The sequence below is a fragment of the Adiantum capillus-veneris genome, chromosome 14, assembly GCF_014529385.1.
Source record: "Adiantum capillus-veneris isolate H3 chromosome 14, ASM1452938v2, whole genome shotgun sequence".
NCBI lineage: Eukaryota > Viridiplantae > Streptophyta > Polypodiopsida > Polypodiales > Pteridaceae > Adiantum > Adiantum capillus-veneris.
In genome coordinates, this window is record NC_140944.1 from 103,597,882 (window position 1) to 103,669,970 (window position 72,089).

A 72,089-nucleotide genomic window follows, 5' to 3' on the forward strand; every position below is an offset into this window, starting at 1 on the left:
AGACTTTTGGAAGGGAAAGGACACACATATTTTTGTGGATTTTTCTCTATGTTTTTCATTCCAAATTGGAAAGAGTTATCAACAACATTGAGTTTATCTTTTGGCCTCTATTTTTTTTATAATTTTGGGCGCTAAGGTTTGGAAGATATGGCCGAAATCGTGGAGCCTATCTGTTTACATGGGAAGAATTCATGGTTATCCAACTCCACACACATAATTTCTAATAGTTTTCTCTTCATTATTTCTTGATTTGATCTTATTTCTCTCAAATATTGTAAGGAAGCTCTTAAACTCAAGCTATGGAAGGAGGCATGGAGACAAAGCTTGCCATGATGAAGGCGATTAGGAGGAAATTGGTCAATAATCAGGTCACACGGAGGTCTCTCATTTGGGGAATACCTCTAAGTGAAGCTACTTTATAATAACTCTTTTTTTCTCAGCCTATAAAAGTAAGCCTCCTCTTTTGTAAACATGACACATACACACACCTACACATACACACCCTTGTGCTTCATGCTAGTAGCATGAACCCTAATCACATAATCACAACACCATCACCATGACCATGCACAAAATGAGCACTATATCTCCACACACTTGTAATGAAGAATTGAAGGCACGATTTCAAGAAGAAGAATGATGGCTACACTCATGATATTCCTCGCCATTAACTCCTATCTCTTCAGTATGCATCCTATGTTCTTGTTCCCTTATCATCTTCTTGCCCTATGCTACCTATTGTATTCATCTTTTGCAACAATCAACACACTCCATCTTGGTGCCATATCTTGCATCGTTTGGGATATACTGCATTGTGAGTATAGTTTTTGCTTGTTTCTTTCCATTTTTTGCTTATGTTGGGCGGATTCGACACATACACACACACACACACTCTCCCTCTCATATTCCTATCATCTTGCTACTTGCATCTTAAGGTGTGCGGATTCTCCACCTCTTGTATGAGAAGTGAGCATACTTGCATGTTTCCCTTACCTCATTATCTTCCTTACTACATGCACGAGTAGCAAGCCCGTTCTCACTCACTCACCATTCCTTTCACCTTGTTCTCCGACCACCCCATCCCACACTTGGGCATGGATCTTGAAATTGTTTTCCATGGCATGTTTAATTGTGTATTTTCGTGCGTCCTAGCCGCATTCCATGCTAGGTGGTGCCCCTATTGTGTACCTCCCATGATGAGGCTATTGTGCATAGTCTTGGTGTAGAGGCCACCGGGTCTGTTTTGCGCTTCCGCCCTTCATTGTATTGCATGGCCTATTCACCAAGTAGAGTAAGGCTTGATGGTCTAAAAAAAAGACAAACTTGTTAGCTAACAAGGAGTGTCAGAATTTCTTGGTTAAATATACCATACCCATACCTTGTCTTTTTGTGGTTGTATAGTTCTTTTCCGCCAAATTTAATTATCTGCTAGCATAGGAGATAGAAAAATCAAATTTTCCTTCTCTTGGTTGGGCTAAGATGCAACCAGTGGCATAACTTGAAGCATCGACATGTACGTGGAACACTTTGTTCCAGTCTGGAGCTTTCAGTATTGGTGTTGAGCTTAAAGATTGCTTAAGATTTTGAAGGGTTTATCACATTCATCAGTCCATTTGAAGTGAGTGATAAGGCTATATATGGGCCGAGCAATTACCACATACATGTAGATAAATCTACGATAGTAACCACCATGTCCCATAAATGCCTGCACTTCTTTGATCGTTTTTGGCCTAGCCATTTCCACGATCATTGCCACCTTTTACATGTCTATGGCTATACCATTTTTTGACACAATAGGTCGAAGAATTTTTCCTTGTCTAACCATAAAAATGCATTTTTTAGGATTTAAGCAAATCATATATAGACGGAATTTCTCAAAGACACATCCTAAATGTTCAAAATGACTTTCTCATTCTGTGGAGTGCACACAAAGATCATCCATGTATACCTCCAAGAACGTCCATAGATACTCTTTAAAGGCATGGTTCATTAACCTGTGGAATGTTGCCGGTGCATTGATCAATCTAAAAGGCATTGCTCAATAAGCAAAAACTTTCCACTCTGTGGCAAAGGCCATTATATGTTGGTTCTTGGGATCAATAGTCAGTTGGTTGTATCCAGAGAAGCCATCCAAAAAGCTATAGGCTTCCTTGCTAGATACTCGTTTTAGTACGTGATCAGTGATGGGAAGAGGATAGTTATTGTGTATGGTGACGGAGTTCACCTTTTGAGATTTACACGCACTCTAAGTTTTCCATTCTTTTTAGGCACCACTACAATTGGTGATACCCCATCAGTGTGTTCTATTTTATCAATAAACTCAGTTTCCTTGAGTTTCTCTATCTCTTCCTAGATTTTCTTGGCAAAGGTTTCATTAAAGGTGTATGGTCTTTGTCTACTTGGCTTATTATCATCTCTCATAGGGATAGTGTGTTGGCATATGCGGCTCAATGGGAGTTCCAAGTTGTAAAGAACAGGTGAGCTAGTGGGCCTAGGTTGCAGATTTAGTAAATGGTGGAGCCCTAAAGGCCTTGGGTGCGCGGACATTGCATATTCTTACCCTAGGTATATAAGGCAGCATGTAAAATAAATTAGGGTCCTCAAGCTCATTTGTTGAGAGCACTCTTTAGTGAGAGCTTCTCCTTGATCATGTGACTTGATTAACACTAATCAATGCTTAATTATCTTTCACACTTTGATTATCTAGATCGTAACTAATTAGTGGTTAATCCCTCTCTAATCTTGTGTGATTTCCCTCTCTTGCTTGTGTGTGCATGTAGGTTTTATTGGAGTGTGGTGCCCGATAGATCTATTTGTGTGTGCTTGTAATTAGTGTGTTGCATGATAGGATTAGTGTTGTGTGTGTCTTGCAATTGTTAGCGCGTTGATCGGAGATGAAGGGAAGTGGATGTGGAGATGGCCAACCATTGTGGCTTAGCTCCTTCATAGGCCAAGAAGCTGAACTCATAGAGTCACCATTCGTGTTGCCATGATTAGCTCAGTAATCATGTGAGTGTTTCCATTCCCTAGCCGGGTAGCTCATCCCTCTGAATTGATAATTTTGTTGTTCATTGGAGCTATGCAACGATGAAACCCCCAACAAATGGGATGCCTAGTGCTAGGAGAGAGGGGGTCGATCAAGGCAAGGAAAAGCTCTCACTTTTTGGCATACTCTCCCACACACTCACACATTCTCTCATGAGTTGATCAAGAAATCCATATCCTTCTCTAAGCTTGAGAAGTAGAGAGCCTACACCAACACCTCTTGGCTATGGAATGAAAATCCAACCAAGAGTGAAGCTTCAAAGCAATGCTTATCATATTCTTCATCTCCATTACTAAGCTATGCTATGCTCTAAGAGTAATGATATGTGAAGAGACTGCTTCTTTCTCGTAAGAATACATCTTCTTCTCTTCTCTTCCCTCACTCCCTGCTAGCTCTCTCCACCTTTGAAGGTTTTTGAGGTCTTGGGATTGAAGTCAGGGACAAGTTCATGTTATTGTAAGTTAATTACGAGGATAATATTGGTGCACGAAGCTTACCATCTTCATGGCATCAAAAGGAACACAAAGAATGTATTGTACCAAGTCTCTCTTTATGAGAGAACCTATAATACAAAATCCTTTTGGAGGGGGGACCGGCTCCAAGTAAAACTGGTCCTCAATTGTTGTCAAATCTCTAGTTCTCTCTCTCTTTTGCAAGTATTATTCATGGCAATCTAACTAGTTGTAATGTTTATTTTGTTATCTTCAATCAAGTACTCTCCCTGTGTTCATTAGGAATTATCTCAAGAAAATGCTCACTATTGTCACTTTAATTCCGCTACAATCAATGTTATTAGCCATATTTTGGTACATGAAGATCTTCAGGTTACTAGGCATTCCTTTTGGCTTTGGAGTATCAATGAAAGAAAGATGGGATTGGGTATTAGGAAATCTTAGAGAGAAGATAAACATATGGTTGGGTTTTCAATCCAACATTGCAAGCAGAGTGTTGGTGATTAATCACTTTATGGCTGCTTACCGGTTGTTTTTCCTTAGTTGTTGTCTAAGATCTCCTAACTCACACCTCAATGAAATTATCAAGATCTACGGGAATTTCTTATGGGTAAGTGATCCCTTTAAGAAAGGGGTAGCTAAACTTAATTGGGATATATGTACTCTCCCTAAGAGCCAAGGAGTACTTGGGGGTGAGAAATATCAAGACTTCGGCTGACAAACTTGCCATCAAAACTATTATCAGGGCTCTGGATCAACCCAAATCTAGAATTTGCTGTTCAAGAATATCAATGAGTTTCATATCCATTGGCAAAAGCTTTGGAATAATCTCCCTTGAATTACTATTTTTTTGGCCCAGTAGAAATCACAATAGTAGGATCCTCTCTACTGAAGTCAATATGGCAGGAATGGAACAGGTGGAGGTCTCTACTTGTTTTTAGTCAAAGTCATAGGCAAGACCAAAGGATAAGAAAGGAAGAATCCGTCTAATGGACTAGAGACCCCATTCCCCAAATCTCAAATGTTGAAGCCAAGACAACTAAAAGAATTCATTACAAGGGGTTAAGAACTTGGGGAGACCTTTTGAACCCCCCAACCAAGAGCTGGCTCTCTGTTGACCAGCTGCTCTTCAAAGATAATTTTGAACCATGGAAATTGCAGCTTATGGAAAAAAGAGCTCTGCCTCTTCCACAAGGACTTATACTGGATCTTTGAGGTTGTTAATCCCCCTTCCTCCAAAGAGGTAAGATGGAGAGTTAGAGCTGCTCTCAACAACCCCCCTACCTGGACATCAGAGTTAGACCCTCCTCTGCACATCACTCTCAACATGAGATGGAATGTGTCACTGGAAAGGAAGTAGTGGAGGTATAAATTTCAGACAATCTGGAACAAATGTATCCATCCTAATCAGTCTGTACTCCTATGGCTTATTCTTCACAAAGCCATGTGGATTGGAGAAAGGATCAGCAGGGCATGACCAAGTGATGGCCTGTGCCCTAGGTGAAAGAGGTCCTTCAAGGATATTCCTCACCTTTTCTTGAATTGCAAGCCCAACATTCCTATCCTTGAACCCCTAATTAAAACTCTAGGCTTTCACCCTTGTTGGAAACAACCGTTGTTAGGTGATTTAGTGAGGATTCTTTCTCAGTTTTGGGCTTGGAGCAGGGTAGAATTTCTATTGGTTATTTGTTTATATAGAAACTCCTCACTCTTTATTAATGCCTATGAGACACCTAGTCTGAAGGTTTTTTTTTACTGGCTGCCATGTGCAGGATGCCAATCTAAAACTAGATTAAGTCAAAAAATATACACTACAAGAGGTTGTGTGCTCTTGTGACGCTGTTAGCGACGGAAATACACTGGGTTTTTATAACCCCCGGCGTCGCTAAAACCGTCGCTACGAGCGTCGCTACGAGAGCGTCGCTATATGCGTCGCTATAAGCGTCGCAATATAGAGACGCTCATAGCGACGGTTATAGCGACGTTTACACTGAAGACTATAGCGACGCTCATAGCGACGCTACAGAGCCATAAATAGCGAAGGTTATAGCGACGCCCGAGAGAATTTTTTTTTGGTGGCAGGGCATTCAACCATATTGTACTTGATTCACTTTTTTAAAAAAGTGCAAGGGTAGATAATAGACCCAAAATAGTCACCCAAAAGACGCATTGTTTGCAAAATTGACAATTGTACACATCATAGGCAAAATGAATTGATTGGCAAATGTAATAATGACAATTGTACAACATCATAGGCATAAAGAATTGATTGGCAAAAGGAACTGCGGTGACAAATGTAATAATATACATGGTTCAAAAAGACGTATAAAATCCATCTCATGATACATAAGCTATGAGAAACCCTAAACTAATGCTATCTAGCTACGGCTAAACTGACGTCGTCTAGTCAGACGTCTCATCGCGTCCAAGCGGCGTATCTGTCGGATTCTGCAAAAAAAGACAATAAGACAGCTTTCAATAAGTATAAACATATAACGAAATTTATAAAACAATACAAAAAATAAAAAAGAGTAAACCCTAATACTAACCATGCCGCCGCGAGAACTGAGAATGTCCATCAGGGTGTTTAAGCCCTTCCTGCCTGCGTACTCGCGCTCGTAGGGTGTGGGATCACGTCCTGTCATCGACCACTGTCAAAACATACAAAGATTTCATTATGTTAGAATTAAAAAACTCATAAACCCTAAACTATCGAACATAAAGAGCAATGTGAAAACACTTACAAAATCGGCCTCAAATGATGCCCATCCACCGCTCCCCAAGTGGTGCGAGCTCCCTGCCTCTACTCGCGCTCTGGCTGCATCCTTTTGTTGCTTCCACTTGTCGGGATTCTCGCGCGCTGCTTTCTTCGCATTCTTCCAATCTTCTTTGGCCAGCCAATCTGGCCTGTTCCACCCATTCTTGATTGCTTTTTGCACTTCGGAACGCTTGTGTTTGCAGTATTCGCACATTCGAATCTTCATCAGGTCTTCATTGAAGCGCTGATCCCGTGTTGGAACGGTAAACTCATCATGAAGTATGCTGATGACTCTGTTTTTTAAATCACTTGGTACTTCACTCCATTTGTTTAGTATGTAGTGTCTAAACAGCTGAGAGCAAAGACCACGCATGCGCGAGATCACCTTCTTGCCGTCATCATCCATGATGATGCCGCCGCTGAAGTCGATGGAGTAAGACAAGCCCTCTGGCCGGTGACGCGTGAATCTGGGTGTCCCGGCAGGGGTCTCTAGCAGCGTGTCGATGGGGGTACGGACGTCAGGTGTCTCCACCGGCGTTTGGGCCCCGAAGCGAGGAGTGTCGAGTGGGGTGGCTCCTGGCGGAGTAGGTAGAGGTGTGTAGCTTCTAGGAACAGTCAGCCGTGCAAAACCTGGCGTAGATGGCGATGCTGTGGCTGGTGTGGGGGCGGGCAAAGAAGGGGAGGGTAAAGAGCCTCGTCGAACACGAGGCGGTGTGGAGGCATCGGTGGTGGAATCCCCACAACAACCGCCACCGCCACCACTAGAGTGCCGGTGTCTAGACGAGTGTGAAGCTCGTCTCGTCGACGCCGAAGCTTCGGAGCGCGCCGAATGCTCCGAAAGAGAGGGAGATGCGGATGAAGTAGGAACGCGCGATGATGCGCCAGAGCGATGACGCTTCACGTACCACTATCTCTGCTGCGGTGACAAAGAAGAAAGAAACTCCTCATCATCCATACCTGCATTAAACACACGAATATTTAAACTTAATATTGAATGAATAGAGTAGACAATGACGCAAAGACCATTAAATACAATGACGTAATGACGCATATAAATACAATGACGCAATGAATTGAGTGATAGAAGAGGCAAGTCGAAAACTCAGAATTTTCAATCAAAAGATGTGAGCGCGAGTAGAAAAGAGCGTTATACACCATGGAAGGTACTTAGAGAGCCAAAGCTTTTACAACACGGAGCAAAATTGTTCAAATACAATATTTGTGGCTTTAAGAGATCTCTCTCTCATCCTCGCATAACTCAGCATAACTTCCTATATCTATATAGAGCTCTCCGTTTAAACACATATCCTCTGTTTCATTTTGTAGCTCCTCTGCATGCACCCCATATAGAGTAGTAGCATCTTGATGCTCGTCTGGCACCACCGCAGTGGCTTTTGATTGAGCATCTTCTCTGATCTCCTCCATTGATGCCGTTGTGATTGGCACATGGTAGCCTTCATACGTCCTTGCACTACGAGGGGCTACCTCTATGGCGTACCACCAGTTTGATGTAGACTTTGTAGGATGAAATATTACCTGCCAGAGCCACATAACTTACATGAGAGCTTTCAAGCACATAACTTGTAAAAGGGGGATGCTAACTATTTACATACTTACTTGTTCACAATGCTCGGGTAATACGAAAGTGTCTCTTAGGTCAGTCCATTTCTTAGTAGAATCCACCTCAAGAAAACCAGACTCTCCTCTACGCACAGTAGCGTTGCGACCCTCCATGATTATCTTGAACCATTGCACGTCGAACAAGTCGACAAAAATCCTCTGTAATCGATCCTCAACCAACCTTCTGCCATGCTACCCTCCGGACGTGCCTTTTGACGCACATATCCCTTAAGCGTTTTCATGAAACGTTCTAAGAAGAACATCCATCTGGAATGAACTGTGCCAGCTATTTCCACCTCATCAACTATGTGAACAAGAAGATGCACCTGAATGGTTAGCATTGTAGTAGGAAAATGTTTCTCAAACATGCACACAAGCTCCGCAGCATTTAGTTTGGCAAATGGTATGGAGTCTACGTTGATCTCCTTTTGTGAGATCCATTGCACCAGCTTTGCAAGTTTGTAGATTGTGTTACGGATGTCGAGAGACAAACATCCCTCAATGGCAACCGGTAAAATAAACTGTAAAGTATGTGCAGCAATGATATTAAAGTCCACATTTTATGCAATGATATTAAAGTCCACTATGAACGTACCTGACACATTTTATGCCAATCGTGTGACTTCAAACTGGTAAGCTTTCCTTCTTTAGTGAAACACGTTAGGAGCGAGTGCATTACGCCAGTGGGGGTCCGCAAAGATCGAATGGTCTCTTTTACTTTGCGTTCTTGGGCTCCTGTGAAAATCCATGGTGCTTTAGGGAGTTTTATCGATCCATCAGACACTGTTTGCGACCAATATTGCTCCATACGATCCACATTTCTAAGGTCAACTCTGGCTCCCAAAGTATCTTTCTTGCCGGTCAGATGGTCCCATAGTAGATTACCCACATTCTTGAATATGTGCATTGGATCGAGCAAGTGATTGATCATGAGTCGGGGCCAGTATGGTAACTCGTACCATAGAGATAGTCTCTTCATCCCTGGAGGCAATCCGTCATCGCACATCTCCTTCTGCTCTAACCATGCTTGTGCAGACATCCTTGGTGGCTCTCTTCCCAAAAAGCCGTCGCGTAACACATGATTCTCTGAAAGATACGCTTGATGACCTTCGTAGATTTGCTTCTTCAGTGAGGGTGCCCTACGTGCATTCAGTCTAGGTCCACATGTGACACATGCTCTGTATCCGCTTGTTTGAAGCCCTGCATGTATACACATGATAATAGATCAACTATGGGAAAAAAAAAGATTTACAGTGTCTGAGTGAGGAGTGTCAATAGATCACCTGAGCATTCTGTTAGCCCGGGATAGTCATGCATGGTCCACATTAGAATGCCTCTGATCAAAGCATTCCGTCGTCCTGTGTGTCGGCTCATATCCACCACCTCTATGCCAATCCACAATTGTTGTAGCTCTTCCAATAGTGGACAAAGATACACATCCATATTCCCCACTTTATATCGCCCTGGCACAATCAAGCTTAGCCATAGGTGCCCCTTCTTCGTAGTCAACCACGCGGGAATGTTGTAGTTGACGATGACAACGGGCCATACACTGTAAGATGTTGATCTTTGACCAAATGGATTTACGCCATCCATAGCAAGGCCTAAGCGCAAATTTCGAGCTTCCCTAGCAAAATCCGACCATGTTCCATCTATATGTTTCCACGCTACGCAATCTGCAGGAATTCGTAGCACACCATCCGAAGATTTATTCTCCTCATGCCATGATGCTAGGGCGGCCATGGACTTACATTCGAAGAAATGCTTGATGCGAGGAAGCAGAGGGAAATGTCGCAAAACCTTTTGTGGAGATTTTTGTCCCGTGGAGATCTACTCGATATCTTTCGGAATCACATTTCGGACACTTCTCCATGTCTATGTATTCCCCTCTGAAAAGAATGCAGTCATTAGGACAAGTGTGGATAGAATTGTAATCCATCCCCAAGTTTCGCAAAATCTTTCTTGCTTCATCTCAGGAATCTGGCATCACATTGTCAGCTGGTAGTATGTGCTCTTTCAGCAATCTACACAACATAAAAATATGATACAGTCGTGTAAAAATCTATCAGATCATTATACATTTAGAGTTTTATTAAAGTAAACTAATTGTAATAGATCACCTGAAAAGCGCTGTGACGCTAGTGTCACTCCATCCAAACTTTGCCTGCATGTTGAGAAGAACCAGGAGTGCTTTCAATCTAGACATACGTGCTCCATTATACAATGGCGTATCGGCTTCACTTTTCATATCATCATAGATAAGCCTTTCTGAATCCATGATCGTCTCGATCATTTCATCAATCTCAGGCTCAATCATTGCCTCGTTGGGAATGTGCTCTGCATGATCATCCCCCGAGCTGTCAGAGGCTACATCTTGTGGCCTCACATATGCTGCTTGACCAAAGCGCCTGCGAACACGTCTATTGGGTTGCAAGATTGCTGCTTGTTGGCCAGCGTCAGAGTCCGACGAGTTATAATTGGCAACAACTCGATCTATAATAGATGGATCGAACTCGCCAAATTCGCGAATGTGCTGCAAAGAAACACGTCTTGTCCGTCGCACAGCATGCTTGCATTGATTACAAGGACATAAGACCCTCGTTGAGAGATAGGTGTTTCGGTTGGACGGTCCCACATCCCCGTCACTACTCATAATGAGGATAAAAAACTTATAACCTGGACAACAAATTTAATATTCTATTGGCATTCTTCGTCTTATCTCTCTCTCTCTCTCTCTCTCTCTCTCTCTCTCTCTTTACCTCACATTCTCTAGTCATGTCCAATCCCCGCACACCTCGGTCTAGAGGTGCACGGAGATCAGAACCACCGGGTTATAATCTCGTCTTTATTGGTCAATACCTATATTTGTGGGTACAAGAAATCTACACACCCACCACTACAAGAGGTTATTCATATTAGCGACGCCCACACAGCGACGCTCAAAAAAAAAATTCCCGGCGTCGCTATGAGCGTCGCAAATTTCTTTGTAGATTTGTGACGCTTATAGCGACGCTCATAGCGACGCCGGCTGGGCTAAAAAAATAACCGAGCGCGCCCAAAAACTCAGATCTCAGATCTGAGTTTTTCGGCGTCCTCAAGCAAGGAGCAGGTAATGCTCTCCCTCACTCTTTCTCTCTCTCTCTCTCTCTCTCTCTCTCTCTCTCTCTCTCTCTTTTTCTTCTCCACACACACACACACACACACACACACGAGGAGAGGAAGGAGAGCCAGGTATGCTCCTTCCCTCTCCTCATTCTCATGTTCCCTTCCCCTCTTTCTCTCTCCCTCTCTCTCTCTCTCTCTCTTTTTCTTCTCCACACACACACACACACACGAGGAGAGGAAGGAGAGCCAGGTATGCTCCTTCCCTCTCCTCATTCTCATGTTCCCTTCCCCTCTTTCTCTCTCTCTCTCTCTCTCTCTCTCACACACACACACACACACACACACACATACACACACACACATAGTGTTTTTGAGAGAGAGAGAGAGAGAGAGAGAGAGAGAGAGAGAGTACAAACAAAAACAAAAACGCACACACACATACATAAACAAAGAGTGCACACACACATTGAGAGAGAAAAAGAGAGAGAGAGCATGCATAAACAAAAAACGCACGCATTGAGAGAGGAAAAGAGAGAGAGAACATGCATAAACAAAAAACGCACACATTGAGAGAGGAAAAGAGAGAGAAAACATGCATACGATCCAAAAAAACGCACACACATTGAGAGAGAAAGAGAGAGAAACTAATTTAACGTCGTAGGAAACTAATTAAAATTAAAAGAACTAAAGATCTAGCCGACGAGGAGTTGAACTCAAGACCTATTATTCAAGAGGGAAATGGCATAATCAATCTATCATACTTGGCATGGGTGATAGAAAGGTTATACCATTTATCTCTTTTTATTGGCACACACATCCACACACGCGCACACACACAAGAAGAAGAGAGTTATAACGTCGTAGGAAACTATCTTAAAAGACGTTAAAGATTAGGTTATATGTAGACTTACATTAAATTAGATTTAGGTTTATTTTTAACTAGATTTACGTTTATTTACACTAGATTTAGATTTACGTTATATTAGATTAGATTTAGGTCTCCATAGACTGCGATGCCTGCATGAAGCGGGTGAAGAAAGCCCTCAATGGAATATAGGGTATTGCTGCCTTCACTCATGGTGGGCTCCATTGATCCAAAAGTACTGGTGAAATGTCTTCAGAAGATAGGGAAGAAGGTGGATCTTCAGGGCGGCAAGAGTCACTACATCCCCAACACAATGACCATCTAGACAACCTCTAGTCATTCAACAGCAACTTCAAAGTTAGTAACAAGAGCAAGAACGGTCTAAAGGGCCAATTGCTGTCGTCAGATGTGGATGGAGATGAGGCAGCGTCACCGCCGGAAGTTAACTCTCACATCTTTAGTGATGAGAATGCCAACTCTTGCCGAGTTATGTGAAAAATTATGTGTTAAATCAGTTTTAAGGTTCTTATAATCCCTGTTAGTTTAGTTGTTAGTTTAGTTCTTTGTTTTTAATATAACATAATTTACGTTAGATTTAGATTTATGTTATATTAGATTAGACTTAGGTTTATTTAGGTTTACCCACACACACACACACACACACACACAAGAAGAAGAGAGTTTTAACGTCGTAGGAAACTATCCCAAAAGACGTTAAAGAGTAGGTTAGATGTAGACTTACGTTAAATTAGATTTAGGTTTATTTTTAGTTAGATTTACGTTTATTTAGATTTACGCTTATTTACGTTAGATCGAGTCCACGCAAGAATTACTTACGGTTTAGGGTTTAGAGTTAGACGAACAGTGAAAAGATCTACTGTGAAAAGATGTTAAGATGCTGTGAAGTGCTACAGCTAGAGAAGAGGCAAAGGGGTTTTGTCCACTACATGCAGTATCATGTAGACGTGGGTGTGTAGATTTCTTGTACCCACAAATATAGGTATTGACCAATAAAGACGAGATTATAACCCGGTGGTTCTGATCTCTGTGCACCTCTAGACCGAGGTGTGCGGGGATTGGACATGACTAGAGAATGTGAGGTAAAGAGAGAGAGAGAGAGAGGAGAGAGAGAGAGAGAGAGAGAGAGATAAGACGAAGAATGCCAATAGAATATTAAATTTGTTGTCCAGGTTATAAGTTTTTTATCCTCATTATGAGTAGTGACGAGGATGTGGGACCGTCCAACCGAAACACCTATCTCTCAACGAGGGTCTTATGTCCTTGTAATCAATGCAAGCATGCTGTGCGACGGACAAGACGTGTTTCTTTGCAGCACGTTCGCGAATTTGGCGAGTTCGATCCATCTATTATAGATCGAGTTGTTGCCAATTATAACTCGTCGGACTCTGACGCTGGCCAACAAGCAGCAATCTTGCAACCCAATAGACGTGTTCGCAGGCGCTTTGGTCAAGCAGCATATGTGAGGCCACAAGATGTAGCCTCTGACAGCTCGGGGGATGATCATGCAGAGCACATTCCCAACGAGGCAATGTTTGAGCCGAGATTGATGAAATGATCGAGACGATCATGGATTAGGAAAGGCTTATCTATGATGATATGAAAAGTGAAGCCGATACGCCATTGTATAATGGAGCACGTATGTCTAGATTGAAAGCACTCCTGGTTCTTCTCAACATGCAGGCAAAGTTTGGATGGAGTGACACTAGCGTCACAGCGCTTTTCAGGTGATCTATTACAATTAGTTTACTTTAATAAAACTCTAAATGTATAATGATCTGATAGATTTTTACACGACTGTATCATATTTTTATGTTGTGTAGATTGCTGAAAGAGCACATACTACCAGCTGACAATGTGATGCTAGATTCCCGAGATGAAGCAAGAAAGATTTTGCGAAACTTGGGGATGGATTACAATTCTATCCACGCTTGTACTAATGACTGCATTCTCTTCAGAGGGGAATACATAGACATGGAGAAGTGTCCGAAATGTGATTCCGAAAGATATCGAGTAGATCTCCACGGGACAAAAATTCCACAAAAGGTTTTGCGACATTTCCCTCTGCTTCCTCGCATCAAGCATTTCTTCGAATGTAAGTCCATGGCTGCCCTAGCATCATGGCATGAGGAGAATAAATCTTCGGATGGTGTGCTACGAATTCCTGCAGATTGCGTAGCGTGGAAACATATAGATGGAACATGGTCGGATTTTGCCAGGGAAGCTCGAAATTTGCGCTTAGGCCTGGCTATGGATGGCATAAATCCATTTGGTCAAAGATCAACATCTTACAGTGTATGGCCCGTTGTCATCGTCAACTACAACATTCCCCCGTGGTTGACTACGAAGAAGGGGCACCTATGGCTAAGCTTGATTGTGCCAGGGCAATATAAAGTGGGGAATATGGATGTGTATCTTCGTCCACTATTGGAAGAGCTACAACAATTGTGGATTGGCATAGAGGTGGTGGATATGAGCCGACACACAGGACGACGGAATGCTTTGATCAGAGGCATTCTAATGTGGACCATGCATGACTATCCCAGGCTAACAGAATGCTCAGGTGATCTATTGACACTCCTCACTCAGACACTGTAAATCTTGTTTTTTCCCATAGTTGATCTATTATCATGTGTATACATGCAGGGCTTCAAACAAGCGGATACAGAGCATGTGTCACATGTGGACCTAGACTGAATGCACGTAGGGCACCCTCACTGAAGAAGCAAATCTACGAAGGTCATCAAGCGTATCTTCCAGAGAATCATGTGTTACGCAACGGCTTTTTGGGAAGAGAGCCACCAAGGATGTCTGCACAAGCATGGTTAGAGCAGAAGGAGATGTGTGATGACGGATTGCCTCCAGGGATGAAGAGACTATCTCTATGGTATGAGTTACCATACTGGCCCCGACTCATGATCAATCACTTGCTCGATCCAATGCACATATTCAAGAATGTGGGTAATCTACTATGGGACCATCTGACCGGCAAGAAAGATACTTTGGGAGCCAGAGTTGACCTTAGAAATGTGGATCGTATGGAGCAATATTGGCCGCAAACAGCGTCTGATGGATCGATAAAACTCCCTAAAGCACCATGGATTTTCACACGAGCCCAAGAACGCAAAGTAAAAGAGACCATTCGATCTTTGCGGACCCCCACTGGCGTTATGCACTCGCTCCGAACGTGTTTTACTAAAGAAGGAAAGCTTACCGGTTTGAAGTCACACGATTGGCATAAAATGTGTCAGGTACGTTCATAGTGGACTTTAATATCATTGCATAAAATGTGGACTTTAATATCATTGCTGCACATACTTTACAGTTTATTTTACCGGTTGCCATTGAGGGATGTTTGTCTCTCGACATCCGTAACACAATCTACAAACTTGCAAAGCTGGTGCAATGGATCTCACAAAAGGAGATCAACGTAGACTCCATACCATTCGCCAAACTAAATGCTGTGGAGCTTGTGTGCATGTTTGAGAAACATTTTCCTACTACAATGCTAACCATTCAGGTGCATCTTCTTGTTCACATAGTTGATGAGGTGGAAATAGCTGGCACAGTTCATTCCAGATGGATGTTCTGCTTAGAGCGTTTCATGAAAACGCTTAAGGGATATGTGCGTCAAAAGGCACGTCCGGAGGGTAGCATGGCAGAAGGTTGGTTGGTATCAGAGTCCCTAGTGTACATTGGAGAGTGGCTAGACGGATTTGATAAATCCCGGGACACGCTATGGCGAACCATAGATGATGAGCGCATATCTGGGATTGTCATGTGCAATCTCGGTGTTGAGAAGAAGATGACAGAAGATCTAGAGGCTAAAATCAACTGATTTTGCATGCTTCACAATCCAGTGATGCAAAAGTGGATTTCACAATATGAGGATGCAAAGCAAGAGCGACAAAGGGCACGAATCGAGTGGAGACGGGGAAGACGACCACCGATGCACTATCCAGCGGTTCTGGAGAGCCTACCGACCTTCATGAGCTTAAGATGGTTGCACAACCAATTGAAAAGCGCACAACAATGCAGTGACGTAGTGACTGAAGAAGAGTGGGAGTACTCTCGGGGTTGCGCGACCAAGGTAAGTTTGCAATGTACGACTAGCAAGTGACTTTATTTATAAACGTTTAAACGGCCACTCATAATCTTTGTTCGTTGTAGTATAAGTCATACACAGCAGCATGGTGTAAAGGTCGACATTTTAGGGTGGAACGAATCGACAAAAAGCGTTTTACTCAAGATTGTGGAATCATGGCAAAATTTGAACAGTCTAGTTGACGACGTTCCTCTGATGCAGATCCTGTGGTGGCGGAACTCACTTACTTCGGCACGCTGCAAGAGATTTTGAGGATCGATTACAGAGGATTTTTTGTCGACTTGTTCGACGTGCAATGGTTCAAGATAATCATGGAGGGTCGCAACGCTACTGTGCGTAGAGGAGAGTCTGGTTTTCTTGAGGTGGATTCTACTAAGAAATGGACTGACCTAAGAGACACTTTCGTACTACTCGAGCATTGTGAACAAGTAAGTATGTAAATAGTTAACATCCCCCTTTTACAAGTTATGTGCTTGAAAGCTCTCATGTAAGTTATGTGGCTCTGGCAGGTAATATTTCATCCTACAAAGTCTACATCAAACTGGTGGTACGTCATAGAGGTAGCCCCTCGTAGTGCAAGAACGTATGAAGGCTACCATGTGCCAATCACAACGACATCAATGGAGGAGATCAGAGAAGATGCTCAATCAGAAGCCGCTGCGGTGGTGCCAGACGAGCATCAAGATGCTACTACTCTATATGGGGTGCATGCAGAGGAGCTACAAAATGAAACAGAGGATATGTGTTTAAACGGAGAGCTCTATATAGATATAGGATGTTATGCTGAGTTATGCGAGGATGAGAGAGAGATCTCTTAAAGCCACAAATATTGTATGTGAACAATTTTGCTCCGTGTTGTAAAAGCTCTGGCTCTCTAAGTACCTTCCATGGTGTATAACGCTCTTTTCTACTCGCGCTCACATCTTTTGATTGAAAATTCTGAGTTTTCGACTTGCCTCTTCTATCACTCAATTCATTGCGTCATTGTATTTATATGCGTCATTACGTCATTGTATTTAATGGTCTTTGCGTCATTGTCTACTCTATTCATTCAATATTAAGTTTAAATATTCGTGTATTTAATGCAGGTATGGATGATGAGGAGTTTCTTTCTTCTTTGTCACCGCAGCAGAGACAGTGGTACGTGGAGCGTCATCGCTCTGGCGCATCATCGCGCGTTCCTACTCCATCCGCATCTCCCTCTCTTTCGGAGCATTCGGCGCGCTCCGAAGCTTCGGCGTCGACGAGACAAGCTTCACACTCATCTAGACACCGGCGCTCTAGTGGTGGCGGTGGCGGTTGTTGTGGGGATTCCGCCACCGATGCCTCCACACCGCCTCGTGTTCGTCGAGGCTCTTTACCCTCCCCTTCTTTGCCCGCCCCCACACCAGCCACAGCATCGCCATCTACGCTAGGTTTTGCACGGCTGACTGTTCCTAGAAGCTACACACCTCTACCTACTCCGCCAGGAGCCACCCCACTCGACACTCCTCGCTTCGGGGCCCAGACGCCGGTGGAGATACCTGACGTCCGTACCCCCATCGACACGCCGCTAGAGACCCCTGCTGGGACACCCAGGTTCACGCGTCACCGGCCAGAGGGCTTGTCTTACTCCATCGACTTCAGCGGCAGCATCATCATGGATGATGACGGCAAGAAGGTGATCTTGCGCATGCGTGGTCTTTGCTCTCAGCTGTTTAGACACTACATACTAAACAAATGGAGTGAAGTACCAAGTGATTTAAAAAACAGAGTCATCAGCATACTTCATGATGAGTTTCCCGTTCCAACACGGGATCAGCGCTTCTATGAAGACCTGATGAAGATTCGAATAAATAATTATAAAGTACTTGATACATAAAAATGGAAACCTAGCAAGAAGAAGAAAATGCTAAGAAAGAGCGTCGCTATGAGCATCGCTATAGTCTTCTGTGTAAACTTCGCTATAGCGTCGCTATAGTCTTCTGTGTAAACTTCGCTATATGCGTCGCTATAAGCGTCGCTAAATTCTTCTGTGTAAACTTCGCTATATGCGTCGCTATAGGCGTCGCTATATAGCGACGCTTATAGCGACGCTTATAGCGACGCTCTTGTAGCGACGCTCGAAGCAACGGTTTTAGCGACGCCGGGGGTTATAAAAACCCAGTGTATTTCCGTCGCTAACAGCGTCACAAGAGCACACAACCTCTTGTAGTGCACGTCTACATGATACTGCATGTAGTGGACAAAACCCCTTTGCCTCTTCTCTAGCTGTAGCACTTCACAGCATCTTAACATCTTTTCACAGTAGATCTTTTCACTGTTCGTCTAACTCTAAACCCTAAACCGTAAGTAATTCTTGCGTGGACTCGATCTAACGTAAATAAGCGTAAATCTAAATAAACGTAAATCTAACTAAAAATAAACCTAAATCTAATTTAACGTAAGTCTATATCAAACCTAATCTTTAACGTCTTTTGGGATAGTTTCCTACGACGTTAAAACTCTCTTCTTCTTGTGTGTGTGTGTGTGTGTGTGTGTGTGTGTGGGTAAACCTAAATAAACCTAAGTCTAATCTAATATAACAAAAATCTAAATCTAACGTAAATTATGTTATATTAAAAACAAAGAACTAAACTAACAGGGATTATAAGAACCTTAAAACTGATTTAACACATAATTTTTCACATAACTCGGCAAGAGTTGGCATTCTCATCACTAAAGATGTGAGAGTTAACTTCCGGCGGTGACGCTGCCTCATCTCCATCCACATCTGACGACAGCAATTGGCCCTTTAGACCGTTCTTGCTCTTGTTACTAACTTTGAAGTTGCTGTTGAATGACTAGAGGTTGTCTACATGGTCATTGTGTCGGGGATGTAGTGACTCTTGCCGCCCTGAAGATCCACCTTCTTCCCTATCTTCTGAAGACATTTCACCAGTACTTTTGGATCGACGTAGCCCACCATGAGTGAAGGCAGCAATACCCTATATTCCATTGAGGGCTTTCTTCACCCGCTTCATGCAGGCATCGTAGTCTATGGAGACCTAAATCTAATCTAATATAACGTAAATCTAAATCTAGCGTAAATAAACGTAAATCTAGTTAAAAATAAACCTAAATCTAATTTAATGTAAGTCTACATATAACCTAATCTTTAACGTCTTTTAAGATAGTTTCCTACGACATTATAACTCTCTTCTTCTTGTGTGTGTGCGCGTGTGTGGATGTGTGTGCCAATAAAAAGAGATAAATGGTATAACCTTTCTATCACCCATGCCAAGTATGATAGATTGATTATGCCATTTCCCTCTTGAATAATAGGTCTTGAGTTCAACTCCTCGTCGGCTAGATCTTTAGGTCTTTTAATTTTAATTAGTTTCCTACGACGTTAAATTAGTTTCTCTCTCTTTCTCTCTCAATGTGTGTGCGTTTTTCTGGGTCGTATGCATGTTTTCTCTCTCTTTTCCTCTCTCAATGTGTGCGTTTTTTGTTTATGCATGTTCTCTCTCTCTTTTCCTCTCTCAATGCGTGCGTTTTTTGTTTATGCATGCTCTCTCTCTCTTTTTCTCTCTCAAGGTGTGTGTGCATTCTTTGTTTATGTATGTGTGTGCGTTTTTGTTTTTGTTTGTACTCTCTCTCTCTCTCTCTCTCTCTCTCTCTCTCTCTCTCTCTCTCTCTCAAAAACACTATGTGTGTCTGTATGTGTGTGTGTGTGAGAGAGAGAGAGAGAGAGAGAGGGAGAGAGAAAGAGGGGAAGGGAACATGAGAATGAGGAGAGGGAAGGAGCATACCTGGCTCTCCTTCCTCTCCTCGTGTGTGTGTGTGTGGAGAAGAGAGAGAGAGAGAGAGAGAGAGAGAGAGAGAGAGAGAGGGAGAGCGTTACCTGCTCCTTGCTTGAGGGCGCCGAAAAACTCAGATCTGAGATCTGAGTTTTTGGGCGCGCTCGGTTATTTTTTTAGCCCAGCCGGCGTCGCTATGAGTGTCGCAAATTTCTTTGTAAATTTGCGACGCTCATAGCGACGCCGGGAATTTTTTTTTTGAGCGTCGCTGTGTGAGCGTCGCTAATATGAATAGCCTCTTGTAGTGATAGGAGAAAGATTGTTGCAATAAAAGATGCAATGGAGTACTATTCCAAGTTAGATGTTGAAGTGCAGGAACACTTCATTCACAATGGGACAATTGACATAGCACATGACTGTGTCCAGGAGATCTCTGATGAAATTCATGAACTTGCAAGGAGGTTTGAAGCAGCCCACGACTTTATGGATCATCTTCAGACTGAGATTGACAATCTATTCAGTAGGTTCAGAGTACCCCCAGTATACATCGACAATTTATTGTCTAGTGTGACACTAGTCTTCTCGGTAACACAGTCCTTTGGTAGTCTAATGTAAATTTTTCTTTTTGGCTTCTTACTTTAGTTCAATCTGTTTTCTTGGTAAAAAATAAAATAGAAAATCTCGACTAGTTTGGAGGATCACCTTGATGGAAACCGGCTAAATTTGGAAGATTTTAGTGTAGGATAAACCTCCCAATATCGGGACAGTCCCCATATCTAGTACATGTCACCCCCCCACATACACACCATCTAGCTTGAGTAGATGGACAACGCAACCTGAGCTCGCGCATTTCTATTTGTGGGGATGTGAGTTCAAACCCCAAGCTCAAGTGGTCTTTTACAGGGGCACGTTGGACTTTTATTTTGGGGCTCTGTTTTTGCATCGAAATTTGTGAATATGCGCTGGAAAATCTCTATGCTTCATGGCATGGATTGGCACCTATTTTTCCTGAGAGAGGGTGTCAGAGCGCTCCATTTCATGCTCAGCAGCACTGCGCATATTCTCACTGTCCTTAAGTGGGGGCTTTTACCCTAGGCCTAAACAGTTGCTAAAAGAGTTTTTGGTGAGTACTGGTTTAAATTGCCGAGGCCCTCATAAATCTATTAGAACTTCCTTTAACGCATATTCACCCACTCTGAGACGCATCTTCACCTACTCACAGACGCACAGCTACCTCAGGTCGGAGCAATGTTCGGGAAAAATGTGTCTCAACTTAATATCATGCCGTTTCCAATTTCAAAAATAGCGGTTGAGGGCAAGAGGAAAAGGAGAAATTCCATCCCAAAATAGAGAAAAATAGTGTAAAAACCGAAAAATCACCTAATTTTCTAAAATTTCCACTTGGCAAATTCAAGGAAAGGAATTTTGTATGGTTGGAAAAATGAATTTTCCCGAACGGAGAGAGTTGTATAGTGTTTTCACGCAAGTTCGGTGTCAGACTCATGCATTCTGCACTCCGCCCTCGTTGACCTAAATGTGTTGCTCATCACGAAGCAAGCACAGGTGCGGCCCACGCGAGCAAGGCATCTGGCAGAGTGTTCGTGCTGCACGTTGGCCTCAAAATGTGCTATGAAGCAGCAAAGATCACAGATACTATCGCCTCTTACAAGAACGGTGTGTCCCTGTCCATTGATCCTAAAGTGTAAACCATGTCCTACAATTGTTCATGTAGGTACATACCTCCTTTATTCTTCTATCATACATACAACACTTAATACTTTCAAGGGAAAAAGGAGGCTGCAGGTAGGCAGGCCTTCGGGGCTCCAGGAGGAAAAACTACGACCATTCATAAGCACTGCTTGATATGCGCTGCAGAAGGGGGGAAATACAGAGGGAGCTTGGGCGAGGCGAGCTTGATAAGGTTTAAGAGGGAGGTGTCCGGGTTCTGTGAGTGAGCAAAGGGGTCGAGAGGGAGCACTTTGAAAGGCAATTTAATCTCTCCAGCTGGATCTATATTCTCATGCACTGAAAATTTATATTAGGAGTCCGTTATACATCTTGTCTTCTGGTATGCTCATGCTATTAAGTATGGAATTCAGTGCTTCACTGTTCCCTCGAGAGCCTTCGTGTAGTAAGTTTATACAAAAAACTTAAGAGAGAGAGATTCATTATCTGTTTTGGTCAACCACAAGTGACTGCATAATTGTTTGGTGGTTTAATGGAGCACCTAGGCTTGGGTTTGCAGCAGGATATGGTCTTCAAGGTGGTAAGTGCAGGTGTTTGAGTGGATAGGTTTGGAATCCCGAGCTGATAGAGAGGCCAAGCTATAGAGGTGTTCTGCTCCGGCTTTCTCCTGTCAACGTCTGTGAATGTTTTGTCCTGGTGGCCTCTGATGGCCTCAGCATAGGACTGCTTGGGGGAGCTTGCAAATGCTTGGAGAGGAGTTCTCTGCATGTGCTGCATGTTGCTAGTATAAGTGGGAGAGCTTCTCCACTGAGCCCGCGGGATTTCCCCTAGATGTTGGAGCTGTGAATGAGCCTTGGGGCTTCCAACCCTCTGTTGGTTTGGCATGGAGTGATTGATGCGAGCTGGAGAAGAGGGGCTGGGGAGCTCCATGATGCGTGAGGGGTGAGGGACCGTGAGTCTGTTTCTCAGCGCCTCATGCAAAGCCATGTCGCGGCCCCCCTCGGGGGGAGGGTGCGAACCAGACAGGTGCAGAGATGGAGGGCCTGGGGGGAAGACGATAGGAGTGCAGAGATTAGGTGCCAGCTAGGGTACGGTGACATGCAAGCGGGAGCAGGGGAAACTTGTTTTCGGGACTTATTTTTCTTCCTTCAAGATTTTTATCTGATATCTTATAACATGTAGTTGAAGAAAGAAACTCCATAACCTAATTAGATGCTCCAAGTAGGAGGTGAAAGCTCGCCAATATCCCGCTCATCCGCTCCGATCAATATCGTCATCCTTAATGTTATCAACGTCCCAACATCTGCAAACTAAGAAAGGAAGTTGCTTCCCCTCAAGGCCTGTTGTAGATAGCCCCCATCTGCATCATGTCGACGTTGCTAATCATGCGATGACGATGATCAACAAGCTGAGGTAAGGAAACTATTCATGCAGATGGCAAGGTGGAGTCACTCAGACCATCTACATGCAGCTTAAGCTCCATCTCCTGTTCTGCAATGGAGCAAGAGAAGGGATTTTTAATGAGAGGTCATAGTCAAGAGCGGCCATCAAAAGAGCAAGAGTCCGAGTGCTCCAGTCAGTATTGTCACTTGTGGGTCTTCTTTGCAAGCCTCTATCGTACTTGCACAAATACCAAGGACTGTATGTGAATGGACGACACCTAGCATCGTCGGTCGGGGGCCAGTCGCTCTGATCTACCACCAAGTCCCTGGTGTTCGCAACCTTTGTTGCCTCCCCTGTGACACAACTATGCACACCGCTCAGAGCAGCCCGCTGTCCATGGACTCCCACCAACCCATTGGCTACTCGGAGCAGCCTGCTATCCATGGACTCCCACCAACCCAGTGGCTGTGTTTGATCGCATTCCATGCACCCAGGCATCTCAACCACCAACGACACCATAGGGGATTGCGCTTTGCAGGCAAGACACAGCAAAGATACGGTGTCGCAAAGAAGAAGACAGAGAGTAAAGGTAACGGAGAAGAGAGAGAGACAATAGGGGGTGGGGGGTGACATAGCGGACGATTGCAGGCATCGTGCTTAGAGTTGGGGAGGCCACACAGTCGTGTGGCGCAGCAGCAAAGCAAGAGACAAGGGGAGGAGTGAACTGGCTTACTGGTCTGAAGTGCAACACCTCTTTGTCCCTCGCAATTAATGCGTAGCATTTCACACTCTCTCTTCCTCTCCATGGCATTGCGACTCCCATCTCTCTTTCTCTCTCCCTGCAGGCACACACCCACAATGCATGTGCATGGCTTTGCCCAGGATGAAGACACTTCACTGACAAAGTTTGGGGCGTGGCCAAACCAGGGGAGGCGAGCATGTGAGAGAGAGAGAGAGAGAGAGAGAGAGAGAGACGAAGAAGAAGAAGAGAATTTTAACATCGTGGGAGACTATCCCGAGAGAGAGAGAGAGAGAGAGAGAGAGAGAATCTCCATTGCTGCTTGCACACCTGCAAGACGCAGTACAGACAACAAAGAGAGAGAGGAAGAAGAGGAGGAGAATTTTAAAGTCGTGGGAGACTATCCTGAGAGCACGCACACCATCTCTCTCCTGCACCGTGCTTACTGCTCCCACACCCTGCCACATATCATGTAAGATATCAAGCACACCAAAATTACGTGCGAGGTCACTTATTGGAGGAGATTACACAGTAGCAGAGCAGGAGAATCTTCGGGGCAGCATGGAAAGCAAGAGAGATCCAACCTCAATAGCTATACACACCCACCTCCTTCGTTGTCCCTTTGGTACCCTCTCTCATTCCCTTTGCCGTCTTTGCTACTATGCTATAGCTTGCCTACCGCTGCATAACACACACACTCCGCGATCCCTAGCTGTTGGTGGCCTCCACCTCCGTTGCCTCTTAATGGCATTCCCCAATGTGAGCAATTACCTCCGGCTGCGTCCCCTCGACTACAATACCGTCTAATGTGCACCAATGACTATCCACGACTCTCACCAATCCCTTCTATTGAAAACAAAAGTACGTGGGCAGCACCAGAGCAATGAAAGAGAGAGAAAGGGAAGACGAGAAAAGTTGTTGCTTCACAACAACAGGACTCTCAAGGTTTTGGGTCTCTACACACCCCCCCATATGCATACACTTGGCACACACGCACATGTAAGAGATTGCGCAACTTGTACATAAAATGATCTAAGGTAATGTCTGTAATAGCTTGCTCTTAGAGATCCCATTCTTTTTTTTCTATTATGAGATGCATGCTTGAGGTCTAATGCAGTTGTGGACCATTGAAATTGTTTTGTAAGTACTCATTTGTTTGGCTAACCTCATCTTTTTTGTTTATGTTTATGTTTTTTTTTGCATAAATCTAATTGCAGGCCTCGTGATTTTATCACTTTTTTTTTCTCTTGTTTTTTGTGCGTGCTTTGGTCAATTGTTTAAGAATAGAAGACTTGGACTGAAATTCGAATTCTTGCCTCTTCTCTCTCTCTCTCTCTCTCTCTCTCACACACACACACACACACACACACACACACACACACACACACACACACGTGCGCACGCGCTCGCACACACACCCTATGGATCTAGTTTGTAGGAGTGTACGAATATGAAGCGAGGCCATTTCTAGAAGAGAAGGGTTCCGTTGATAAGACTCCCAAAGCTTTTTGTGAGAATCTCTCAAGAATTTGTCAACCATGATAAAAGTTGTCCTTGAAAATGTTGGGCTTTCGGGTGATTGAAGTTAAAAGTTGCAAACTGATAATGGACCTTGTGTATCAAGGATAAGGGGGCGGGTTGGTAGGGGTGGTTGCCCTGATAGTCGATGTAATTATGGTCCGTGGATGATGTCATGGCTCAACATGAGCATGACAAGACCTTGTAATTTTTTGGGTTGATCAATATAATTCACTCACAATTATGAGTTTTGCAAACAAAAAAAAAGGGTTGCAAACTGATTCGAGCACACACGAAGATGACTAAATAGGCAATGTTAGTCGACTATGAAAGTGCATGAAGAGCTGAGTCATGCCAGCATTAGTGGGGTTAATGACTAAATAGGCAATGTTACTCGACTATGAAAGTGCATGAAGATATGAGTCATGCCAACATCAGGGTGTAAGACTCGCACTTGGGTCGCTCCATAGAAGGAAACGTCCTTTTGTGAAGGAGACTGTAATATGCAAGGAATGTGTGAGCTATTTGATTGGTTAGAAAGTAGCTACAAACAAGGAGAAGAAACAGTTGCCGTAATATTATCTTATTATCTAGCTTTTTCAGAGTGCCAATAGGGATATTATTCTCATCCTATTTTGATGCTGGCCTTTTAGAAATTTCCTATCCGGAGAAAATACACCCCCCACTCCCTCCACGGTTCTTACGTGTGACTCTGCCCTAAGCTCGAAGTTGTTGTAGTAGTATAGTTTGAGAAGGCAAACATTTTTCATAGTTTTTCACGCATGGCGACTTGTTTAAAGATTGACTTTTTGAATAAAATATATAAAGGTGAAATTTTTCTCATTAGGTGGATGATCCGTCCTTACGTCAAGCTCTGCAGTCATTTATGATGATTCTACCTACTACTAATTGTTGGCTTTCACCCCCCTCTTTCAAAACAAGGTGAAGATTCACAGTGGCCTGCATGATGTAGGTAGCATGATGTATGTCGCAGAATGATCTAATCAGTACATGAAATTTGTGCCTCTTTGGCACATGCACAATGTGGAGCTGGTCCATATGTGATTCAAGGAAGATCGTTGTAGTTCTTGTCAGTCTCTACTTAATCCCATATTTGGCAAGGGAAGAAGAAAGGCGATTGTAGGAAGGGTTTGGAATGATATTGTCAGTGTTCAAGTCACCAAGATCACATTGTAATTTCCTTGTTGTGGTTGCCAAGGAAGGATGTTACTGCGTCAAGTAAGTTTGACTGTGTACACACACACACACACACATACTGACATATTGTCAGTTAATTTCTTAGTTCTCAGCTTTGTGTATGCTTGTAGGCTTGCAGGTCAAGCATACACAAAGTCAAATTCAATAAACATTAGAATTTAGGACAAAGTGCAAGCATGAGGCCTAGTTTTTGTTGAAAGGAGACTTTTCACAAGCAACAGGTCATAAGAAGCGTTATCCTCAGTGTCGGAACTCAGGACTTGACTCGCGACTCCTGGGTATGCCCTAGATAAGGCTACAATAATTGAAACAGAAAAGCTCAATGGTCAGGTCTTGGATATGCATGCCCTACGTATAAAAGGCTTACGAAATCTTCAGCAATGCAGCATTTTGAAGCTGTAGCAGCTAGCTCTTTGTGTTTTGTTGGATCAAAATTAAGATTCATGTCTACATCCCAAAGAAGCTACATCTCCTGCATGCTCATCATATCACGTCTAAGGATCGATCCCCAATCTAGTCACACTCCCATATCTCACAATGTGGAAGGTAGCAGGTGCCTCCCAATTTATGGCCATCACTGGCGTGAGCATCTCTGACATCAAACTCGCCAAGAAAGCCTGGATCCTCCCTGGTCAAAGTTGCACCATCATCGACCTCATGCCTGTCAACTATGCCTTTGACGTCCAAGCCGAAAATCTCCCCTTCATCCTCCCCACCGTCTTCACCGTCGACCCCAAAGCCGAGAACCAAGACGCCCTCATCAAATACGCTCGCCTTGTCGCTCCCCATGACAAGCACTCCAACCATGTCAAAGACCTTGTCAAGGGCATCATCGAAGGCGAGACACGCATCCTTTCTGCCGCAATGACCATGGAGATCCTCAAAGGCACCAAAGAGTTCAAGCATGAGGTCTTCCAGAAGGTGCAATTGCTGATCATCTATAATGCTAATGTCCAACAGCTTGTTGATGTTCCTGGCCATGAGTATTTCTCCTTTTGGACCAAAAGATACAGTAAGAGGCTACCAATACTGCCAAGGTTAAGGTTGCGGAGGCCAAGTATAAGGGAGATGTCAGTGCCAAAGAGCGGCAAGGGCTTACACATCATAACGCCGTAAGGGTCGATGCCAAAATCTTCTCGATCAAGCAAGCACAGATTGCAAAGCAGCAAGAGTTGCAGACTCCATACATAAGGTTTGGTGTTCAAAACACCAAAACCAAAAAAAACATCCAACCTTTATGTCAAAACAAGCCAACCCTAACACCATGGAACATCCACAAGAGGATCGCTCAGCTATTTGGACCACCTGTGACATGGGTAAGACAAAACACCCAACCATAACCACGATCCAAGAACCCTCAAAGCAGGTCAACTTCCAAGGACGTAATTGAGCACCTGTAAAACTATGCATCCCACATGACTTGGCCTCACCCACTAAAGTTGACTTAGTGCTAGCCTAGCCTCGTGGACTTTTCTCCATTACTAGAGGTGTCATCATCACTAATGAGGTTTGTGGCCTCCTTTGATGAAAGATTGGCCACAATAACAACACTCACATCGGCATCCACGGTACACCCAGATGCAAAAGATCCCGCCTGTGTCCTACACTAGATCCCCTCTCCTGGGTCGTGGAAATAACAGTTCCCCATTTGCAAATTCTCATATAATAATAAGCATGCAATGAAACACAATTTTCACAAACCTATTCTTTTTCCCTTGTTAATCAAGATATGTTAAGTCTTCAAAAAGATAAGACTTGAAGCAAAAATGACAAGAGGAGCCTCGAATTGAATGTTGACAGAAAAAATGATGTTCTGCAGCACATTAAGCCACCAACCCTGCTTATCTAAACATTTAAGTTTTGAATACTTCTCAAAAGAATCAATCACAGCTTATAGCAAGTAAGCACTCTCTAGTGAGTTCTGCTCGTAATAAGGCCAATCGCCATACTTACAAACATCATAACGCATCTATGTCTTTCACTTTTTGTAACCAGTCAACTAAACTAATTAAAGACCTCACAAAACTGCATTGCCCATAAAATTATTTCTTTCTTGTTTCACTACACAGAAACAGTGCAACTAAACTCCCCCAAAGACAATTGATGAGCGAAAAGGAAACAAATTTCTTTGGAATGGTATTTAGCAAAAGGAATCAAAATCACACAAACCATCTCAGTAGTTTCACAAATGCTACGCTCTGATCGTTACAAGATTGACTGACTCCAATGAGTAATCCCTGCTTATGAGTCACACATATAAATTTGCATTTAGCAGCACAAAAAAAGGAAAAACAAAAGCATGTGGGACAGACAATGAGCAACATACATTGCTTTTTTTTGAGCGTCTACAATTTCGAGCTTCGACGCTACCAAGGCAAGCACTTGAGAAAATCAGAGAAGCATCACCTAGCTGATGTAAAACAGCTCTAAATCAAAACGCTGTCTTCATTTGAGATCCAACAGGGAACCTTCAGGGCTGCACCTCAGAAAAGCATTGTTTCTACTGTCCTAAACACCGTGGCTTCAGGGATTGAAGCAAGTCTCCTAATAGAAAAGGAGGTATGTGCCAAACTCTGCATTAATACTTTACTAATCATCCAACCCAAGTTTTCACCAGATTTGGCATCTCTGAGACAATCGCTTAAACAACCTCAGCCACTATCATGATGTACAATATTGTCAAGCCTACACTTGTACCATACAAAAGCCATTGACAAGCAATTATACAGATAATGTTCATGATAATCAAGGCTGCAACCTCTTCAAGCCTGCCCGTGCCTCTTGTGACTTGAAATCCAATGTCAACACACACTCATATGTCCTTTCAGCATCAGCAAAATACTTATTCCTTTCATAGAAAAGACCCAACTTCCAGAGAACTTCGGGTTATTTGGGGTGATTTGGAGGCATTTCTACAAATCAGGAATGGTAGCATCCACATTCCGCGGCTGGCACGTCGGAGGAGAGCATCACACATCTCAGAAAGAATCATGACAATTTCCATATCATCTGAAAGGGCTATGTTCAAAGAATCAGTGGCACCAGGCAAAAGCCCTTGCTGCTCAAGAGCATAGGACTTCATTACATGGAAAGAAACGTCCTTTGGATCAAACTCTATGGCCTTATCAATCTCTAAGTTTGCGTCCTTGGCAAGGTCCCACGAGGTGTTGCGGGTATCCACCTTAAAACCTTGTAGCTTTGATCGCAGTCACTACAAAGCCTAAAGCTTGCTATCATTTGTCAGTCAGCACATGACGGTGTGAAGATGTTCAAAAATATACCCATGTCTCCCACACCATTTTGTTTAAAAGAGTCTCGACTCTTTTTTTCTCTCAGAGGGCTTCCGGTGTACCTGCGGAGGAATGTGATTTCTCTATTAGCTGCACGGCCTTGCTGAAATGATGTCGAGCTAGAGCTTTCCTTTGGGGGGCCCTAGAAACTTTCTGCCCATGCTTTGGACGATCCATACCACGCATACTTATGCTGAGCTCTGACAAGCCCCAAGGCGTCCTCTGCATTCCGTCTCGGGCCCTCGCGACTCCATCCCATCGTCAGGAAACGTGGTGTGCTTACTCTCTACAACTGCAACTGCAGACGGCTCCAAGGAGGTTTTTTTCACTACCTTCTCACTTCAAAAAGAGCTGGCCGTCCACGTGGATGACATCTGTGAAAGGACGCCCAAGGTAGCCCAACACTAAGGCCTGTCCTTAGCAAGCCAAAAATAAGGGTGGGACCTTAGGATCAATGGTGTGCCTCTACTCAAGGCATGCATATGTTGTCTCAATTAAGTCGAGTAAGCTCATGGCGTGGCTAAAAAACACGGGGTCTTTAATGAAGACCCGTCAAGTGATTGACGACGAGCGTGGCACGCGCGAATCTCGAGGAAGATGGACGTCCAACAAAAAACACAAGTCAATGCCCTCCCGGCGGTTCGAACCCACCACCTTGGCCACGACAGCATGGTGAATAACTAACCACACATGCGCATGCATTTCGGTGTCAATAAGGCGAGAAATAGACTATATAACCTAAACTTCTACGGGGAAAAGTAAACTAAGACAAAAAAAAAAACTTGGACACGTTCGTTTAAAATCGGACGGGCGAGCTTACCTCGTGTTTTGGACGCGTAACTGCTCACCATGGGTCGCAGGACGGGGTCTTTATTGAAGACCTCGTGTTACTTAGTCCTGAGGGTAAGTTCGGGTTTTAAATTTTATCCATTAGCAAAGATTTGTTTGTTCAAAGACATGAAACTAGTGCATAGCTTGGTGCTCCTTGTACACAACGTGCTAAGCCCTTTTAGCTCTAGGCCCTTGCCTATAGGTTTTGAAATTTTTTTATCATGTATCCATACTAAGAAAGATTTTCCTAAGGGAAAATCACAAGAAAGAGAAATAAAAAAATAGCACATGTGGTGCAGCTACTTTCTCTTGAATGTTTTTCCGAGTATGCCGGTGGGAAAGTCCCATGTATAGAAACGGTTGGAAATAAAAATGTCCTATGAACTTTGACAATAGCGGAATTAAGAGGATTAGAGTGAGTATTTTTGTGAGGTTACTTTGAGAAGATAGAGGGTGAACTTAATTGATGGAGTGAGTATTTTTGTGAGGTTACTTTGAGAAGATAGAGGGTGAGCTTAATTGATGGTAGCAACATGAACATATATAGTACTTAATTAACTTGGCATGAACAATACTTTTGCAAGAGAGAGAGTATTAAAGAACATGACAATAGTTGAGGACTCGATTTACTTGGAGCCGATCCCTCCTCCAAAAGGCGTTTGTATTATAGATTCTCTCATCAAGAGAGAGACTTGATACAATACAATCTTTGTGTTCCTTGTGACCTAGGTGATGCAATGAAGATGGAAGGATTCATGCATCATGAGCATAACATAAACTTTGTAAAAAGCATTAACTATTCCAAGCCTCAGTCCCAAGGCGTTTAAGGGTGGAGAGAGCTAGCGACGGGGAATGAGTGTAGGGAAGAGAAAGAAGAATCATCCATAGGAGAAAGAAATAGTTCCTCACTTATCATCACTCTTCTTGCTTATCCTAGCATAATAGCATAGAAATGAAGATGAAGAAGATGGCAAGCTCAATCATTGAAGCATGTCTCTTGGTTGGATTTGCATTCCATAGCCAAGAATACTCGTGTAGGCTCTCCACTTCTCAAAGGAGATGGAGCTCAGCTTGCACTTTGCACTTCTCACAATGAGCTTGGCTCTTGTTTGGATTTGCATTCCATAGCCAAGAGTTGTTGGTGTATGCCTCTACTTCTCAATGCTTGGAGAAGGAGATGGATTTTTTCTTGCACACGTGAATTGTGTGTGTGTGTGTGTGTGTGTGTGCAGCATTGTGTTAGAGTAAAATGCAGCCCTCTCTCTCATCTTGGGCGACCCCTCTTGCTATTTGCTCATGCTGGCCTCCCATTGGCTCGTGTAAAGCTCACAAATTAGAAGCATAGTTGATAGACTTTTGACAAGTGTCCCCCTTTACCCTTTTGTGAGAGCTTTAGGTAATTAAATAATTCAATTAAAATCTCATTGGACCTCTTAGTCTTCTGGCCAATAGGAACTAGGCAAGCCATTGGGCTGCTGGATACTCATTGGACCCCATGGTAGGCTTTCCAATAGTCTTATATGGAGCCTAATTTCTATTAGTTCTTTTATCAAGAATTTTTTAAATTGATTAGACTAAATTTACTCTAGTCTAATTCTCATTGGTCCACCTCTATGGCCATCCAATAGGATTTGAGGGGAGATTGGGAGCAATTGGGCTAAGAGCCTGGCATGTGTCCAGTGTTCCCTTTTTGTAAAGGAGAAGCCTTGGAGTGTGTGTGTGTGTGTGTGTTTCTCTCTCATCCCCTACAATAAAGGCTCGACCCCTCCTTCCTAGGGATGTGGGAAGACTTTTTAGTCTTCCTATGACCATCCAATTTTCCCCTTGCTTTGGTCATTGGATAAATGAGTTAATTTTTGGAACCTTAGCCTATGGAAGTCTCAATGGAGCTGAACCTTAGGTATTTTAAGCCCCATTGAGGCACATTGCTCTTTTTCAGGCTGTCCCCCCTTTGGATCCCTATTTTCCCTCCTTTGGATCCGTGACAAAGACCGATCTGGAAACCTTACCAATATTTTTTCTTTTACTCCCCTGGTACTTCCTTATATTAAATGATGAGTTTAACATGAGGAAATCATTTGAGAGTATTAGATATTAGTTTTTATGACATTAATTGGTTTTGTGGAGAAGATCAAAATCTACCTCTCTTACTTCTTTATTTGAATGATCCAAGTCCATAGGTAAATTTTCACTTAGAGGAGAGTCATTTCCAAAATTCTATAAACACAGATATACAAACTAGATATATAATATTCCAAACAATTTCTTGAATACTTGAAAATGTGGTACAAAAGCTCAATGTACAAAACCTTACAACTCTACTAATAAGAAAACATGATCAATAACATTGTCATGTCAAGAATTGTTCTTGCCACAAGGGGATGGTAATTGGATTTTTGTGAACGATCCATTGATAGGTAGCACTGTAACCTAGGGGATTGAAAAAATAAAATTTTAGAGGACATAAGATTGCTAAATTAAAATCAAATAAAGACTATACATTGCCATCCTTCGATTTTTGTGGATGTACCAACTTATACTCAATAGATATGTTGCTTGATTGCATGTATGCGGATGACCCGTTTGGACTATTGTTAGCCTTGAGATGTAAAAAATCTACTCTTTAGGAACTTAAGTGTATGTAAGCAAATTCAAAATAAAACCTAGCCTCTATTGGTGCTTCATAGCACTCCTTTGCACTTTCGGTGGTTGAGTGCACACTTGTGAAGAGAAGGAAGGGCTTTCCTTCTTGGAAGGCTAACATTACCTTATTAATAGTCTTGGGAAAAGAGAACATAATTGACATTCAAATCCAAAGAAAATGTGAGACTTACAAGTAATTCCAAGGAGGATTTACTTTCAAGCATTTTCAAATACACAATAGGAACTTCTATGACTTGTCCCTAAACACAAGGCATTTTTTGTGAGCTTAAAGCTCTCATTTTTGGAAACAGTTGCACATTAGATATCACATTCAAAAGAGATACTTACAACATGAAAACATGACACTTACATAACTCTTCCAGGGATGTAATATCCATGTGCATCTTGTTTGATAGATTCTATTTCCACCTTCCACTTTGCATAGGTATTTGCATCGTAGGACTTTGAAAAGATTGTACCAATGGCAATCTCCTTGGTATCTCCATCTAAGAAAGGATTAAAGACATACTGTTGTTGCACACCTTGAGGAAACAAGCCATATCTATAGCTGATGTTCTCATGCGAGAGGATTTTAGATGAGCCCATGATGGAGACCATACCTCGTGAGATCTTGTAGGAACCTAGCACTTATCACCCATGGTTGCGACACTTTTAAGAGGGCTCACACTCCGTTGGTATGTATCCCTTTTGATTATCCACAAGTCTTCTTGGTGCTTCCATACTATCTAAGCTATCTTGAGTTTAATTTTTGTTGTCCTCCAAATCAGTGGTTAGAGAAGGATACCCTCTGCTATTTTCACTAGAGAATGGCGTAGATTTGAATTGCAAATAGCGTCTCTGCTGATTTATCTTTTGAAAGATCACTTTCTCCAACATGTACTCACCATCTTTGTCCCCAATGCCTCCAAAAGATATCAATGTCTTCCTTTTGCACCGTACAAACTCTTCAATTTGTTCTCTCATCTCTTGTCTTTACTACGGTCAGTATTTATGAACTTTTCTAGAGTGAAGAGGCCCAGGTCATTCTCATACCATTTTCCAATCTTCTCTAGATTTTTGTTATATCTGTTGTGTTCCCAACTATAATTATTTCTAAGAAAGGATTTCTCTTGAGCATTCTTGAGATGAAATTGGTGGGGGAGGCTGAGAGAGAGACACTTGTTTCTTGGTTGGTGGCTTGCTTTGGATAAGAGTCCATTCATCTTGCAATTTAATGTTGAAGAGCTCACCTTGTCATTATCATGGACTTCTCTTGCGGTAAGGAGACCTTCGAGGTCGACAATTTCTCTTGTGACCCACTATACAATGCAACTTGGTGTCGAGGTATGTCCACTCCCAAAGATTCCCATGAAGGCCCATACATATATAGAAGACTGCTTTTGTTGATGTTACTCTTGAGTATGGTGCGTGTGTATCGATTGGAACCTAAAAAGCCTTTAACAAATTGAGTAATTTCTCTTACATTCCAGTGATTCATGCCTACTAAGCACTCCTTCTCCATGTTTTTATGAAAGAGAAGGAGATCTGTAAGAGAAATATAAGAGCTAAGCACAGAATTGACCTCTATTGGAGGCATGTGAACAATTGCAATAACTATGGCATCTCTCTCTCTCTCTCTCTCTCTCTCTCTCTCTCTCTCTCTCTCTCTCTCTCTTAAAAGGTGAACAAAGGCCTTTCTTTAGAACACCGTTATCTATTTAGGGAACCCGCTATCTATTATTTAAGGTAAACTCTGCCCTTTTGTATATGAATCCGGCTCTTGATACCCACCCTTTAAAGCTCTAGTAGTGTTTCTATATTACCTTTAAAATCTCAATCTCTCTCTCTCTCTCTCTCTCTCTCTCTCTCTCTCTCTCTCTCTTACCCAAGTGCAATAGATTGGTGTCTTAGCTCTCTGATCACACATACCCCACACGGTTCCTACTAGTAGCACTTATAGATTCATCTTATTATCTCCTTTTTGTACCCAAACATGGTATCAAATTCAGTAGTTACGGATTGTTCTCATAGGTCATTTTGTCTTCCTAAAGACGTCAATATATCATTTTCATTATGTCATTTCATCTCTCTCTCTCTCTATTTTATATATATATATATATATATATATATATATGTATATATTATATATATGTATATCATCTCTCTCTCTCTTTCTCTCTAGGTTTCCCTCGCCTTCTAGCCAAATAACGTCAAGCCTCCAACCCTGGTATCTTTTTTCATCAGCCTTGATTAAAAATCAGCATTAAACTGTATACTAGCCATAATCCTTCAATAGCAATTGCACACGAGGACGTAATAGTTGGAAAATTGCTGGGGAGATCAGTTGCGCTTGCGAGCAAGATGACATAGTTGAAGGTGGCCAGGGCCAGCTCAATATGATTAGGCATGCACAATATGCTTTTGGGAGGGCCGGCTGGAAGTGCATGCGCATTGCCATGTGATGATTACATCAAGACTCAAGACGAGAGTGGGGCACCCACCACAATCCACTTGCACAGCAACTCCTCCTTTCTTTAGTAGTAGCATCGCGTGCTATTGCTCATGATATTTCTAAAAAATTATAAGGGTCTGGTGCTACTTGCAGCGTGGCCTATTTGATAAAAACGTTGTGTAAAATACTGTAGCATTAGCGATTCCCCAGGCAATTTCAAAGGGCTGCTCATGGAAAGGGCTACTCACAAACTCCACGCCCTCCAAGCGGCACAATGCTACACATCTCCTTCAATGCCACCAAGGTGAGCTTAGCCTTTGTAATCATGTGAGAAGCCCAAGGCTTTGACAGAGCTGTCAAGAATTTCCAGGTTTGTCAAACCACCCATCTCGAGCGTTGCAAGCACCACTACCACCACCATGTGAGGACTCATTAGATCAAGGGGTGCATCCGATCAAGTGTAGGAGGCTTGCGCGCAGAAACAAGTTTATTGACTAGCAAATCTGGTAAGAAAAAACCTACACACACACACACACACACACACACACACACACATATATATATATATATATATATATATAGAGAGAGAGAGAGAGAGAGAGAGAGAGAGAGAGAGAGAGAGAGATGAAATGATATATTAACATCTTCAAGAGGCCCAAATGACATACGGGACCATGATACAAATTGGTAAATCTCATACCATGTCTACAAAATGCATTGTACTTTTATCCTATACTAGTACTTTATGTTTGATTCTTATTGTTGAATATCTTGATTCAATACATTCAAAGTTTCTAAAGGGTCATGGAAGAGAACTCGCAAAGTGTCGTAATTGATCGAGGCGAGGTTGTGAGAGTTGCAACCCAAGATGGATTGCAATCATCCCAGCTAGTTGCAAAGGCGATGGGCAAATATGTTGAGCTCGACGAAAAGTTCTAGGAGAATTGGATGGCCAAGCATGAGTTAATTCAACGTGAGGGACCATTTCCTTGGGTTTCCTTGTGCCGACTTCATGGTCACGAAGCTGTCCAAGGGGATACAACATTGACGACTTGGCACGTAAGTTTAGGCATCATGGTTGGTTACATGCCAACTCTAGGAGATTTTGTTGCCTCAAAAAAAAAAGTACAATGAAGACATAATTCAAGTAAGTGATCAAGAAGAAAAGAAATGGGATGAGTCTTTTTGGCGGGAGGTCAATCATCAATTTGATCAAGAGCTGTCTGCATCTCAATCATGGGCACATCTTGTTGGTTGAAATTTGGTGGTATGGGATGCAAACCATTGCTTGAAGGCTTTGGACAAGGGAAGTCAGTTCAGGTGAGGAATTATTTTTAACCTCAACATGTATGTATCCTATTTACTATAATTTATTAATATGGTGAATGGATTTTGTGAAGCTTGCCATGATCATGCCTCTATGTAGTGCGTGTTAGGTGTACAATCACTACCTTCTCGGAAGATGAGGAATGCTTTATGTTGTGTGCCTTGGATTGTCTTCATAGGTGAGAAATGTACCTTGGCGTACATTTTGAGTCTTAGAGGTAAATCATATCGTAATTGTCTAATGTAAATGGATTTTTCTGCTAGTTTGACACAAACACATATCAAGAGGACGCTTGCAAGAGTGGAAATGATACAGTAAAGTCTCCTGAAGCTATGTACTAGAGGTGGTAAGGGTACTCTTAAAGAAGTAGTGCAAAGTCCAGATCGCAAGTGTAAGGGTCCCAATGAGAAGAAAAGAGGTAACAACTTGGAAGCAAAGCATGGAGTAACAAAGAAAAAACCACCACCAAAAAAGATAAAGGGCAACACTACACGAACACAAATGGAAGATAAAGATGTGGGTGCATTGGAGGATTTTTTTCCATTTCATCTTCCTGTACATGCTAATATGTTTCATAATACAGTTGATACATTTAATGGTCGTAAAAACTCACATGGAGTATGATAAGACGGTTTATAGAAAAATTCAAGCCCAAGGTGGATTCTATGATGATGCACTTATCTCACTGGTATGGATCGGCCTTCCCTTTGGCTTGTACCCATTTGAAGAGGAGGATATAGTGCCAACTTGGAATGAATGGGATTTAGAAAATCTGAAGGTGTCAGTTACCATTGCAACAGAGTTCTTGAGCCACGATGGTTTCTTTGTTACTACTAGTGGTATCGATCATCAATTTGAGATCGTGTCACCTATGATGGGTAAATTCAAACTTGAGTATGCACATAGTATGTTCTTGGAAACTACAACCCAATGCAAAAGGATCTTTTGTGGGAAAGTGGAAGAGGTAAGTTAAAACCACTTGAGGATTAGGGTTATAGAAGTTTCTTAAGGCTAAAACTCCAATTTAATCTCTTAATGCTATTTTGCAGGTTTCCACTGTAGTAATTACATTCTTTTCTCATCCAAATTGTACTCGTGAATTAATTTGGGAGCTGGCATTACTAAAATTCATGAAGGGATCTTTCAACAACAAGTCCGATACATTTGTGGAGCTACCAACATGGAAGCTAAACCTCACACTAGATGAAGAAGGCAATGCCTTGCATGGTGCAACTGAGAGACACATAAACTTTTGTGGTTTCCTAGTTTTTCTCTGCAGTCAAGAAGGGTAAATCATAATAGATTGTTTTGTTGGGGTTGCAAATATGGCCAAAGTGTGTGAGGTCTTAGACCGGTATTGTGTGAGTATTAAGATTGATGAGAGGTGCCATGAACATTGGCTCTATGAGATAGGTGATCTATTAAAGGTTTAGATGGCTTGAGACGTCAATTTCATCAAGTTTATAAGACAATTATGATTGTTAAATTTTTTTTTTTTGTGAGTATGTATCTTTGAATTGTGATTGATGAGCACATCCTTTTGCTGTTGAATTTCAATTTTCATATTTGAAGAGTTGTTGAATACATTTTTCTTCCATTTTTTTATATCATCATACCAAGCAAAGTGAAGAAATTGTGTATGTGTTATAGGACCAATGGAGCCATGTGGTGAGGATAGCAATCAAATATTGACATGTTCATTCTCAGAGAGAGGTCCCCTTTCGCAAGGTGAGCTTGAGAGCTGGATGTTGAGCCTACAATCCAATCTGGATAGTTTTCATTCACCTTTGCTTGCACAAGATGCAATATTGAGAATGATATTCCCCCCGAATAGAAAGGAAAAGGTAAAACAATCTATGAAAAAAAGGCAAAATAGGTCACTCCTACAAATTGTCATGGATAAAAACTTTTCAGGAGTAGACAACACCATACCGTAGACTATTACGCAGGTGTTTTCTCAATATAAAGAGAAGGGCCTATTAAAAACTCCATAGTGGTGACTTTGCATAGGCAAGGATGAGAAGCAACACAAGCCCACTCTTTTCCCCTCCTCGGATGCAAGGGATATATACATGGGAAATGTTTTACCATGTACATGTTCTCCGTCCTCTTCAAGGAATTAGCACAAGAGAAATTGTGAGACATGTTGTGGACATTGTGATGTCTGTGGCAAGGAGAGAAAAAACATGGTGCCGTTTGAGTACATCTTGTTTAGCGAGCAACTTCGTATTTTGTGCAAGAGCGACAAGTTTTGTTATGATTTTTTTACAATGTGGTGGGCAAGAATTAGTTGGCAAGCGGAGAGTTCAACCTCTACCAATGTTATCAACGGTTACTGGGATAGCGACAAAATAAGAATGTGCAAAGACTTTTGGAACCCATAAAAAGAGTGGGAGATTCCAGTTAAATGTCCCAATAGTTTTTGTGCCATGTTTTATCGGACTTTTCTAGCCACATTGCATAGTCTGATAAAACAATAATTGGAATGAGATTACCAATAAGGAATATCAGTTCTTATGCTCACATTGTGCAACAAATGTCAAAGTTCCAAGAATAATGGTCAAGGTGAGACAACGTTGCAATCAATTTGAATAGGCTTCATCTTAGAAATGTTTATTATGCTCGTAACTTTCATGTTTTTTAGGGGGAACCTCGGAACTTTGCACTAGTGTGCCATTTGGATGGCTTTAAAATGGCTTGAACCAAGTCAAAAGAGAGTGGGGTTGTTGAAGTGTGGTCGTTAATGGTGGCAAGAAATCAATTATTGGACCTTTGCTAGTTCTATTTTTTCCACTCAGCTCCTTGAAGTTATAAAAGAAACATGGTGATATTCTTCCATACCTACTAGAGCCATTAATATGTGAACTTGAATTGGATTTTTTTAAAGGGTTGTCCATCAACTTTAACTATCCACCAACTACCATATTTGACAAACCTTTGGACATGGCATATCATATTTGCACTCTAAGGGAAATTCTCATGTCAGGGACGACGTTCGATCACCCCACCCAATATAAACTAGGTTGTTTGAAAAATGGGGGAAGCAATAGGTGTAGATGGGATAAGCCTTCCATGACTCATAAAATCATTGATGGGGTGTGCATTCCAAAGAACGTATACACAAAGAATAGATATATTTCTTGCTAAAGAACATATACACAAAGAATAGATATATTTCTTGCTATCCACCAGAAAAGAGGATTGCCATAGAGATGTTTGAAGCTATAAGACTTTCAAGACAAAAACAAACAAAGGAGGAGTATAAAACTACTCTATCCAGCAGAGGGTTAACAAGAGAATCACCACTTTGGAGGTTGTACCATCTTTATGGATTTGACATTAGTTTGGATCTTGTGTATGATGTGATGCACATTCTTGCATTGAATATTTTCAAGAAGTATACTGAACAACTATTTTGAAAGGCTAGCAATGGCATGAAAACTTCCATCACTCATGCAATAAATGAAGTAACTACTGCAATTCCCCGCACACTTTGCAGAAGTGGACGATGGACGTTGCATGCTACTAGACACCACAGAAATTTTATTGCAGAAGAGCATCAAAAAATTATTCAATGATGTTTACCACAAATTTTAAATAATGTTCCAAAGATTGAGAAGACATTGAGAGATGTGGAATGATTTTGGTTGACGTACCTTGTATCTTCTACAACTACACACGTACTCATGGTTGGACTTTGGATACCATCAATGCTACCTGAAAACTACTTTCAGCATGGAGAATTATTATGGATGAAGAGGGAGGAGAGATTTTTTCTCCTCTAGAGCATGTGGCAGGTGTGTATGCTTCTATTGACCACAAATATAATAAGAACTCCTTATATTACATGCAGACCTAAAATAACTCAACTTTGTATATATGTTCTGGATAGTTGTTTTATGACATAATACGCCATAGTAGCCATGATGGACTTTGGTGCTACCAGTTTGAGAGGAATGTATCGGGGATTTTAGGGACTCCAAAAAATAATAGATTCAATGAGTTAACAGACACTCATTATCACACTTGAGTGCTTTTATTATGAACCTTGCAACAACTGGAGTTTGAGAAGGATGGATTGTAACCTTCAGAGAGGATACTCTCATGCATACATGAGACTCTTTTATTGCCGCAAGGTTTTTCTAAGGTTGGCATGGAACTAAGAACTTGTGAGAGATGGCATGTGTTGTGCTTACCGGTTGCATCCTTTGAAGGTCAAGCCTAACACAGTTGTACAAGAGTTCTCAAAGGCCTGGCCCATGTCATTGCTTGAGCATGATTCAAAGGAAGGGAATTTCTCTACATGGTTTGAAAGAAACAAAAAGGGTTCTTGAAGGCTGGGAGATCATCTCTTTGTAGAGTTATTGAGGCCAACAATATATTCATCTAGAGGGATTTTCTTACTCAAAAGTATACTTATCGGCGAGCAATATGAAGAGAAAGACAATGTGGTGATCACTTTACACAAAAATATTAATTTAGGAAATCAAAATAAAGTAAGGGGTGTATGCAAGATCACAGGTTTCTTGTCGCATGAGCACAATAGAGGCATTGTGTTGTTCTTGATTGGGGAAATTATAAATGGAGGCAATGGAATAGATTCTCTTCAACTTGATAAGGTCACTAGAATGAGAGTGATTAGTGATGTGGATTTTGCTTGCAAAAAGAAGTGTCTTTTACCAACATATGACATACTACACAAGTGCTTCTTTCTACCATTGCACAATAACTAAAACAAGGTGATATAAGAAATGAGCGACACCATTTTTCGATCTTGATTGCTGCAAGGTTGGATGTGCACGGCCATGGATGGAAATAGGGGATGTAGTATTGGTTGTAAGTAGTTCATCCGTGTCTACTCCATCTTTTAAGGTTGCTACCGTGTTTAATATAAATGCAGAACAAAAATCAATCGATCTAGCCTAGTTTTTGAGGAGAGATCCAACCACAGATTATTGGAATGTTCAAGGAGAAAACAAGTTGCAGGACTTGGAAACATGTTGTTGAGGTGCTGCATGGTTTGTCTCTGATTCAAAATGCCAATGATAGAAATGCCATGCCTGCTAGTTTTAAGAAAGAAACCAGAAATTCTTGATAGGGTCACTCATTGGAGTGCTCAAATTTTCAAAACTTAAATAAGACTTTGTCACTTCAGAAAACTCAGCTCAACCAGCTCTTTTGTAGATAGCATCTGGATACTCATTTTGGTGATAGCGGCCCACATTTTGTCTGACTTGTATTTCGCGTGTTATGGTTATAATGGGGAGCCATTTCTTGAAGCATAAAATTAAGTATCCATGCTTATCACTTTGGTGTCACATGAGCCTTTTAATTGTAATATAGCGCGAAAATTCCATGTGTAGTATACCATTCTCTCTCTCTCTCTCTCTCTCTCTCTCTCTCTCTCTCTCTCTCTCTCTCTCTCTCTCTCTCTCTCTCTCTCTCTCTCTCTCTCTCTCTCTCTCCCAAGGAGAGATAGATAGAGATAGAGATTTGTGCTCACCTAGAAGTAGAAAAGATTTGAAGCTATGAAAAGTAGACAAAGAGGAGATATATATGTCATTATTTCTTGTCGTTACTATTTAGAGTTGAAAAAAACAAGCCATGAAAAATAGATAGTGCAAGACATGAATTTGGTATCTTATAAGCCCCAAACATTATTGTCTCTCTACATTGCCCACCCATATGAAGGACAACCACACCAACAACGTCGCACTTATATGGTGGCCACACGAGGTCATGTTGAAGCTATCTACCACATCATCAAGCAATGTGAAGATGAGTTAAATCATGTGGACATGAGCTCTATTCATATGTTGAGGTAGAAGCCCTTTTGAGATGGTGTGCTCAAGAATTTGAGAGATTTGTGCATGTGTCAAGCCGGCCCTTCCCAAATCTACAAGATGGTGGTGGATCATAGCTTGAGAAGCACATATGCACGAGCATTAATATAGAGAGAGACGCCATTGCACGGAGAAACCACAGTGGAAACAATAGCAACCAGCTTAAACATACACCTTGGAAGCAAAACAAAATCATGCTTTTGACCTCCAATATGGGTGTTGGTAGCATAGGCTGCAATTACTCATGGATTCTCATTAAAAAAAATTAGATGGTGAGAAGGGAGAGGAGGGAGTTGGAGAAGTGTAGGAGGAGGGTTCCATGTGTCAATCTCTTTATCCCACATAGGGAAGAGTGGGCTCAAAGGAAGGGGTATAAGGGGAGGATAGGGAGCTCATATGTGTTGAATCAAGTGAGAGAGGATCTCTCTCCATCTTGGCTATGGGGGCTCGTGGGCTTCTTGGGGGAGAAGGTGGTGCCCTTTTGCCTTCACACCAGCATGCTGCCCAAGAACCTCGCCATTATTTTGGTCCCCTGGACAGAAGCCCCACCCCTTCCCTTGGGCCAAAAGGCATCGACTGCCCCATTTCATACCCAAATTGAGCCAAAAAATGGACCAATCAAATGGATCCTTCAAAAAGATTGAGGAGAAAGAGAATACACCATGGGATAAAAGATTAAAAAGGATCCCATTTTTATAGTTGCAACACCTGCAAACTTTCTAGAGAGCTCATTTTTGTGCAGAAGAGAGTACACCTCCAACTTCAACTGGCTATATCTCTCTCATCTTTTATCTAATGTTTAGCATATGGATGCTCTATGACCATCTACTCGAGATGAGCTACGTCTTTATGTCCTTGGTTTCTCCTAATTCCAAGTGTGATTCATGCTAGAATGGTTCTTCATAAATCTTTATAGGTGCTTATCATAGGTGGTTTGGGCGGTGCAATAGTTCTCGTGCAATGCTATAGAGGCACACTTGTTGTTTGCATTCTAACAGTGCCTTATTTAAGAAAATAGAAGGTAGAAACAGTAGTTCCTATAAATGTGATGACTTGAGCTAGCAAGGACCTAGCAAGATCAAACCTATTGAGGAGGAAAGCAAACTACCTGTGCAAACAAAAATTGAGAACATATCAGTGAGAGGACTAGAAGAAAATTGTAAAAAGCTAAACAAAACAAGATGAAAAAAAAAGACTAAAAGAGAAAACCTCTTTAGAAACTGAGCTGCAACAAATGATAGAGCATCTGAAACAAGAAAGGGAAACAAGGAACAAACAAAAAAAGAGAAATCATCCAAAATTTCATCGAGAGGTTTGGTATTAATAGAAAAAGTTAATGATAAATTAGATGCCATGTTGCAAGATTATGTTAGCACGAGCTAACTCATGTAACATTTTTTGGGAGATTCATTGTAAAAACACTTATTTTTTTTATAAATCCGTAATATTGTAGCTCGTTTTTTACAACTGGATATTTTAATCTATGAGCCGGAGCTATAAGCTTCCAGATTGAGCCATGAATTTCATAAACGCTGCTCAAAAACAAACAAACTAGAACACCTCTATAGCAATGTCACCCAAGAGCGTTGAAAGATCACTACAAGAACACCAAAAGATTTGGAAAATACCTTTGAAACACCACAAGTCCAACAAGAATAGTCCCCTCGGGAATTTACTGGCCGTCGCGCACTCAAGAGACTATGTCACATAGGAGCAAAACCCTACCAAAGCATGGATTTACAGCACACGCCGACCAATGCATATTAAGATAAGGGCCTCCCATTTCACCATTGAAAATCAAAAACCCACAACTTCAACATCAATTCCAAAATTCATAGATGCATGCCCTCCCAATATGATTGCACACAATTTTCCACTAGGCTGCCATAGCCATACCCTGTAGAGAGCTAGTCGTAACCTGAAGCATACAACTTCAATTGGGGCACTTTAAAGCTTGAGAGAAAGCTTGAAACTTTACTGGTGAGAAATATGAAGATGAAAAATTCAGAATCTACACGTCCCTACATGCAAAATTGATGCAAACAGGGAGCTATCCTGACACGACTACACGTAGAGTAGGCAAGGCGGGGTAAAAAACTGCGACAAAAACCATCAAGGAGGCACAACAAGATCAAACCTGAAATTCTCTTGAGTTTGGCTGAACATTTTTTAGTTTTTACAGGAGTTTAAGTTATATACAAGTCTCACTTCAAAAAACTCACTCACGGGCACTTACAATAGCCGGACAGCTGTCACTAGACTAACAACTTGCACTGGATGTACATGTGCTTTCTAAAGCAAGCTACAACCCCCACAAAAAGAGAGCACACACACACTTTTGACATTGGGAGTCATATCTGTATGTACAAATTTGCAAAAAATGGGGTGTCTGAAATGCGCCCAACATAGTTTGCCACATCCTAGCCTTCTAGATCATTCATGATCAGCAACACAAAAGAGATCCTATAAACCACACGAGGGAGTCTTCATTTCATCTTCATCCTTAGCCACATGATCAGGAAATTCTTCAAAAGAAGGCTCATCCTCAATTATAGTCATCAACCTTGCAATATACTTCTTCAACCTGTAGCCATTCACACGAGCTTTATGTGGGGTGCCATCCAAGTCAGCAAGCTCATATGTGCCATTTGGAAATGTATTTAAGACCAAGAAAGGACCTTTCCACTTGATTTGAGACTTATTTTGGAAAGTTCTATCAAGATTTCTATTGTAACGAAGCACCATGTCACCCTTCTTGATGTCTTTGTCCTTCACCTTCTCATTTGCCTTTGCTTGATTGTTCTTCAAGACCTGCTCATAATGCTCAAAAGCCAGCAACCTATCCAACTATACACATTGCAAATATAGAAGAATTTCCTTGAATGGATCATTGGTCCCTTCTTCAAGCTTTAGCATCATCTTCAAAGCTGGTATCTCCACTTCAATAGGAAGTAAAGCCTCTTTGCCAAAAATTAGATGGAAGGGAGAAAAACCAGTACTTGATTTGATGGCAGTCTTGTAAGTCCATAGAGCACAAGGTAGCTCTAAATCCCACTTCTTCACATTTCTTCTTGTCATCTTTGTAAGAATCCTTATGAGCTCTCCATTAAACCTTTCATTCATGCCATTGCACTGGGGATGATATGGAGTAGTAAAACTGCAATGTACACAAAGCTTCTCACATAGATAATCCACCAGCTCTCCCTTGAAACCTGGACCCTTGTCAAAAAGTAACTCCAACGGCATGCCCAAATTTGCAGCAAATATCTTCATATATAAATTGGGAAAAATCTTTGCTCGTGATGTGCTTAACAGCTTTGGCTTTGGCCCACCTGGATAGATAGTTAACAGCAGTATGTATGTAACATTTGCCTCTAGCTGTCATAGGTAGAGGACCTACTGCATCAATACCCCACTTCTCAAACACATCATAAGCCACAATGGTGCCTCTAATTTTTGATTTGAAAACCCTATTTGCCATGCTTTGACACTCTTTACAAGACTTTCACCAATGATGAACATCAATTTGAACGCTTGGCCACACATACCCCTCCTGCAAGACTTTATGCAAAGTGACCTTTGAAGCAAAGTGACCACCACAAGAACCCTCATGATTCTCCTCTAGAATTTTGTAAAAATTTCCTCTTTCCAAGGGACTTTTCTCATCACAAGATCAACCCCTTTCATATATAAGGCATCACCAAGTAGCACATACCTTTTGGCACAACGTAGGAAGGCATATTTTTTTGACTTCTCCATTTCTGATGGAAGCACACCCGTTTGTAGAAACTTTTCCTCCCTCTCTAGATATTCCCTTCCCAAATAAAGAGGAGAATCAACCCTTATCACATGAAATTGCCCAATGTAATCTTGCACTACACCATGTGCTTCTTCATTTTGAGACATGTCCACATGCCTTAAACTCCAAGCTTCAAAATGCTTAAGCAGATTCTTCACTTCAAAACACATGTTTTTCAGCCTTGGATTCTTTTTCCCACGCCCCAAGTACTTTCCTAACCATCAAAAGAGCATCACCTCTTCCCCTCGCACGATGGATGCCAAGCTCAAGGAAAAGGTTGAGACCTTTCTCTAAAGTAGCATACGCATATTCATTGTTGCTTTGTGCTGTAAGCTTCAAACTCCTTTTAGTTACCAAAGCACCTTGAGGATCGTCAATTACAACACCTCCTGAAGCTTCACCATGCGCTTTCTCGTAAGAGCCATAAAAAAACAATAGATAGGCATTGTCTATGTCAAGATCTTCCATGTGTTGCTTCTCCGGAGTTGCTACCTCTTTGAAGAAACATAGCTCCAGTAGCATTCTCACCTACTAATGGATTCACATAAAACTCATTATCCCACAATTAGGAGCTTGCATAGCCGGAAGAGAACCAAGAACCTATTTGATACCTTGAAAAACCTCTTCACATTCATTTGTCCATTGTGGAGGATCCAACCTTGCTACTTGTTGTGGAGGATAAAGAAGTTGAGAGGACAAAGGAATGAACCTTGCCATATACTTCATCTTTTGAATGAAAGTAGAAATTTGCTTTGTATCCTTAGGTGATGGGAGGAGCACCAAAGCCTTCACTTTGCTAGGATCCACATCAATCCTATTCTCTGAGATCATATGCCCCAAAAACTTCACTCTTGGTTTAGCAAGATTACACTTCTTTGGGTTGAGTTGACCTCCACTTTCATCATATGGCTTCAATGCCATCCCAAGCTTTGCACAATGACCCTTTCTAAATCTATAAACAAAAAAGTAATCAATAAGATCCTTCAAAAACTTGCCAAGAAAGGGGGAGAGCACCTTATTGACGTGCTTTCGATACCACATACAACCATTCATAAGACCAAAAGGAAGCACACTTTAACAAAGAATCCCCATGCTTTGATAAATATGGTCTTCTTTTGATATTCTAAAGCCAAGGTGAGCTGAAAATATCCAGATAATCCATCACATACACTATATTACCTCTCATGCCCTGCAATAGAATCAAGTATGTCATCTATAAAAGGAAGAGGGTATGTATCTCTCTTCATGGCTTCATTTAGAGGCTTAAAATCAACACATATCCTCCACTTTCCATCCTTATTTGGTGTAACAACAACAAGACTCACCCATCTTGCAATATTCAGAGGACATATGAAACTTGCTTTGAGAAGCTTGTCTACTTCTTTCTTTAAAGCATTAAATTGTACCTGTCCCATCCTCCTTAGCTTTTGACGTATGGTCTGAGCTCCTTCCTTTATTGGAATGTGAATTTACTCTCCCTTGAAGCCTCTAATTTCCTCATAAATGGTAATAAGTGATGAATAAATGGGGAAATTGTTGCATCATACGTAGGTACTCACCCTTCTCATTTCTAGTCAATTCGGGAGACAACATACATTGTATCAGCTCCTTTTTGACATTAGGTTGATCTTTGGGTTGCATTAGATCTTCAATTATCTCATAAGGACCAGAGATATCCTCATTCTCCATAAGGCCATTAAGTTTTTGTTTCTCATCATGCTCTTCTTCAAGAAACAGAAACATCTAGATCATTATCGCTACTATCTTCCACTTCACTGCCATCATCCCCATTGTCTTCTTCTTCACTTGAGTACTCTTCTTCATTGATTTGATCATCAAAATCAGAGTCCAAATATTGATTTCTAGCCATGTCAAACCTCTTCATATCAACCCCTCTATTGTAGAGAGTGATGGTACCATGTCCCCAATTATGAACAGCTTTGGTTGCCTACAACCATGGTCTTCCAAGGATGAGAGGGAAAGCATCAATACCTGCGTGCATAACATGGAAATTGACCAGCACTTTAATATCAAATACACCCAACTTCAAGTCCTTTATAACTCCCAAACACGTCACCCTTGATTGGCTGGCAAGCTTTATGTGAAGACCTAAATTCTTCACCATGTTGAGTCCCAACTTTGATACACAAGCTTGAGTAATAACACATACTTGTGCACCTCCCTCAATATAAGCCTCTCCAATGAGCTTCCTCTTATGCCATGCATCCATAGTAGGGAATATATCAATTAGCTCATTCAAAGACAAGACTCTCATTGATCCCCTTGTTGCAAGATCCTTCTTGATGGGGTTGACTGCATGCTTCCATTGCCTCTTTAACTTAGGAAACATCTCCATGAGTTTCCTAAATGTAACATCAGCCTTTCTACCCACCAAATCAGCCTGTAAACTATAATCTAGTTGCCCTTCTCTTCAGCTGTCAACTTGGCCCTGCTTCCCCTTTAATCTCAATACCATAATCTTGAGCTCGAGAAGGAATTTGTGAAGGAAGAAGAAACATTTCACCACCCATTCTCTTTGGCTTGTCACATTGAGGTCTTTTATGACCCCATTCACCACAATTGTAACATTGAAACATATCCCCTGTTCCAATCATGCCTCTTCCTCTACCACCTGTAAATCCTTCAATGCTTCCATATCCACGTCCATATCCATAGCTTTGACCTCTTCCAGGGTCCTTGACAAGGACCCCCATCACCTCAATGCTATTGTCCCTTTCTTCGATTAGTGTTGACTCCTTTGTTACCATATACATGTGGTAGTGGTGTGTGTGAACACACTAAGAACACTAGGGCCTTTTTTTCGTCTTTAGGAGGTTTTTCCCCGTGCATTGTATATACGTCCATCACTCTAGGGCTGTCTATCTTTCCATTGCACACTAAGTAATACACTCTTTGTTGTGCGCCTTGAGCTTCCTTCATCTTCTCCAAGCTGTACGTGTGAGTTTCCTTGCAACCCTAATTTCGACAATAGGTATCAGAGCATGTTGGATCCTCTTGGGCTTAGTCGCTATCAGCTCCAACAGACAGCTCACTTTCTCTGATTTAAGTGAGGTTTGGCGAGCGTTCACAGGTCGACAAATATTTTGGGTAAGCTCATAGAGCTTGGTCTGCTCAAATGTTTAATTCAGGCTCATTTCGGCCTTCGTTCCCTGTATAGACAGGTCTGCACAAGCAATTTTGTCATTTTGTGCAAAATTTTTGTCATTACTGTTTTTTGCATAACATGTGCCTTATAGTCTTCTATGGTTTGTGCTATATAGCACGTGTTTTTCTCACTTCATTTCTCCTCTTTTCGGGAAGTTTTCACATCAGGTGCAACATTTACCACGGCTGACAACAACACAGATGTGCTCAAGATGTTTGCTACTGAGGAGAGGTTGGATGGGGCAATTACCTTGTGTGGGCTTATATGATGCAACATGTTCTTGTGTCAAAGGGTGTCTAGAATATTGTGCAAGATATTGATGTACATCCTGGTTCTAAGGATGTAGGCGATGTTGAGGATGTTGCAGGTCTTGCTGCAAGGATTGAGTTTTTTTGCCTACTATGGTAGAACAAGCTCGTTGCGATGTAAAGGATGCGCAGGCTCATGTGTTGGTTGTGTTGTCTGTGAAGTGCACCATTACTCCTCACATTTGTTCAACAAAATCTACAAAACAAGCTTGGGATATTCTAGCAGGTCTTCAATGAGGCTAAAATTGCTTTGCTGCGTAAAGACCTGGACTCGAAGGTTATGCATGAGGAAGATGATATGGATAGTTTCCTTGCTAGTGTCAAGGATATCAATGAGCAAATTATTTTTGCAGGTGAAGTTATTTTAGATAGTTCCCGTGTGCAGATTGTTCTGGATGCCTTACCAGATTCATACCAGACTTTTGCTAGTACTTGGAGACTTATGACCCAAGGAAATCCTGAAGTTGTCAAGTTTGATGCATTATGCACATTGTTGTTGCAAGAGTCACTTTCCTAGAAGACTAGGTTGCATGCAGTTGAACAGGCTTTTATTGCTTCTCAAAGAAAGGGTGCTAACAGCAATGCAGCCACTTCTTATGGTTCTGCTTGCGAGTGGCAAAACTTTTGTTCCTAATGCTTCTGCTGGCAGCAATTCGTCTAAAAACTTTGGTGATAAGGGAAAAAAGAATACGCGTGTCCATTATTGTAAATATAGTGATTACTTGATCAAGCAGTGTCCTAAGTTGAAGGCCAAAGAGGCTAAGAACAAAGAGAGTGGTTCCACTGCAAATGCTGGTTCCACTACAAATGCAACCATTGTTGAGTCTTCTGTGAAAGGAGATTGTGATGTTGACGTTGATGTAGAATGGGCTTTTAGTACAGAGTGCACTTACAATCGTGTTATCCATGATGCATGCATGTCAGTTGCTGCAGATCCACATGTGTGGTATTTCAACAATGGTGCTACAAAGCACATTACCTCACATCGTGAATTGTTCATTGCTCTCGAGTCTGTCCCTCATGGGAATTTTGTCACTAGTGCCACCAATGCCTCTTATCCGGTTCACGGAGTTGGAAAGATTGTGCTTACTTCTACAAATGGCAGTTCCTTCAAATTTGTTGATGCACTTTATGTATTTGCACTTGCTAGGCTTGGACTTGTAGTCAAATTTGTGGATGACAGATGTACAGTTCATGATCTCAGTTTTGGTGATGAAATTGTTGCATCTGGCCTTTTCTGCCATGGGATGTATAAGCTCACTTTGTATGACAAGTGTGGACAAAATTTTGCAAATGCAGTTGCAGATTCAATGTCTGTTTCATATGCAAAACTGTGGCATGCACGTTTTGGGTATCTAAATTTTGTCAGTTTGCTGCATTTGCAGAAATTTGATATGGTTGCTTCTTTGTCGACTCTTGAATCACCTGTCAATGTTACGGCATATGCCGAACATTGCAGTCCTGCGGTCTTGCGAATGTCTGGACATTGCGGACTAGGAGTCATGCGGATTTGGGATAGTTCTTCAGGGGATATCATGAGACAAGACGGGGTTGTGCATCGTTCTTGATCTGCGCTGGAGCAGCGGTTGTATATGGGGGACATACCAGTCTTTGGGGATATCTCTAATGTTCATGTCATCAATATATTTCCATTTTGTACTCTGTGTTCGGTTGCATATCAATGAAGAAGACGGTGTTCTGTTTCCGTGACTTGTCTTCTATTCTGCCTTCATGTGTTTTGATGTTCATATAATGTAAGGCAGTGTGAGGCTATTCATTCCCTTAATGCTTATTGCTCCTTTGGGCAATAAACATTGCATTTGGCGACCACGATGCACGATGGGCGACCTGCTGTGAACATGCATGCGCACTAGATCGCAGGGTCCTCTTGACCTTGTGGTTCCAATTGTGGGGAGGGGTTGGAGGAGAGGCGGTTCGGATGAATTCATTTTTTCTACACCGCAGGCTGAGGAACATGTGTCTTCATTGCCAAGTCCGGTGCATGGAAGGTGTATTCGGTGTGTACGGCGTACTCCACGTAGTCAGTCATGTCCTCCTGCCGTGCATTCACCCTCACCCACTCATGTTGCTCCACCACCGTCTCCATTAAGCAGTCCTGGGGTTTCACCGCCATTGTCCCCACCTCCTAGTGTTCGCCAGCTTTTTCCAGGAGGGGGTACAGTTGGGCAAGGGACGATGGCACAACCAGTGGCGGGTGGTCAGATTAAGTATAGCCATTTTGGATGTCTTTCAAGGAAAGACCGTGATTTAATAAAGTGTATGGATTAAATCATCCTGGAGTGGTGGTTTCTCTTCATCGCCAATCAGTGTTTGCATCTACACTTTCAGGGAAAGCTACCAAATGGCTATCAAAATACCCTGATGATCACTTTGAGACGTAAGTTGAAGGGTCCAGAGCATTCTTGCAACGGTTTCAAACGAAAAAGACGATCCCTCAACATTTGGAAAAGCTCCCGATGCTACGTCAAAAGTCGTTGCCAGTGGAGGATTATGCTGCAAAATTTCCAATGCTTTTGCAGTGGGTACCTCAGGCACATCGGCCAGTAGCCGAGGTGTTGAATGATTATTTTCTGCACGGACTCAATAGGGATCTCAGAACTGCTATGGCAATAGTGGATAAGGTAACCACTCCACTGGATAATGTAATTGAAAGGGTTGTTGTAGCAGGGGAATCTTTCGAGGATACGGAATCCCCAAAGAAGTCAAAGAAAAAAGATCAAAAGGAATCTCATCGTAAGTCTCAGGGAAAGTGTCAGTGATAGTTCACAGTCGGATACTGCAGACTCAGATTCCTCAAACTCAGGAGGCACCTCAGAGAAAATCCCAGTGACAAGGGAAAGGTGTTCCATCTGTATCATCAGAATCTTCTTCGGCGGTTAAAAGTCTGAAGGAACTGTGGTGTACTCAGTGTGGTAATCTGGGACATGCCGCTCAAGAGTGTGCAATGAATTAGAAATGGTGTGCGATTTTCACGTCCAACACTCATAATACAGTGGTATGTTATTTCAAATGGTTGGGGTCATAGAGTCGGGATTCTTCTACATGGCACCCACCTCAGTTAGGGCAGGGACAAGAGCCTACGGTGGCGATGGCTCACGCTCATACATTAGAGGCGCCCTTTCAAGAACAAGCAGGTGGACGGGGTCAAGGAGGGGGTTGCGATAGCGGATGAGGTGACCGAGATCCTAATTGACCCAAGACCTGCCTTTTTTGTTTGGGAGATGGGAACTGGCGGTCCGAGTGCTCAGAGGCTATGGAATATGATTGGAAGAAATGAGAACGTGATGCTGGAAAGCGGCTGAGTGTGGCTATGGTTCAGATTGAAGGGCTGGAGGAGTCAGACCCGGTGGTTTCACTAATTACACGTTCTGGAAAAAATGTGGTTCCAACCACCGATGTTAAGCTGTTGGATTGGACGACTCAAGAAGATGTACGAAAAAGACTGTGACATGGATGCCACAGTCAGTACCACCATTGCAATCATCACGACCATCGACCTCTAGTCTGGAAACAAAAGAGGGGAAAGTCAAAAACAAGGTTGATACTATGGAAGTGGATAATTGGGATTCAGTCTGGAAAGAGGTTCTCGATTCTCCATTACAAGCACCTTTGGGTTCATTACTGAAATTGGTTCCAAATTTTCATAATGCCTTGCTAAGTCAGAAGTCCAAAGATATGATGGAAGTTGACATTGTGGTAGCTGAAGATGAGGGGGACGAGTCAGTCCCGTTGCATGCAAATAGGATCACGGATACTCGCATTTTGGAGCTTTCAGTGAGATATCATGGTACATACATCGAGAAAGTACTGTTAGATGGAGGTGCGGGAGTGAATATTATTAGGCGAGCGGCTTGTGAGTGTTTTGGACTTAGTGATTGGGAACCTGCACCCTTTATAGTTTGCAGATCAGAGAAGAGTACAGCCAGTAGGAGTACTCCGAGGCATTGTCCTAGATGTAGCTAGCTTGTCTTTTGATGTTTCCTTAGTGGTCTTAAATATTGAGGATCACAGTCAGGATTATCATATTATTTTGGAGAGACCATGGTTACGTCAAGCCAGGACAATTAAAACGGTCGCAGGAAAGTTTCGGTGATGTTGGGAACATGCAGGCAACCAGTTCAGGCAGCATGGCCTATGATAGCAGAGATAGTAAATATGGTGGAAGGATTAGAAGAGAATGAAGAGGAGAAATTCCTGAAGGCTAGCCCCGATTTATTTTCTTTATATCTCGCAGACATTTCTATGATTTTTGGAGGGGAATTCTTTAGGGGTTTCATGAATTTCACCAGAGACAGGGGAGCAACAAAAAGTTTTGCCTAGTCCCGAATCATTGGAGGAAATTATAAAGCAAGAACGTGCGTTTGAAGCACAGATGGGGAAAGTTACAAGGATCACAGAGGATGAACTGGAGATGGTCTTTCTAGGGGATAAAGCGGAGTCTCAGCCCATTCATATTAATAAATAGTTGGAGGCAAATTTCCTAGGAGACTTGATTAATTTGTTGACAGGATTTAAGGATGTTTTCGCATGGGAGTATGCGGATATGAAAGGATTGGATCCAAAGTTTTATCAGCATACGATTTATCTAAAACCAGATGCGGTGTCAGAGCAGCATTCATATAGGATGAATCCAAATGTAGCAAAGTAAGTTAAGGTGGAAATTGATCGTCTCTTGCAGGTGGTTTTATTACTCCTATTGATAATCCCGAGTGAATTTCCCCCATTGTAGTAGTACCAAAGAAAAACGTAAATTTGCATTTGTGTGGATTATCGAAAGCTGAATTCATCTAATGTTCCAAATCCTTTTCCTCTTCCATTTCAGGATTCTATTTTGGATGATGTGGTAGGGCATGAGATGTATACTTTTCTGAATGGGTTCAATGGATATAACCAAATTCAAATGGCGTTGCGTGATCTGCCTAAAATAGCTTTTATTACAACATGGGGCGTTTCTACATGCACAGTAATGTGGTTCTGATTAAGGAATGCGCTCTCAACTTTTCAAAGGGATATGTTTCAAATTTCTGGTCCCTATTTGACGAATTTTATGCGAGTTTTTCTGGATGATCTCAGTGTTTTTGGAGCACAATTTGAGCATTTGAAGCAATTGCGGTTATGTTTTCTGAAATATCAAGAGGTGAAATTCAATTTAAATCCTCTAAAATGTGCATTCGCAGTTCGAAGTGGGAGGTTATTGGGTCATATAATCTCTGAGGATGGAATTTCCGTGGATCTGGATAAAATAGCCGCAATTATGGAAGTGCCTCCATCGATGAATTCGAAACAGTGGCAAGTCTTTCTGGGCCAAGCTTATTGGCATGGAGGCATTTGAGGTTTGTCGCACATTTGGCAATTCCTATTAATTAGGCAACGCATGCCAAGGTTTTTGAATGGACGCAGGAATGTGATCTGGCTTTTCAGAGATTAAACATTTAGCTGTCCAAAGCTCCGATTATGATCCCTCCGAATTGGGGTCAGGATTTTCATGTATTTGTGGATGCTTTTGACCGGGCCATTGGCAGAGTGCTGATGCAGGAATAAATTCAAGGGTGGTTTTGACCTGTCTATTACGCCAACAGAAGATTATCATCTTCAAAAAAGAATTATTCAGTAACAGAAAGAGAATGTTTAGGGATGATTTATTCAATGAAAAAGTTCCGTCATTATCTGTTGGGCCGGTGGTTTTTCTTTCATGTGGATCATTTGGCTCTTTTATACCTAGTGCGCCAACAAAATTTGACAGGAAGATTGGCTTGATGGGTTCTCTTGTTACAGGAATTTGATTTTAAGGTAATACATCGTCCAGGAGCCCAGCATGCGGTTGCCGATTACCTTTCTAGGCTAGATTCAAGTGAGCCACCGACCGGGGTGGCTGATGAATTTCTGGATGCACCTCTCTTTTTAACAGGAGCTACTGCAGATGATTTTACAGTTACGCAACAACCTAGGACGATTCCCAGCATTCTCTAGACTTGGTATGAGGAGATATTTCATTTTCTCAATAGTGGAGAAATGCCTTCATTCTTGTCCAATCATCAAAGGAAACGGATGGCTGTTAGAACTAGGAATTTTGAGATTGTCATGGGGAAGCTGTGTTATCACACAGTTGTGGAGGTCTTGCTCAGATGCCACAAGAACAAGGATTTGTCCTAGAGGAAGTTCATACTGGCATTGCAGGGGGCCACTTTGCAGCATTGATCACGGCCAGGAAAGTTCTACAATCAGGATTATGGTGGCCTACATTGTTTCAAGATGCGAGAAGCTTTGTGCAACAGTGTGATGTGTGGTAGTAGTTGGGACAACCTACTAAAATGTCCAGAATGCCTTTTCAACCAATATTGCCTTTGGAGCCTTTTCAAAAATGGGGATTGGATTTTATTGGACCGTTTACACCAGTAGTAGCTCACACTGGTAATAAGTATATTTTGACGGCCACAGATTATGCGACTAAATGGTTGGAAGCATGGCCTTTGAAAGATAATACTACTGCTTCTGTTGCTGGGTGCTTATATAAGGCTGTTGTTTCCAGATATGGCTATCCTATTGAGTTGGTTAGTGATTGGTGTAGCCATTTCTTGAATAAGGTGATGGAGAGAATGCTACAATTTTATTTTGTATTGCACAGGAAATCATCTCCATATTACCCTCAGGTGAATGGGCAAGTAGAATCAACTAATAAGAAATTGGTTCGTATCCTGACAAAGTTAGTGGATATGCATAGAATGAATTGGGATGTGAAACTTCCTTCTGCAATATGGGCTAATCGGACAGCATATAAAGTGGCAACATGATTGACTCCTTTCAAGTTGGATTTGGTATGGAGGCATTTACCCCAGTGGAGCATGTGGTTCCAAGTTTGCAGATGCTTATTGCGGATAAAATTCTTTCAGAAGATTCCATTGTTTATCATTTGGATGTTTTGCAAGAATTAGATAAAGAGCGGTTGCGCAATTTTGTGGTGTTGGAAGATCTGCAGTCCAGGCGGAAGAAATGGCTGGATTGCCCTAAAGCACGCCAATTTTTACGGGAATAGTTGGTCCTTGTATTTAATTCTCGCCTTGGTAAGATGCCCAGGAAGCTAAAATTATGGTGGTCTGGACCATTTTGGATTTTTAAAGCATGCGGGCCCACTTCTTTTTATTTGGCTGACTTGCGGGGGGAGGTGATTTTTGTGCCAGTGAATGGATTTAAACTACGCAATTATTTTTCACCTACCTTGATTCAGTGCCCCTTTGCTCTGGTACAAGAGCTAGAAGCCGCCCTAATCATGATTGGTAATTCTCTTGCATGCAATCTTGAAAAGCGGGAAAAGGGCAATGATGATTGCGACACCATGGCACGCCCTATTTTGAGAACTCTTTGTGAGTGGTTTAGTGCATGCAGTGCATACCTTATACTCTCCTCCCGTTGTTTGCATCGCGTTCGCAAGGCTACACTGCATCATTCTTCTGTGCTTCTATGTGGGTGGATGCATGAATAGGTGGTCCAATTTTAACCGGTTGAAAGTTTCTTTTGGAGGCTTAAAATTTAGGGGGTATGAAACTTGTGTTATGGGCAAGAATTGTTTGAATTAAATATTCGTGTGGAGGATACAAAATATTAAAAATCATGTGGAGGATTCAAAAACACGTGTGGATCCCACGTCAGAACGAATGTTCAGTCGAATGTTTTCATGACTGTGACTTCTCTATATCTTTGTGCCTTTCTCCTTCTGCGCCTTTCTCAGCTCGCTCTACAGCCCCCTGTGCACGCTGCTTATCCTTTGCTATGGATAGCAGCCTAAGAAAGAGCCCAAGGAATGCAGGCCGACAGGTCTCCCCCACAAAGACCCGACATTCTCCCACAAAGGTATGTCACCTCTCTCTGTCTCTCTCTGTGTTGTGTACATCGGACCTGTGTGTAGTAGAGTACTGAGGTGTGGATACATTGAGTAATGAGTATGGATTTATTCCTTTCAGAGACAAAAGTTACAGCCTCCTCCCAAAATCAGCCATTTTTTTCACCCCAAGGATGTGGAGGTGCCATTAAAGGCATTCTGCACGACAAAGGAGGATTTTCACAGGGAATATGGGTTAAGTCTTGAGGGGAAAGATGTTAGGAAGTTGACAGATGCAGATGTGCTCATATCCGACTGAATAAAAGTTTTCACGTGTCTTCCAGTGTAGGATAAAAAAGTGCCGATAAAAACAGCAAGGCCGGATCACTACAAGGCACTCTACCAACTCTACAAGCAGGTGTACCAATCCAAACCACCAAACTATCTGCTGGGAGTCAAGTTTGCACGCGGATAGGTTTATTTCGTATGCACAGGTCCAGTAAAGTGGGCTGAGTTTGCATCTGAGGTGGTGAAGAATGTGACCAATGAAGGTCATTTAGATAGGAAAAGAGAACAATGGAAGTTAGAGACTCCCAAGTATCCACAGGTACCCCAAGTGGTTCTGCCATCTTCTTAGTAAATACCCCATCTGGAAGTACACCAGTCGGAAGTGGACTTTTTGCAACCACTTAGTCTGCCTTTAGTGTTGAAGTATCCACTTCCTTGCAAGAACTTCTTGTTGAGGTTAGAAAATCTCATGACAATGTATTAGCCGAGTGTCAGAAGGCTAAGGATTCAGTGGTCAAATCTGTTGTTGATGTGCACCGTTGCGAGGGTGCCCTTGACACCATCTGAATGCACTTCCCTGATGATGCCAATGTACCAACAGGCTTGCTTGACAGCCTCCAAGAAAAATTTGACCAAGCAAAAGCCACACTACAGCAAGCACAGGTATGCTTTTAACTCCATCTGATTGTAGTTTAATACATGCAAAGTACCATACGGTATGATTTTTCATATCAGTAGGATTATATCATATTCGGTAAGGGTAGATGACAATATCGGTAGGATGTTATCATACTGGTAGGAGTATACCCTACCGGTATGATTACACCCTACCGGTATAATTATATCCTACCTGTATGATTACATCCTACCGGTAGGATGTTATCTTACCAGTAGGATTTAGCAGATAATTCTACCGGTATGATAACATCCTACTGGTATGGTTGCATCCGACCGGTATGGTTAGATCCAACCGGTATGATAAAATCCAACCGGTTTGATGTTATGCTTCCGGTATACTGTTATCATACCGGTATGATGTTACCGGATGTTATCCTATTGGTATGATGTTATACTATCCAGTATAATAACATTATACCGGTGGGATAACATCATACCAGCAGGATGTAATGATACCGGTATGATAACATCATTATACCAATTTTCAAGCAATCATATCGATTTTATACCTGTCTGAAATTGTCTGATAACAGAGGTCTCTTGCCTATAGGAAGAATTATCCAAATGCTTGGACCGTGAGGAAACCTTTGGTCTCTATGTCACGTTTGTGACAGGCATGATTAGTCAACCAACGCTACCTGAAACCATAGTCTTGCCTACACGAGTTTCAGCTCCTGGACATAGTGTTGTTCTCATTGATGTGTGCAATGCTTGTGGTGTAAAAATTCATTATCACAATCGCTCAAGCAATGTTGTTCTATTTCCTTGTTCACATGCATACCATGCATTCTGCTATGCTCACTTGGCTAAGAGAGGAAAGTGCATGCTTAAGGATTGCGTCGAAGTTATTTCCGCAGAAGACCAATCCCTTCTAAAGAAGAAGCCAGTTGAACCATGCCCAAAAACAGGTGAGAAAATTGTCTCAATGGGTAATTAGGTGGTTGATTTTTTTCTTCTCTGATGTTTTTTCAGGTGGTTGATTTTTGTCTTCTATGATGTTTTTTCATAGTCAAGCTGCTTCAGAACTACTGCCGATAAAGACACAGGGAACGATGCAGTGACGCCTGCATACAAGACACATGTGGAGGTATTGCTTGATGAAAATGTCCCTGGTAATGCTGAGAAACCTGTTTCGGAGACAATAGAAGAAGAACAAAACTTTGAGGTAAAGGAGAAGAGTACGACTGGTGCTGAAGAGAAAACGCATAATGAGGAAGACGATGTGTTGCTAGACACTGGCGTGCGGGTGACAAGATCAAAGACCCAGAGAAAACGAGACCAACATAGCAAGAGTAATTTTTTTCATTGATTATGGATCTAATAAGTGATCTCTTGCTGCACAACTTTCTAAAGCTGATGGTCGAGTAGATGTCAGGCTGGAGGGAAGTCCCGAGGAGACCCTTGCTCAGCATATAAGAAAGGCAAAAAGAATAAAAATCGAGAAGACTGGAGATGAGAAGCCTGTAATGGAGCAAAAAAGCAAGGAAGAGGAAGAGACCCAGGGGCAGCTAGAAGAGGAGATGGACATAGAAGACACTAAGGAGATGCAGAATACCGGCACAAGTTCTGACCCTAAACCGAGAGCCTGCAAAAGATTATAGCTTGCCCCCCCATGTTTCTTTTTATGTAACCACTTCTTAAATTAATATAACTTTCTTTCCCATTCGACGTCTCTTTCATCTTGTGCCTAATTTTTAAACATTGTGTGTTTTTACTGTATGATTTCAATCTATAGATATGTCCTAATTGCATATTTAAATTTAAGTCTTGTGTAATTTTGCATCTGCAGATATGTTTTCAGTTGAAGAATGGCGCCTTGCAGATAGGTTCAGGGCTGACAAGCAGAATGGCAGGGCTGACATTCGTGCAATATGGAATTGCGTGTTGTCTCCTGCAGTGCTCGTGTTTCCTCTATGGTATAGACTAATTAAAAGAATCCCACTGATATGGCCAAGGCCACCACCTCCGTTGAGCGTCCAGCGTAGGGTTCTCATTTTGGAGCTTAATGGATTACTGCTCAAGAAATTTATGGAAAATATGGTGAAGAATTACCCCACTGGCCAGAAATGCGGTATGTTGTTGAAGGGGATACACAGTTTTGGGTAAGGCTCAATGCAGAAGTGTTTCTGAATTTTTGTTTCAGATGGTTCGAAGTGTGGATATGGAGCTGCTGCAAATTTGAGAAGCTCAAACGCACGCTAGCGATAGTGTTCCCTGACCACCACAAAAGATTCAATAGAGTGGTAAGTTAGGCGTAGTGCACAAGGGCCCCTTTTAAATTGGGCGCGACAGATAAACCGGTGTTCCACAAGAATCTCGAAAATTTTCTTGACCTACCACCTGACACACTTATCTTTGATGATTCTGGATATAAGCTAATGTTTAATCCATTGGGGTCATTTCTTGTTTTTCCCAAGCTAGAAAAGCAGTCTAAAGAAGTGTGCGCCTGTTTTCTGTCAACCACTGTCATAAACTGGCTGGCACACTGGTTGTACTCTAAGGACAGAATTGAGTATACAAAAAGGACTATAATTTGTGCAGACGGACAACCTAATGACACCTATGTGCGTCGTTTTTATTGGGAATGGCGGATTGACTTTTTCAAGAAGAAAGGAACAGATTTTTTATATAAAAAGAAAGCTTCATAAAGTCTGTGAAGTGGGCGCGATGTTTTTTTTTTCGATGGATGTAAATGGAGAATTACTTAGCCAAAAGGCTCAATCAATGTAACAGAATTCATGTATAATACATTTACAAGCAAGTTCCACGGAAATACGTTGTATTCTATATTTGAAGTATATTGCAAATAAAAGGAAAGAGAGAGAGTGTGTGTGTGATAACGGTATTATATTGGGCATGACTGGTATGATACTGAGAAGTGAGAGAGAGAGAGAGAGAGAGAGAGAGAGAGAGAGAAAGAGAGAGAGTCGGATACAAATAAGTGACATGTATGATACTGGTATGATTCTTTCAAGTGACTGGTATGATACAGGTATGATACTGAGAAGTGACCGGTATGAAATTGAGAAGTGACACGAGAGAGAGAGAGAGAGAGAGAGAGAGAGAGAGAGAGAGAGAGAGAGAGAGTATTATACTGAGAAGTGACTGGTATGATACCAGTATGATACTGTGAAGTGACTGAGATGATACCGGTATGATACTGAGAAGTGATCGGTATGATACTTAGAAGTGACATAGAGAGGGAGAGGGACTGGTATGATACCGGTATGATACTGTGGAGTGACCGGTATGATACTAAGACGTTACAGAGAGAGAGAGAGAGAGAGAGAGAGAGAGAGAGAGAGAGAGAGAGAGAGAGAGAGAGAGAGAGAGAGAGAGAGAGAGAGAGAGAGAGAGAGAGAGAGACTGGTATGATACTGAGGAGTTACTGGTATGATACCGGTATGATACTGAGAAGTGACTGGTATGATACTAAGAAATGCCAGAGAGAGAGAGAGAGAGAGAGAGAGCGAGAGGAACTTGTATAATACCGGTATCATACCAGACACTCCTCAGTATCATACCGGTATGATACTGAGACGTTACACACACACACACACACACACACAGAGAGAGGGACTGGTATGAGGCCGTATGAAACTGAGGAGTTACTCGTATGATACTGGTATGATACTGAGAAGTGACTGGTATGATAATGAGAAATGATAGAGAGAGAGAGAGAGAGAGGAACTTGTATAATACCGGTATCATACCAGCCACTCCTCAGTATCATACCGGTATGATACTGAGAAATGAATGGTATGATGTTTAGAAATAAGAGAGAGAGAGAGAGGGAGAGAGAGAGAGAGAGAGAGAGAGAGAGAGAGAGAGAGAGAGAGAGAGAGAGAGGGTATGTATGATATGTGTATGATAATGGGAAATGACTGGTATGATACTGTATCTTACCGGTATGATACTGGGAATTGACTGGTATGATACCGGTATGATACTGAGAAATGACACACACACACACACAGAGAGAATGAGAGAGAGAGAGAGAGAGAGAGAGAGGGAATGTATGATATGGGTATGATAATGAGAAATGACTGGTATGATACTGTATCATACCGGTATGATACTGGGAATTGACTGGTATGATACGGTATGATACTGAGAAGTGACTGGTATGATACAGAAATGATACTGAGAAGTGACAAAGAGAGAGAGAGAGAGAGAGAGAGAGAGAGAGAGAGAGAGAGAGAGAGAGAGAGAGAGAGAGAGAGAGAGAGAGAGAGAGACAATTCAGTTTACAGTAATAGGCAGGTATACACAAAATTATGCATTATGCATTTCTTAAGATGGTTACAGCTCAAAAGGCATACTATTGTAGATAGACTCACTAACATCAAGTGATATTGTATATAGTTTTGAGTTGTTGGGATGGGGTATCATGGGGATTTTGATTGCCCGAACAAGATGTGAATATATGAACACCTCTGGATTTTTGTCCAAAAGCTGGTAGGTCTGCTCATTTATCATACGATAGTAAAACCCTTTGATAGCATAGGATCCTCGCCCAATGATATTGCCCCAGTCATCTTCAGTGTCTAAATGAAACTCTTGAATAGCTGCAGTGCATTTCACTATATAGAAATCCACTTTTTCTTCATTGTCATTTGGTGCGGGAAAAGAAAAATTATCACCAACAATAAGAGCTTGACTGAGGGTGTCATAGTGTCCTTCATATGCTGCATCCTCATTTATTTCGTCGTCATCGTCTTCCCCTTCTTCTGTAGGCTCCAAAATAAGGTATGTCCAGAAAGGAACGTGTGACTTTCTCACACATCTCCTCCACTTTTCCTGTTTACATGCACTACAGAAACAAGATAGTGAACGTGTTCTCAAAGCAGTTGTATCATGCTCTGAATATGCAGAAACAGAGTGCATTGAGCGGGTATTTTTTACAGCCTTCACATCCCAATTTTTTCCCCTTTCAACATCTCCCAATTCAATCACCCAAAAAATCCTGCTTACATAACGGGCCTGGGATGCATAGGTGGCTGTTGACAAGGTCCGTCTCAATAATTCCACAACATCTGTAGCACAGTCTATCTTTGGGCAGTTTGGATGCAATTGGTATTGAGTTAAAGACCTTTTTATCACTGCTCCCACACCGTTGTGTTCTCTCTTACCATGTCCGGATCCAAAAAAGTTCCAAGACATTTTCCATCCCGTAAAAACACTGTATCTGCAATTTTATTACAACTTTAATGCCACTATTATAGGTCTCTATATTAAAACCACCTTCAGATAATTTTTGTTAGAACATGCTATACCTGGCAAGGAAATAGAATGGTCTTCTTGCTTTGAATTGTGAAGCTGCTCCATCAGACCATACCCAATGACGTTTTATGTTTAGACCAAATTGCTTTAGCCATTCCGCATGTTTCAGAAAACAGTGTTGAACAAAATGTGTGTCATGTTGCTTGTCATCTAAAATGAAGAAGTGAATTGTCTTGTGGATGTCACCTGCATAATATAAAAATCAGAAATTATTGAAGGCTTAATACAAAAGAAACAATACTAATCTAGGGTGATGTCGTTACCTGCAATTCGGAAATATGTTATGTGCACAAAAATAGTTATTTGATTTGAATACTAGTGCATGGACTGAATCTCATTTTGTTCTTTGAAACTATAATTTTCAGCAAAGTCAACAACTGACACAACAACATCTTCTGGAAAGCTTTGTATACATTCCTTATATTGTTCTGCTTGCCATCTATACACAAAATTATGCATTATGTATTTCTTAAGATGGTCTTCGAACATGACTGAGAGATCCTGGCATGATATTTCCTTATGCGACAAGACTTTCCTTTTCTTCTTCAGACCGTCACCCGCAGTTCCTACTTCTAGGTCCTCAAAAATCTTCACCACAATCTTTTTAGCAGTAAATGCAGCCTCTACAGCACAAAAGTCTAACTTATCCGGGCCACACCTTTTACATTGACCACTCAAGCAGGCAAGGGCATGGAAGGTGGACGTATCTGATTTAGGACACAGTATAGAGTCCAATAAGGCTGTTACACTCTTGATAGGGTTTTTTGGTGCCTTGCATCCACCATTGTCTTTGCATATGTTGCATTGACAATGGCAAGCTTTTCCATGCAGACCGAATACAGAACTTCGCATGTGATTTATGGCATCCTTTAGGAAGGACATTTGAACATGCGAAATGCAGCAGCAAGTATATCGGTCTCTCAATTTCCGCACAACATATGGCTTCATGTACTCAAATGCCCGCTGCCTTATTACAATTTCAGGGTATTGTTCTTTGAAGTTGAGAAAGAGCTCCACCTACAATGAAAGACATATATGGTTAAAGAACATTGAAGAAAATTGCAGGTTTTGAGGAAAACTATTACATTACTATAAACCAGTATTCTTAGTTCAAACCACTATGTTTTTTCACTTAATTGGTTAGGTAAACCAGTATATATGAACACATGTCCTTGGTACGTCCAGAGGTATATAAGTGTCAACCAGTGCAAATGTTCTTACTGCTGATGTAAACCAGTCTTTTCATTTATAACCAGTATGTTATTTACCTAACCAGTACAAGTGAGCACTTAACCACGATGTATACCAGTGATAAATAAGTGTTAAAAAGAATGAACACATGCCCTTGGTACGTACCAGTGGTATATAAGTGTCAACCAGTGCAATTCTTACTGTTGATTTAAACCAATCATTTCATTTATAATCGATATGTTATTTACCTAACCAGTACAAGTGAGCACTTAACCACAATGTATACCAGTGATAAATAAGTGTTAAAAAGAATGAACACATGCCCTTGGTACGTACCAGTGGTATATAAGTGTCAACCAGTTCAAATGTTCTTACTGCTGATGTAAACCAGTTTTTTCATTTAAAACTGGTATGTTATTTACCTAACCAGTACATGTGAGAACTTACCCATGATGTGTACCAATGAAAAATAAGGGTTAAAAAAATGAACACATGTCCTTGGTACGTACCAGTGGTATATAAGTGTCAACCAGTTCAAATGGTCTGACTGCTGATGTAAACCAGTCTTTTCATTTAAAACCGGTATGTTATTTACCTAACCAGTACATGTGAGCACTTAACCACGATGTATACCAGTGAGAAATAAGTGTTAAAGAAAATGAACACATGTCATTGGTACGTACCAATGGTATATAAGTGGCAACTAGTGCAAATGTTCTTATATACTGCTGATGTAACCCAGTCTTTTCATTTAAAATTGGTATGTTATTTACGTAACCAGTACATGTGAGCACTTACCCATGATGTGTACCAATGAAAAATAAGGGTTAAAAAAATGAACACATGTCCTTGGTACGTTCCAGTGGTATATAAGTGTCAACCGGTGCAAATGTTCTTACTTTTGATGTGAACCAGTCTTTTTATTTAAAACCGGTATGTTATTTACCTAACCAGTACAAGTGAGCACTTAACCACAATGTATACCTGTGAGAAATTATTGTTAAAAGAAATTAACACATGTCCTTGGTATGTACCAGTGGTATATAAGTGTCAACCAGTTCAAATGTTCTGACTGCTAATGTAAACCAGTCTTTTCATTTAAAACCGGTATGTTATTTACCTAACCAGTACATGTGAGGACTTAATCACGATGTATACCAGTGAGAAATAAGTGTACAAAAAAATTTACTGGATATGTAAACCAATATTTTCCTTTCAAACAGATATGTTTTTTACCTATCTGACATGACAAACAGTACATGTGAACACTTGACGAGTACATGTGAACACTTAACTACTATGTATACCAATGAGAAATAGGTGTTAAAAGATTTTTACTGGTTATGTAAACCAATTTTTTACCTAACCAGTTTATACATATCATACGCGTGTGAAAGTATACGTCTGCAAACGTATGTTTCAACAAACATACGCGTATGATAAAAAGTATGTTTCCATTTATATTCTCCTTCACATCCAATATTTATCTACTCTTAGTCTAGGACCAAATACAGATTCCCCTTATTTCCATTTATAACTTCCTTCATATCCGATTTCATATCTACTCTTATCAACCCATTTATAGTGAATATAGGTCATGAATGCAAATATTAGAAAACAAAAATGGATATAGTGAAGCAAGTTATTACCTGAGATTGTTCAAGAAGATGCACAGGATGTTTGACATATGAATTTCTTCCAATACGCTTTCTGCACACATCCTTCTTATTGGGTGAAACACGAGTGTTAGACATCCAAAAAGAGAAGATCAACTCTTTCTCATCAAGTGTTATGAAACCACAATCCATGGGCTGTCGAGCACACAAAGAGATTGGCAAATTGCCATCACCTGCTGCCCTCAACCGATTCTTTGCAGCTATGAAGTTCCTCTTGTGCAAATTTAGCAACTTAGATGCAGCTGAAACATTCACTTTTGAGGTAGATGTACACTCAACATTCATAAGCATTGTGGTGATGAACCTTTTAATAAAGAGCTCCTGTCCGCTCTTGGGTAATTTGATTGCATCTATTGTGTTGCGTATGGCTTCAACGAAGGTTGTTTGTGCCGTAGGCATTTCAAGGTCTCCAAGAGAAGGATGATTGACAAACTTTCACAAAATATCTTAGCGTGATGCAACAATGAGGGCCTTTGTACGCCGATTGAAGAGCATAACAAGGTCATTGCAAAGTCTTTGACGCTTTGCATCATCAGCACCATTTTGATCATTATCTTCCTCACATGCTACCTGATCAAGCTTGTTCTTAGCACGCTGCTCCCTCTTTCTCCTAGCATGATATTCCTTGACCGCATCAACAGCATACCTAGCACACAGCTCACAGTGAGGCTGAGAGCAGTCACACACAATGTGAGATTCTTGCTCCATGCTAGAGAGGGAGAGATTGAGCGAGGTGATAGGCCTACAGAGAGCAAGAGTGGTATATGACAGCAATAGATGTGTGATAGGCCTACAAAGTAAAACAGAAATCTGTGCTCCTACACAGAGAGTTAGAGAGAGACAAGAAAACGAGAGAGCAGGAAGACAAAGAGCTGGCTGACGTGCATAGTTAAGAGCTACAGATCCGTCTTCTATATTTGAAAAAGAGACGTGGAAATAGTAATGGTGTAAAGAGCTGGCTGACATGCATAGTTAAGAGGTACATAGCCGCCTTCTATATTTAACAAAAAGCTGTGGAAATTCTATATTTAGTTAAAAATCTGTTCAAAAGAATATATCGAATTGAACTAATAGAGATGGTTTTATGTACCGGTTATAAAAACTATGTCCGAGACAAGGTTTTTGGTCCACCTATTCATGCATCCACCCATGTATCTTCATCACCATGACAGGCTCCTTGTTGAAATGCATTCTGTTTACTCCAGTGCAGTAGCTAGCTCTTCAAAGGGTGGACACTTGGTTACAAGATTTGTGTATGCGTGTCTTTTCCAACCTATATCGGCAAGTATCCTTGTTCACCCGCAGGCCACAACATTGATTGAGCAGTTAGCTACTCCTTATGTGGTGCAGATTAACAACCAGCAGATTCAATTGACAGCTGAAAGGATTTCAAGATGCTACTGCTTGCCAAGTGATGGTGTTGTGCGAGCATCGCATGTTATTCCTGCTGCAAAGGCAGAACTAGAGTTTGGCTTAAAAGTGAAGGGTGAATATAAATATCAGGGCTCACAGATACATCGATAAGGGATGCATATCACTGGTTCCTGGAGGCAATTTGGTTATAGGCCAAAACTTATACAAATACGGCCAAAGCATGCAATGTATTGTATTCGGGCCGGTGGCTTGGGCAGCGATCGTCAGGGAACAATTGCTAGCAGAATGCCAAAGAGTGGTGGCATAGATGGGGTGTAGCACCCCAAAAAATAACAAGGTTGGGCAGCTGCTTACTTTAGTGTTTCCCTTGAGGGAAGTTTTTCCTCTCACCCTTCGCCCTTTGTGCCACTTTGAAGATGATCAATTTGTAGTACGTGGTACTACACCGTTGGCAGAAACTCAAAGTTAGGAAATGCCGGTTCGGAGGGTGTCTCAAACACCTGCTCGCATAGTGGATATGCCGGGTACATCGACTGCAGTGGTAGCCTCTACTGCACAGGAGATCATGTCCACTGTAGGAACATCAAGCTGAAAGTGAGGAAATCCTGTTTTCCACACCACCTCCTGTTGCGACATCAACATTGCTGGAGGATTCCACCGTTGCACGTTAGAGACGCAGAATGCAGGAGCGGCGGGCAACCTCCACTCTGGTTGGGAACAGCTCTACGGGTGCGGATACTTCCTTGCAACCAAAAAATTCCAGTGTTACTATCAGAGCTGCTCATTCCAGTGTTACTATCACAGATGCTCAGACGGAGGGGACTCTTTGAGCAGTTTTTCCCTGGGAGATGACTGCCGCAAATCCCTTTGATCAACTCGAGGCATGTGGAACATTTTTGTAGTGCATTGCGGAGTCATTACGTTTGGCTTGTCCAGCTCCAGCGAGGCATGCATCATCGAGTTGGAAACGCAGGTAACGGCTTGCAGGCTAGCATCACTGACTTAACAAGTCAAAATGCAGCATTGAATACTACAGCTTGGTAGCAAACTGAGGAAATACAGGCACTGGGGGGGGGCTAACTCTGTGTTTATCGCTTTTATTTAAGAGGAATTTCTTTAATTGTGAATGCAGAATAGCCTGGCCACTTATTTAGCATCTCATCCTGGTGATTTGATGATTAACATGAATGATCTTGATGCCTTAGCAGTGGAGATGCAGCAGGACCTGCACAAATTTTTGAAAACTCAAATGCAGAGTTGGAGATCAAGGCTGTCTGCTGAGGTGATAACGCAGCAACCAACTCAACAGGTTGTGGTGAGGTAGCCTAAGCTGCCGAATAATGATAGAGGTAAGAATATTTTCCAAGAAGGTTTTGATATTGCTGATTGGGCGAGAGCTACAGAAGAAGGTGCTGACACCCAGGCTCATGTCTCTCATTTGTAGTGAGTGATTCATCGACTTTGTAAGGAGTGACGCCGAGTCTGTTTTTGGATGGAGACATTGGCTCATTCATTTTCACTCAGTCTTCCACCATGCCCACCTTTTTGGACTGCACTCAACAGATACTTGTCTCGGAATTATCCTCTGCATAAACCTCTTGCTCTTTTTCCACAGGTACCCCAGTCTAATTCTTTGCCAACGCAATTCATTCCAACGGACCCTTGGCCGGAGCAACCTAAGATAGATCCATAGTTGATAGCAGAGGTGTATCGGGCTCATCGCCAAGATTTTCAGGGATTTGGCTACATCGATGTTTCCTCCTCACCAGAACAGGTGGATGAACAGCAACCGAAACCTTCAACATGGAGGGGCTAGAGCCGTGGGCTCACGCAATCCACTCTGCGCGCCAGGTGTTACGGCATTAGCCGCACATTGCAATGGTGCGGTCCTGCGGATGTTTGGACATTGCGGACTAGGAGTCATGCGGCTTTGGGATAGTTCTTCAGGAGATACCATGAGACAGGATGGGGTTTTGCACCATTCCTGGTCTGCGCTGGAGCAGCGGTTGTATATGGAGGGCATACCAGTCTTTGGGGATATCTCTAATGTTCATGTCATCAATATATTTCCCTTTTGTGCTCAATGTTCGGTTGCATATCAATGAAGAAGATGGTGTTTTGTTTGTGTGACTTGTCTTCTATTTTGCCTTCATGTGTCTTGAGGTTCATATAATGTAAGCTAGTGTGAGGGTATTCATTCCCGTAATGCTTACTGCTCCTCTGCGGGCAATAGACATTATAGTCGAACATGTTTGTGAAGGCTGTATTTTGGGTAAAATGCGGCGTTCTGAGTTTCCAAAGGAAGGTTTAGTTAGGGCCACATGTAGGTTGCAGCTTGTGCATAATGAAATTTGTGGGCCCATGCAAACTCCGTCATTCACAATTACCTTTACTTCATGACTTTCATCGATGATTACTCCAAGAATGCATGGGTATTTTTGCTTAAAGCGAGGTTCGAAGTTTTTATGTGCTTCAAACAATTTTTGGCTATGGCTAAAAATGTCTCAAAATGTATTATGGGCACCCTCCATTCCGATCGAGGGGTGGAGTATATGTCTCATGGATTTAATGCATTCCTTGCTAGTCGTGGGATAAAACACCAATGTACAGTGCCTTATACACCTCAGCAAAATGGTGTTGCTGAGAGGAAAAACAAGTCACTTACAAAAATGGCACGATATATGGTCAAAAGTCAAGCTTTTCCGCATTCTTTTTGGCTTGAGGCCATCATGTGTGCCACTTATGTACTAGACAAGTGTCCTACTAAAGCTTCGCAATCTATTACTCCATCTTAAGCATGGCATGATAGAAAGCCTTCTATTGAGCACATGCATGTTTTTGCCTGTTTGGCATATGCTTTGGTTCCACAAACACATCCCAAAAAATTGGATGATAAGACTGTCAAATACATTTTTGTTGGTTATAGTGCTGAAAGAAAAGGTTACAGGTTGTATCATCCGCAAAAAAAGTGTATTGTGGTTTCACAGGATGTAGTGCTTGTGAAAGATTCTGTTCAGCCCTTGTTGTCATGTACTAGAGACAGTAATGTAAGCTCACAGGACATTTATGACACTTTGTTGCCTCTTCTCAGTGGTGGAAATACGAATGTAGATGAGGCAAATGTATAGCCTATGGGGGTTTTCAAAAATGTTACAGATCATTCTACTACTGATGCAGATGTACATGATGTACTTGATGAGGAAAGGGCTGAATATGAGCTAGCTAGAGGTATGCCAAAATGACTGGTGCATACATTGCGTGACAGTAGATTGGATGCACCTTTGTCTAGTCGTACTTGGTCAAGCTCTGTCCATGCATCTTATGCATCAGATTGTTATGCTTTGGCTGTGTCTAGCCTACATGATATTGAGGAACCTCTATCTTTTGATGAAGCACAAAACTCAAAAAATTGGATGGCTGCCATGCAATCAGAACATGACACACTTATAGAAAATGACACATGGAATTTATGTGGTTTGCCTCCTAGCAAAAAGGCCATTGGTACAAAGTGGGTTTACAAGTTGAAACGCAAGACAAATGGTGAGATCGATTTCCATAAGGCCCAACTTGTTGCAAAGGGTTATGCACAACAAAAAGGCATAGATTATGAAGAGACTTTTCTCCCACTTGTCGTATGAATATTGTGAATTTTTTATATGCATTGGCAGCTCATTTTGGTTGGGATGTACATCAATCAGACATTGTTACTGCTTTCTTGAATGGTGACATATTTGAGGAATTTTACGTAACATAGCCTTGCAGTTTTGTTAAGAAAGGACAAGAGGAAAAAGTGTGCGGATGTAATAAGGCTTTGTATGGGTTGAAGCAA

The 72,089-nt window shown here is 41.8% G+C and overlaps 1 protein-coding gene and 2 pseudogenes across 3 annotated transcripts; 2 read left to right on the top strand and 1 right to left on the bottom strand.

Annotated features, from left to right (window-relative positions):
- Nucleotides 1–26,841: 26,841 nt before the first annotated feature.
- Nucleotides 26,842–28,941, top strand: LOC147442867 (flotillin-like protein 3 pseudogene; annotated as a pseudogene).
- A 78-nt stretch (nucleotides 28,942–29,019) lies between these two features.
- On the bottom strand, nucleotides 29,020–29,792 carry LOC147442868 (uncharacterized; annotated as a pseudogene).
- A 5,910-nt stretch (nucleotides 29,793–35,702) lies between these two features.
- LOC147442869 (uncharacterized) lies at nucleotides 35,703–38,297 on the top strand. 3 transcript variants are annotated; one of them, XM_086529728.1, is made up of 4 exons: nucleotides 35,703–36,810; nucleotides 36,891–36,995; nucleotides 37,081–37,781; nucleotides 37,867–38,297. In XM_086529728.1, exons 3-4 carry the CDS (start codon nucleotides 37,332–37,334, stop codon nucleotides 38,107–38,109), a joined length of 693 nt encoding a protein of 230 aa, XP_086385854.1. In that variant the 5' UTR covers nucleotides 35,703–36,810; nucleotides 36,891–36,995; nucleotides 37,081–37,331; the 3' UTR covers nucleotides 38,110–38,297. The 3 variants fall into 3 exon arrangements, with proteins under 3 accessions (XP_086385854.1, XP_086385855.1, XP_086385856.1); XM_086529729.1 differs by having other exon boundaries at nucleotides 36,917–36,995; XM_086529730.1 differs by lacking the exon at nucleotides 36,891–36,995.
- The last annotated feature ends 33,792 nt before the right edge of the window (nucleotides 38,298–72,089 follow it).

What these genes read in the sequence shown, in the direction of transcription:
- LOC147442869 (XM_086529728.1), top strand. Translation starts at nt 37,332, where the DNA reads ATGTGGGTGCATTGGAGGATTTTTTTCCATTTCATCTTCCTGTACATG. An exon ending in TTTGTGGGAAAGTGGAAGAG is followed by an intron (nt 37,782 to 37,866) that starts GTAAGTTAAAAC and finishes GCTATTTTGCAG; the next exon opens with GTTTCCACTGTAGTAATTAC.